The 72089-nt window shown below is 32.0% G+C and overlaps 4 protein-coding genes and 2 pseudogenes across 8 annotated transcripts; 3 read left to right on the plus strand and 3 right to left on the minus strand.

Moving 5' to 3' along the window:
- The first annotated feature begins 4832 nt into the window (after positions 1–4832).
- Positions 4833–6523, plus strand: LOC148202982 (homeobox leucine zipper protein). Its single transcript, XM_088108156.1, has 2 exons — positions 4833–5261; positions 6061–6523. Exons 1-2 carry the CDS (start codon positions 4941–4943, stop codon positions 6301–6303), a joined length of 564 nt encoding a protein of 187 aa, XP_087964282.1. The 5' UTR covers positions 4833–4940; the 3' UTR covers positions 6304–6523.
- A 1914-nt stretch (positions 6524–8437) lies between these two features.
- On the plus strand, positions 8438–11108 carry LOC124820576 (Regulator of chromosome condensation (RCC1) family protein). Of its 4 annotated transcripts, none has more exons than XM_088108153.1 (8): positions 8438–8847; positions 8928–9083; positions 9416–9574; positions 9655–9822; positions 9885–10025; positions 10132–10221; positions 10485–10583; positions 10663–11108. In XM_088108153.1, exons 1-8 carry the CDS (start codon positions 8649–8651, stop codon positions 10833–10835), a joined length of 1185 nt encoding a protein of 394 aa, XP_087964279.1. In that variant the 5' UTR covers positions 8438–8648; the 3' UTR covers positions 10836–11108. The 4 variants fall into 4 exon arrangements, with proteins under 4 accessions (XP_087964279.1, XP_087964280.1, XP_087964281.1 ...); XM_088108154.1 differs by having other exon boundaries at positions 8450–8847; positions 10488–10583; XM_088108155.1 differs by having other exon boundaries at positions 8456–8847; positions 9894–10025.
- A 105-nt stretch (positions 11109–11213) lies between these two features.
- Positions 11214–15912, minus strand: LOC124820575 (5'-AMP-activated protein kinase-like protein). The gene is made up of 8 exons (XM_047292292.2): positions 15270–15912; positions 14311–14464; positions 13768–13963; positions 13449–13690; positions 12661–12806; positions 12430–12577; positions 11798–11866; positions 11214–11693 (listed from the first exon to the last, which is right to left on the minus strand). Exons 1-8 carry the CDS (start codon positions 15773–15775, stop codon positions 11595–11597), a joined length of 1560 nt encoding a protein of 519 aa, XP_047148248.1. The 5' UTR covers positions 15776–15912; the 3' UTR covers positions 11214–11594.
- Positions 15913–30685: 14773 nt separating this feature from the next.
- On the minus strand, positions 30686–35122 carry NRT1.6 (nitrate transporter 1.6). The gene is made up of 4 exons (XM_047292291.2): positions 34840–35122; positions 34497–34714; positions 32099–32673; positions 30686–31800 (listed from the first exon to the last, which is right to left on the minus strand). Exons 1-4 carry the CDS (start codon positions 35024–35026, stop codon positions 30900–30902), a joined length of 1881 nt encoding a protein of 626 aa, XP_047148247.2. The 5' UTR covers positions 35027–35122; the 3' UTR covers positions 30686–30899.
- A 1686-nt stretch (positions 35123–36808) lies between these two features.
- LOC148202983 (protein NRT1/ PTR FAMILY 4.6 pseudogene) lies at positions 36809–37592 on the minus strand (annotated as a pseudogene). The gene is made up of 2 exons (XR_015784983.1): positions 37128–37592; positions 36809–37018 (listed from the first exon to the last, which is right to left on the minus strand). The product of XR_015784983.1 is annotated as a protein NRT1/ PTR FAMILY 4.6 pseudogene (transcript).
- An 18837-nt stretch (positions 37593–56429) lies between these two features.
- On the plus strand, positions 56430–57581 carry LOC124831752 (uncharacterized; annotated as a pseudogene).
- The last annotated feature ends 14508 nt before the right edge of the window (positions 57582–72089 follow it).

Genomic DNA, 72089 nt, shown 5'->3' on the forward strand with positions numbered 1-72089 from the left:
GGTTTAAAATTGAATTCAAGTGGTTGGAGTGAAGGATGGTCAAATTCTTGAGTTTTAAGTCTAATTATAGGGGTTTGGATGGGTGAGTTTGAGAAAGAGAGACTGAGGTAAGAAAGTATTTGTCTAGGTGTTATCATGAGATAATTTAAGTCTTGTTAGAGGTGTTATTTGAGTAAAATCTGTTATGAAACAAGATTATAGTTCATTTGTGAGTTTTTGTAGTGTTTTTGATGTAAAAGTGTGATTTTTAGTAGGGAAATTGTGAGGCAAGGTTTGTAAACTGGTTTGGGACATTGGGGGTATGTTATTAGCTATATTATGACTTGTCTAAGCATTGAAAAGGGAAAAGTATAGTGTAAAACTATTAGGGATATTCTAGAGTGAGTTATTAGGTGTTTTTAGTATAATTAGAGGTTTTGAAGGGTGAAAACTTGAAACAAAAGGACTGTGAGCCATGTTGGATTGTGTTATCTAGTGTAATTAGACTTGGTTATGCAGTTAGTAAACTTATATAGGGCTTAGAAAGTGAAAAATTGAGTTTGGGTAGCTTATCGTACTGAATTTAAGTTTCATAGGATCAATTTGAGTTATAACAGTGTTTTCAGAGTTTTGTCAAGGTCTAGAGCGTCCTAGGGACCTTTAGAGGTTCTGGGGTAAGTGGGAAAAACAATCCAAAAAGATTTTATTTCTACCGATAGCGCCTGAGCGTCCAAACAAGGCGTTGAGCGCCCCATTCCAGGGGCGAGGGCACTAAGCGCCAACTTCTTGGCACTGAGCGCTAGAAAACAGAAGCTAGGGCACTGAGCGCCACTGCACCAGTTTTTTTTTTTAGGTTTTGAAAATATCAAATTCAGGGTTTCAGGTATCAATTTTGGACATTCTTTAGGTTGTTTTGGAGGTTTTGGACCCTTCCAAAGCTATTAGGGAGGGTTTCAAAATTGTTTTCCTTGCCTAGTGTGAGTATCAAGTTGCTATGAAGAAAATTGTGTTATTGTGTGATTTCTGATGACTTGTAAGGGTGTTTCTTTTTCTTTAATGTATGATCAGTAGTCTCATGTATTGACATACTATGTGAATGTGAAGTGATCTTAATGGTTTCAAAGGTATGGAAGAGAGTTCCAAGGAGGAACTTCTCAGTGGTGGTTTCATGTATTGTACGTATGAATATAGGAAGCTTTGGAGTTCATCCTGACATTCTAATGGTCATCCATTCTCAAGTAGAGAGGGGTGAGACATGTCGTGAGAATAGTAGGAGCTTTATCTTGGTCTAAGGCAAGTGATAACGGACTAATCTTGCGCGGTAGCTTTGGGTGAGCCAACTGTTTCACCACAACAAGTGCACGAACTGTCATAACTCGATATTCATACTAATCTGGATAGTCAAGTCAAAAGTATTGTCATGCATCAAGTGGTTGGTTATTTGGTGTGATATGTTTGTTTTGTGTATAATGTTTACACTTTCATATATTTCTATATCATTAATTGTTTTTACTCTAGCTTACCCTTTTTGCTTGTGATTGTGTTTGTATGTTTCTCTTGTTTCCTCTTATTGTTATGATCATCTTGTGGGTGTGAGCAGAAGAAAATAAGGTCTTTTTGGAGAAGTCGTAGGATGAAGATGCTAAGGATGCATAGTTTGATTTAGATTAGCTTTTGTAGATAGTTTTGTTTAATTTCCATTATGTATAAAAAATTTCAAATTTATGATTATTTTAGATGACTGTAAATCGTGTTTTATAGTCTTTTCTCTAACTAATCTTAATTTTTTCTAAAAGAGTATTTGATTACTGTTATAACCAGATTGAGAAGAAACAAATGTACAATGTAATTGTGGAAGTGACCAAAAACTTAATATATAATAATAATAATAATAATAATAATAATAATAATAATAATAATAATAATGTTATATAATAATAAATAACAGTAGAATAATTCATATATAAATATAAATAATAATAAATGATAATAGATTATAAAAATACAAATAAAAATAAATTATATAAATATAAATAATAAAAACATAATACTAAATAATATAGATAAAAGATAAATTAATAATAAACAATATAAATAATAAATAAAGTTCTAATAAAGTAAATGTTTATTAATTAGATAAAACAAGATAATTTAAGTTGAAATCATCAAATCATATATTCACATTTTTTTTTCATGGTTTATCCTTGCAGTTTTATATTGTCTACTCTACACATTTTTTTAGCATCATCTAACATTTATATAGAGCTTACCCTTTATATTTTTTTTTTGTCTATTCTTTGTAATTTTATAAGTTACTTTACATATTTTTTTAAGATGTCTAACTTTTGTATTTTTTACAGAATCTGTTTTTTGCCCTTTTATACACGGTCTATGTAGCTTTATATAATTTATTCTTTTAAGTTTTTTTTTTCATATTTAATCTTTATATTTTTTACAAGATCTATTCAATATTTTCTGTATAGTGCATCATTTCTATTATTAGAAGATCTATTTCATCATTTCTATTATTAGAAGATCTACTCTTTATATTTTTCTCCATTGTCTAACTGATATTTAATTTAAAATTGAATTCTTAATTTTGATTATCTCAATCATAATGTATTGTTTGAATAATTATATACAATTTATTTTATTTTATTTTATTTTATATGATTATATATATATATATATATATATTTAAATACATTCTCATTATAAAAAACAATTAAAATATTATTGTTCAATTTTATCAAATTAAATACCTATATTAAACTGTAATTATACTTCTATAAAATCAAATTAATATAAGAAATATGTTATAATTTTTAAAATTCCGGTAGGTTGCACTAATATAAATATGGGTTAAATATGTTTTTAGTCCCTAAACTATTGACCGTTTCTGGTTTTCGTCCCTTTTCCAAAGTAAGGTACAATTTAGTCCTCAATCTTTAAAAAACGTTCGTTTTAGTCGAAAAAACGAACGTTTTGAGGACTAAAACGAGGACTAAAAACAAAATTTTGAGGACTAAAACGAACGTTTTTCTAAAGAATGAGGACCAAATTGTACCTTACTTTGGAAGAGGGACGAAAACCAGAAACGGCCAATAGTTTAGGGACTAAAAACATATTTAACCCTATAAATATACTAATACAAGTAAAATATTAGTTGGGTTCTAATTTTCGTTTTAATTATTTAATTTGTTTTTTTTTTATTTTTTTTTTCAATTGAATCTTAATTTTTGTTAAAATAATTTAATTAGATAATTTTTATTAAATTGATATTAATCGTAATATTTTCAATTTTTTATTTTTGATTTTCTAAGATTTATGTCATAATTGTGTTACACAATACCACATGATACTATCGGTATCATATATTTATCTCAATATCATGTGATAATGTTTTGTATTTAATTAAGCATATATTTTAAATTTTAATGTAATTGAATTTTATTATTTTTTAAATAGAAAAATGTTGTAATTATATAAAATGAAACTAAATTAATAATTAAGTCTCATTACAATTTATATATATCTAATAAAATAATTTTTTAAAATTTATACATTGAATTACTTCGTCTAAATATTTAAATTTATTTTATTTTTAATATAAATTTTTAAAAAGTACTTGTTTTAAAATATTAAAAATCAATTAAAAATATAAATTTAAAATGATTTTGTAATTTTTAAATTTTAATATATCATTGAATTCGTGTATACCAAAATCATTTTATTAAAACTACCATTTTTGTGTACCAAAAATATATTATTTTATAACAACAATCTTGTGAACTACAAATTATAATAACCATAGATATATTTTAGGAGTTACTTTCAAAGATAAGGCTTTTTATTTCTTTCAATCAATTATTTTCATCTTTCTTTCTAAATTAGCTTTTAATATTTCATTAAAAAAATACAAAAAGGTAATGTTTCCGTGAAGATTTTTGTGGGACCGAGACACGTGACTTTACCGCTCCTGGATGACTTTGTCGCTCGCTCTCCTGCAGTATAGACCGCAAGCTTGTCCTTTGATGGATTCCTCGCGCTTCTTCGATTTGCACCGTTCGTTCTCCTTCACCAGTAAAAATGAGGGAGGTACCTGCAAAGGCACTCTGACACTCAAGTTAGGCGTCTGTTGAAGGAGTTGTTACTCACAAATGAATATTATGGTAATTGAGTATTATGAACTCAGTAGAGTGTGAGTAGAATGTGAATGGAACGTTTTGACCCAGCTCTGACGAGCGGTGTCCCGGTTTGTTCTGGTTGACGAGCGCTGTTGTTGACGAGCGCTGTTGTTGACGAGCGTTGCTACACTAGATATGACCATTTCAATTCGAAATACAATTTTGCTTCAAAGTACAAGTGCATAGGCCACCTAATCAAAAGAGAATTTACCACTCAATGAGAAACGTTCTCAACTGCTCAGCCTTTCATGGCTGCGAGTGTTCAATAATTGGGTCATTCGACCTCCCAAGTGTTCATCCATTCGACCTTACAAGGCAGAAGACAAGATCAAGCACATGTCTCATTTGGTCAATCTGGAGTCAACCCTTCGGTCAGAAAATCCAAAAACATTCAAAAGTAAAAAATCTTATATATCAACAATTTGGTTATCATAAATGTAATTGTATGTTAAAAATATTTATTTATCATGTTATTTAATTATAATATAATTTACATATTTAAAAAAGTCTATTTACTATAATTGTTACTTCTAAAGTAAACATTTGTTTGTATCTTGTAAAATACTATTTATGTTAAAATCCATATTTGTTATGATTTTTAATTTGCCAGAACGTATTTTTGATAATTATGTTATTAATAGTTGATTTTTCTCTCAAAAACGGAAGAATGGGGTCAACACCAATTATCTCCAAAATATTGCACAGGAAAATCGAATCAAAATTGTTCAGAAAGTAACCTATTATCTTTCTTCACTCATTCACACAACTCAAGCAATGAGTCGCAAGCGAGACAGGCACTATTTTTCCCGCCACGACGCGGCCTCCAAGCGCCGCCGCCCCTTGCCAGAGCCCGTGGAGGAGGAGAGACCGACGACGAGGCCTGCGTTGCCTTCCGCGGTGGTCGTGATGGGTCTTCCTCAAGACTGCTCCGTCCTCGATCTCAAGTCTCGCTTCGAGATCTACGGCGCCATCTCCCGCATCCGCATCGACCGCGACGCCGTTGGCTACATTACTTACCGGTCAAAGGAATCTGCCGACGCCGCCATCGCCGCCGGTGTTGACCCCTCCTTTGGAATCACTGTTAGCTCCAAAAAGGTGCTTCCTATTACCCTTTTCTCACTTAGGGTTTTGAAGTTCCCGTTTTTTTATTATGATTCGCGAATACTTAGGGTTTTATCTGAAGTGCTTACTACTACAAAACTGAACGCACTTGATTTTCAGCTTAGTTGTTTGTAACTGGATAAATAAAATGGGAGCTTTGAAATTAAAAAGGAGAGAATGAGAAGGGCTGAAATTGAACAAATTTGACAAATTTCCTACCCAATTGTTTAGAATTTTAGTAAAAGTTTGCACCTTTAAGTTTGTTTTTGGATCAATTTGTTTTAGTTAAAATTGATTTGTTAGTGAAGTGGGTTTACCCTTTCATCCAAGACAAGCTATTTGAAGCTGCCATAGTTCATAATCATAATCAATTATGAACCTGAAATCATATTTAGAATTTCTCAACAATACAGTTTATGTGTGGATCAAAGATGAAAACATGTTTTTTGAGAACTACAATATACATTCCCAAGTTCTTAGGCACAATGGAGAAGGAATAAATTGTTGCTTTAACATTGAAAGAAATTATTATGTTATGAGGAACTAACATGTGGTCAATTCCTATAATTGTTTTAGTACATAGAATCTGCTTGATGAATTTTTCTAGAAGCACTTCTAGGAGAAAATTATAAAAAGAATAAGTGAATTTTATATTATAAAGATCCCATTTAAATTTTTCCTTTTTTCTAAAACACTTACGGAAAAGCTCATTCAAATATATCCTAATGGGTAGATAGATAGAAGTGAATAGATTCATAAAGGGAAATTTGAAAGAGATTGTTTTGTTTAACAGGTTCAGGTGTTGTGGGCAACAGACCCTCTAGCCATGTGGAGGGAAGGAGTTGGTAATAGCAAGGATAAAGGGCATATGTCAAAACTTGTTCGTGCTGAGGCACCTTTGAGCAAGCGTGGAAGAGGTAATAGACTTGCTTCAGCTATAGGGAACCCCAAACATGGTGAAAATAGCTCAGGTAGCCCAGTTTTAGAAGTGCCTTTCAAGGGCCGAGAAATTGTTGCCTATGATGATATCCTCTAACTATCAAAATATGTACTTTTAGAGCCTTATCTTATTCTGTATCAATGATTTGAGTATGGCATTTAGATCCTTCTTTTTTTTTTTGTTAAGTGTGTTCTCAGTTGTCGAGCTTCTAGGAAGTAACTGGTGGAATTGATTGTGATGTTTAAAAAACACATGGTAAATGTGATGTAAATAGTTGGTTTTACATTGTCATGTCTTATCCATACAGTTGTTTATATTTGAAAGTGTAATATTGTTCATTTCATAAAACCTTTTTTATTTTAATAAACTTTTATAGTGTGTTTGGATAAGACATTTTAAGAGGATAGTTATATTTTTGGAGAATTTGTAATATGTCGATGTCGACTAGGTAAGGAATTTTGAGAGAAATTGAAATTTCAAAATTCCATTAGACTTTTTAGATTATTTAAAATTAAAGAGTTTCAAATTCTACTTGAAAAAAAATAAGAATTTAAAATTCTTCATATTCCTAAATTCATATTTTAGTTTTTGTGGTTTGGATCGACTTGGGTCCATGTAGATTATGCTTGACTTGATGTAGGATTGATTTAACTTAGTTTGCTATAGTCTTAATTTGATTGGCCAAACTTGACTCAATTTGTCTTGGTTCCATTGAGTCAAATTTGATTTGGACTAATTGAACTTGACTTGATATAGGTCTAGTCCAATTCAACTTGACTTGAGCCGAATTAGATTGATTAGCTTGGACTGAATCACCTTGGCCGGTCTGATTTGACTTAGATTTGGATTGTCTTAACTCGACTTTGGCTTGGAACCAACTTAATTAGGCTTAACTTGTCAAAGTCTACTCAACTTGACTCGATGAACTTCATTGGGCTAAGTTAGACCTAGTAATGATTAAACTAAGTCAAACCTAGTCTAAATTGACTAAACGTAAGTAGGCTTGGACTCAGGTGAACATGAATCGACCTTAACTCTATTGAATGTGAGCTTGTCTAGACATGGTTCAACTTGGGCCAGACTGTTCAATTTGACTTTGATATTGGTAAATTCAGCTGAACCTATGTCTAGGCCTTGTTTAGACTTGGGCCAATTTGATTTGATTTGAGTTTGAATTAACTTGGCTCGACTTACACCTGAGTCAATTCAGCCTGACTTCGATTCGAATAAACTTAATCAAGGCTCGTGCCTATTTGACTCAAGTTAGATCCAAATCGATTTAATTGGATTTGGTTTGACTTTAAAGAGTTTACTTGGCTCAAACTTACATGAACCGAATCCTGTATTTTCTTGTTTGGATTTGGTGTAATTTAACATTTCATAATTTGAAATAATTATATTTATGTTAAAAAAAATTAGAAATCTATAAGAATTTTTGACAAAAAATAACATCAATCAAAATAAACTAAAACTATGAATATTAATATTTTTTATTATTAATAACTATTTGATATTTATTTATTTATAATTTAGTGGTGGTTGAAATATTTTATTCAAATAAGAAATATAAATAAATTTTATTACATTTGAAAAACTAAAATGAATAAACTTTTATGGAAATAATCACCTATTTTACCAAGTATTAATATAAATAATAAGTGACATTTAAATGTATTAAAAACTATATAAAATTTAAGTTTAAAAAAAATGAGTCAATTCATATATAATTTAACTTAGAAGTTAAGTGAACGAAGATAACTATACTTCTCCCTTTGTTTTTTATGTGAGAGTTTTGGATGTGTTTTATGAAACTAAAACCTAACATGTTTTGTACAAAATAAAAATTGTTTAAGACGTTATTAGTTTTTGGAGTTTTTGTTTTCTTCCATAACAACATTATTATTATTATTATTATTATTATTATTATTATTTGTTTTTTAGTTCAATATTTGAATGCTTTTTTAAAATGTTTTTTTAAATGTTCATTAAAAATAAATGTAGGATGAGAAGCAATAACGTGTAATGAAAATATTTAAGAAAATCTTTTATTACTATCTTCAACAGTTAATATATTTAAATTATTAGCAGAATTAATTTCAAGCCAAATAAATGGCCATTTTGATTACCTTTTAAAAATATAAAAGAATAACATAAATTTAATTCCAAAAGTAAAGAATCAAATTAATATTAATAATTTAGTCTAAATTTTACTGTTTCGTAGAAAAGCATTTAAAAATAGAAAAGAAAATAAAACAAGATGAGATATAAATTAAAAGCCAGCCAGCTGAGATGTATAAAATATAAAATACAAAAGAAAAAATTAATTTAAAGTAAAAGAAGAAAGTAAATATATAAATACTATAAGAGGAAAGATTATAAAAAAGAAAGGCGTGTGAAATGGTGATTGGTGGGGGAATAGTGATATTGTGAAGGCAGTGGTGATGGAAGAATCTGAAAAAAGAGAGAAAAAAGAAGAAAAAGGAGAACAAGTTGTGTGGAGTTGGGGTGCTGGAACGGAGGGTCAGTTAGGAACAAAGATTGTTAAGGATGAGCTCTTCCCTCAACTCCTTCACCAACCCTCTCTCTCTTCCATCTCTTCCCTTGCATGTGGCGGCGCTCATGTCATAGCCTTGACCTTTGGTATGCTATAACACCCTTCTTCCTCCCTCTTTTTCTCTTCCAATTTTTTTTTTGATGATGATGATGATGATAATCTGTAGCTGGGAAGGTACTTTCATGGGGTAGGGGCAATTCGGGGCAATTGGGCCATGGGGAGGTTGTGAGTAACGCTTTGTTTCCCAAGGCTGTAACGTCATTGGATGGCTACTTCATAACCAATGTCGCTGCTGGGTGGAGCCACTCGGGTTTTGTTTCAGGTTTGCACTCTTCTGGCTATGTCTTCACTGATATAATATATTTTTTAATTTTGTAGTGAAAAACTAATATAATTAAGAGAAAGTGTCTAGAAATAGTTCTAATTATGTTTTACAATTTTTTATTAACTTATTTTAAGTATTTTTGAGTCATATAATTCTGCAGATTTATTAGAATAAAAAATGTTATTTTTATAAATTATTTTTTTATGGAAAGTAAAATCGCACGAGTTTACGAATCGAGCAATTTTGATTACCTTGATGTTGAGGTTATCTGGTTTTCGGTTAAAAGTGTATTTTTTTCCAACGATTTGTTCTTCTTGGTTGGTTTTCAGATTCAGGGTGTGTCTTCACTTGTGGGGATGGGACGTTTGGTCAACTGGGACATGGAGATTATGCCTCACACTGTTCTCCTGTGAAATTGACATGTTTTGGTGATCAGCGTGTAGCGCAGGTTGCATGTGGAATGCGCCACTCCCTAGTGTTGTTGAAAGGTATTGGATTGGTTTTAGTTGGTGCCTACAATGTGTTTGTTATGTTGCTTTTTTATTTAGCAAAGGGCGTTGTGATGCAGATTGTGTAGGAAATCAAGTTTATGGATTTGGCTTTGGGAAGCGTGGTCAGCTGGGTGTCAGCAACGATAAGGTCAAATCTGTTAGTGTTCCTAGAACTGTTACTGGCTTTGAAGGTGTTGAAATCATTGGAATTGCTGCAAATGGAGATCATAGTGCTGCAGTATCTGGTAACACCACTTTCCCCTTCATCATATCTGTGGCACTAAATTGTTCTCTAAAATGATTCTAGTATCTTTAGTTGATGGGCACGTTTATACTTGGGGAAGAGGCTTCAAGGGCTTTGAAGATGCTCACGTTCCTCATTGCTTAAACTCTTCTTTGAATTTTATCAAAGTTGCTCTGGGATGGAACCATGCTTTAGCAGTGACTGGTATTTATTCACACTAAATACCCAACAAATTTAGTTTAATGATTTGCATATTTCTATCAATTCCCTATTTAATAAGTTCATTTTGTTGTCAATTTTTTTTTCTTAGGTGAGGGAGAGGTTTATATGCTAGGTGGAAACCACCTTGGAGTGCTTAGTGATCTTCAGAACATAAGCCCCCCAGCCAAGTATATACCTGGTAATGCATTTGAGTTAACGTTGAACAATAAAGACATCATAATCTATGTACTTTCTGGTTGCATACATCTCTGATATTTAGAACGTAACTTATTACTAGATTTAAACTATCGATTAGCTGTCGTAATCATCATGAACCTGCATAAATTCATAGATAATTTATTTGGGTGAGAAAGATGCGAATTATTGTGCAATGGAGAATGCTTACATCGCGTTGCTTTACTCTTATATTTATATTATGCCTTGTCATTGCGTAATATTTAGTAGATTTAAGAGAAGTCAATTTGGAGAAAGTCCCTGGCCTTGATGGGATGAAGATTACTGATATTGCTACCGGAGCCGAGCATTCTGTCATTGTCACAGGCAAGATATACTCTTTTTGTTCTTGAGGAGTTTTGAATCACATAAAAATTCTGACTTATTTCCTCCTTCCTATTTTCAGATAATGGAGAAATAAAGACATGGGGTTGGGGTGAGCACGGCCAACTTGGTTTAGGAGATACTTGCGATCAAATCAGTCCTGTTACAGTAAATCTAGGTTATGATCGGAATGAAGCTGAATCAATTAAAGTTTTCTGTGGAAGTGGGTTCACATTTGCTGTAACTATGCCCTAAATTCTCCTCAATTAAAGTTTACATTTACAATCGCTTTGGCCTTGTTCTGAACTTCCGATGAGAGTGATAGAAATGGTACATTCCAAGAAAGTCTTCTGCTTAAATTATTGAGAACCTTGAAGGAAAGTGACTATGGGTCCTCTTCTCAATCACACAAAAAAATAGATGATATATGTTCAAGTTTTTCCAATTTATGGACTTTGCTAAAACTCATTTTTAGTCCATTTAATGTCTGTCATTCTCCCAACAGAAAGTGAAAGGAGTTTCTTATTATATATTCGAATTGACTGGGACTTTGGAATGTCAAATATGGTTTCCATCGTCACTAATTGAAGAAGCATAGATAAAGAAAAGAAAAATATCTCCCAGATCTCGATCTCAAAGCATTAACTTCCAGAAATGGAAAATATGCATTAAACCATTTCTCGTTTTTTACAATTGATCAGAGAAAGTATGCCAAGAACAACATTCAAAACAGCAAAGATGGATTATGTAACCTTATTACCACCATTTACTCGTACTGATACGACGAGGCACCACTCCCGCAATCATATGAACATGTTAAGAATGATTGAATGGGTTTAATTGTTATCAGTCAAGATATCTACATCTAAAAGTAGGTAGTAGATGGACTAAGTAAAAGAATCAATGAACTTCTCACCGAATATTTTGTACAAAAGTGAAAAAATTGGTAACTAACCTAAGCATGTCATCCTCCTGTGTTCCAAAGATATTATCTTATGCTAACTTTCTCTTCCATCAATCACTAACTATAAGAAGATTATTCTCATAGCCACCGTTGGTTACAATAGGACGCAAGGGATCAATTTTCCATTCTCCATCTACAATGAACTTCATCTGCAACAAACAAAGAAACAAGTAATTAAAATATGCCTGCTATGTGTATCTTATAGGGCACAACATCAATAGGTTATGTCATTAGCAGATAATATACAACTAACCTCGTATCTTCCAGGATACAGCTGCAAGGTCACAGAAAATATACCACTGCTTAACCTCTCCATCTTTCTCTGCAATTTAATCACTATCTATTAAATATTTAATGCATTTAAGTCAATTGCGCTCAATAAAGTAATCTGAAAAATATAGTTATCCTTAAGCATGCATTAGATCATTCCGAAACAAAATTGATTTTGCAAAATACATTGACAATAAGGAAAGCAATTTGATTTTTAATTTTATCAATCAACCACGGACAATTGACCTAGGAAAGCAAATAGTGATTTATGAATCCATAACCCATGTTGAATGCGTCAATCCTTAAACAAGGTCAGCTGTGACCCACAAGACAAGCATAAAATGGAATGGAACCGATTTTGAGAATGTGAGAATCATGATAGGCTTCTCGAGAGAGGTTGCATTATGAATAGCTTTAATACACACCAGTGATTGAGTTATTGGTGAAGCATTTTTATGATATAAAACACAATATTTTTTATTATTATGTTTTATCGTTATATTTTTTAAACACTTAAACACGTTTTTTTAATTAAAAAAAAACTTTTTTTCAGAAAAATGTACAAGCATGAAGGCTGTAATATCTACAAATAAAGTTCTTGGGAAGAGATTAGACCTTGTTGGACCAACCATCAAATGATCCTGTTAAAAATACTTCTGAAGCATTATTTGGCCAAACTACACAAGTAGTCGTCAGCATTTGCAAAGCCTTCTGAGCCTTACTAATCTTCATCTGCTTTTCTTCGACTACCTTATGTGCATCCCTGGGAGAAAAGGATGCAATATTGTCAAGATGTTGTTTATCTATCTATACATCACGCATTAATTGAATGGTGTCAGGGGATACATTATTGCCAATGACATCTTTCCTTCTAAAACTGCCAATTTAGCCTGTATAGAACGCAATTTGTCCTTAGCATTCATGATCTCATTTTCCTGAAATTCCCACGCATCGGAAAGCTTTGCCAGATCATCAGAAGAGCTCTTATGAACCTATTGAAGAAAATGCAGCATGCAGATCAGGACTAATTTAGTACCCCAAGGAGAGGCCTTCATAATAATGTCTGACAGTAAATTGAGAGCAGTGTCAGAAAGTTTAAGACATTGGAAAGTTATTACGAGATTTCATTGAGGTAGTATATACGTAGTACTAGCTACCACATATTTCGTTTTACTTACTGCAAAGAAAGTAGAGGAACTCCTTGCTAACAGCAGTCAAAGCACACAGCCACACACCATATATATCTGAGTCCGTACTAAGAGCAGAGACAGAGAAATGTCCAAAAAGAAATAAAAGGTTTCGGATAAGAGGAAAGCGAGAATTAAATTTCTTTAATAAAATATATTGGATAGATTTAACGCAAAATTTCAGTAACATTCAAATTCTTTGTTGAGTACTAACTCCCTTGGCTTGTGTGATTTTCCCAACCGAAAACAAGTTGCACAGAAAAATCCCCCTCTGGCATCTAAAGTAAGTGGCAGCAAATTTTATTCTTATCTATTGTCATAGAGATTAGCCCGTCGCAACTTATCGCAAAGCGAAAAAACATGCTATGAGCTAAGCGAACTTCACTCGTGCTTAAAAAACATAGAGAACTGCAGCAAAGATCCAGTATTGGATATAGTTAAACTCACCATCTGCTCGGTAATTTTATCTGAGCTAGACCTCAACGAGTGAAGTGTAGAAGATAGCTCGGATTCCAGATGCTGGATACGGGATTTAATGTCACTGTGACTTGCATTTACATCAAGAGAATATAATCCTGTTTCATTGTTTGTAAGTTGAGACGAAAACTCCATTCTCTTGAGGATATCATGTTGTCCAGAAGTATCACTCACGCCTCCTTTCTGAGTTTCACTGGGAATAATTTCAGCATCTGTTATGACACAATTACAAAGATATCAGTTGATCCCCACTACAATAGTAAGACATGATCTGAAAACGTAAAGATACCTTCAAAATCTGCATCTGGATAACCATTTCTCTGAACAATCCAACTCCTCCACATCTCTGGCTTAAGGGTGCTTTCTGAATTTTCCATACTTAATTGTGACCCATGCTGATCAGGTTTGATCTGAGAACCACTGGGATGACTGCTTGTGGGGCTAAATGAGGGTGCTCTGCCACTATTTTGAAGACCAGTAGCTATCTATACAACAGAGGAGATAAAAAAAGAAATATTTTAAAATTTCAACATAGTGAAGGGCATAAAAACTGTAAAATTTCAAAAACCGATTCTCTCAGCTTCAGGGTGCAACAGCTCATTCACATTTTCATTGAACTGTAAAACTATACATTAATTAGCTTTATCTGATAGGTAGAAATATATAATGTGAGAAACATTGGAAATGTGAATGTTAAATAGAAATTTGCATTACTCAAATGCTCTGGAACTTCGAAATATGTAATATTTCCTTTCTTCAATACTAGCATAGGATGTAAGTAGTGCCAGAAAAATTAACTAACAGCATTTGAAGTGGGATAAAAATTACTTACTGCATCCACAGCCGTTCTATGATCCCATTCATCTTTGTCTTCATTATTTTCAGAAGAAATACTATCGACACCAAGTCCAAAAGATCTACTTCTTTGTTTCTCCAATCGATTCAATATACCCGCAATGCCAGATTCATTGTCAGCTATAACTTCTCTGTATACCAGAAAGTAACACTCAGGACCCCGCTTGTCACTTGAAGTTATATCAGATTCATCTATTTGACAACAGGAAGCAGAAAAGAAAAAGTGGATAATTATAAATTAGCTCATTCTAGCTAAATTAAGCAACAATAGCCAAGCCTTTTCCTACTAGGTGTGGCCAGCCACACTGATTAAACCACACCATAATGTTCTATCCCAACTCATATCCACTGATAAATCAATGTCCTCTAAATCTCTCATTCGTTTTTCTGTAGCTTTATTGGGTCTACTCTACCTCTAGCAATTGGGCTAACCTTTGTTTGATTTACTCTCCTCAAGTGGCAATGGGATTTCAACGTATTTTCTCCACAAAATGCTTAAACACCTAAGACAAAGCCCTTACCTTCTTTCCCATAATAGGTGCCACTGCCACCACAACTTTCTCTCGCATCTTAATCCTATCTTGTCTAGTACGTTCTCTAATCCAACGCAACATTCTAGTTTTCTGTATTTATTTCATTCTCTTGTTGGTTTTGTACGACCTAACATTCAATTCCAAAGTCTTGTAACTATGCAGTATATTTACCCTAAAGCTTCACCTATATTTTTCTGTCAAGAACAACACCCTTGTCACTACTCCATTTCATCCAACCTACAAGAATCTTGGTGGCAAATTCAAGCCTCCAAGGCCATATGCGGCCTTCAAACCTTCCCCATACACTTCAAGCCAGGTACATACAGAAAAAAAATTCCAAAACATACACACGCGGGAAAATGTGAAACAGGTTATCAAGAAAAGCAAGAGACAAAAATCTCACACTGAATCATCTGTTTGGGATGTTTGGGAAGAAGAGGAAGGTGAAGAAACCCCAGAAACCCGAGTGGCATAACCGTCAATTCCATAGCTACAATTATCTTCAAGACCGCCTATTCCACTGGACCCGCCATTCAATTCCCACCCAAACGCAAGCCACCCTCCCTCGTTGACAATAGCCTTAACCAAATCCACCCTTCCTGCAGCAACCAACTCCTCCTTGGTGGGAAATGCTTCGGGCTTATCGGAACTCTGCATAAACTCAAGAATCTCGGATTCAAGAGAGGAAAACTCTCCGTCCCAATCCTTACACCGCCGCAAGAACTCAGTGCAGGACCAGCACAAACCCTTGTAGCAGGTCCCCCTCCAAGAAGAATGGAGAACCGAACCAGGTTCGACCCCAAACCGGCGTGCCCGCCTGGTCGAGCCGGGGAAGTAGAGCGGGGGGACGAGGGACGGGATCAGGAGAGGCGAGAGCAGCGAAAGGGAGGGTGCGGTGAGGAAGTGCATGCTTGGAGCATTTCGTCGAACAGTTAGTAGGCAATAGAGAGAATAAGTGTGGAGCGCGCGAGAAGAAAATGGAAGAAACAAAAAAGAGGGTGTACTGAAGAGTGAGTCGGCGAAGGAAGCAACGAACAATGCCTCGTATTAGAAAGTAAAAAGAAGATACTACTTTTTCGTTAGTACTGTCGTTATTTGGATTATTTTTTACTGGATTCTTTTGTCTTTAATATATTGATTTGTATTAGTTTTGATATTTTACTATATGTTAATTTTTTTTAATATATCAAAGTAGTATATTTTAAAGGTACAACTGTATTAAAATATTCAATAGAAAATTGAACTAAAAAATATATCTATTTTTTTATTTTAAAGTTGTTAATAATAATCCAAATTCAGTATTATCAATTAAATAAGAAAAAATGTTTTCTTTTAAACTTATCAATATGTAGAATGCAGTGAAGATGTTAATTATTCTTAATTTTCTAAAAAAATTATACCCTTTAATTTCATACTTTGTTTTAGTTTTTTGTTTTTTTAAAGTTTAAACAATAAGTAAAATTTTACAATAAACATTTTTTAATTAAAATAATTTATTTAAAAAAAGTTTAAACAAACTAACTTCACAAAAATAGCAAAACTGAATTATCTGCGCCGAAAACGTGTTTGTTCAACATTAACAAAAATTAATGTCTTATTTAGAAGGAGATAATCACTTATTTACAATAAATATCTTTTAATTATTTATTATTAAGTCTTTTAGTAAATTATCTGAAATATGTTTCATTAAAAATATTGTTTCGGCTCATAATTTTCAAGAAGTAGATCCAGCTCTAATAATTTCAAATAAATTAATGCATTAAGATACAAGAGTTTCTTATTCCATACCAACGAAAACATTTTTTAACTCTTTCATATATTAGGAGATTTCACTAAAAAATGTCAAATACTAATGAATTCGAGTTTACAACAATAAACCCAAATACACCAACTAGAAACATATTTGAGAATTCTTGTCTAACAAAAAAAAATTAAAAATTATATATGAGAAAATCTTTTTCATTTAAAACAAAAAAGCAAAAATACACCAACTAGATCATAATTTGATTCATTTCTATTATTATCAACTTATTTCCTTCTATTTATAAGAATTAAAAACACTTTTCTATCATTGACGTGGTTCATGATCTTAAGCTCACCCCACTTAAAGATTAAATCCCCAACTAAACATCATCTTTCGTTTAAATCTTATTAAGTAAAAACAAACCTTTTATTTTAATTGAACGAGGAAAACCGACACGTGTATCTTGTTAATATTTATTTCCTTATTTTAAATTATTAAGTTATGAATATCGTACTGGAAGATATTAACTAAATAGTTAAATTTGATGCATAATTAAAAAAATATCTATAATATATATATATATTATTGATATTCTGTGAGAACCTAAAAATTTTAGATTAAAAGAGTAGATTAATGTATTAGACTAATAGAACCAGATTTTCATAATATAAATAGAATTTTTTTCAACAATCTGGTTCATTAGTCTACTCCCATTATTTCTCTAAAATCTCAAGTTTTTCCAGTTCTCTGTCCTCTCTTTACCATTTCTCTTCTCTAAGCCATTTGATTTTCAATCAGGTGGTGCTCAAGCATGCACAACGTAGAGGACTCCGTCTTTGACCGATCCATTTTTTCATTCTGACCGGTAACCTGTTTTTCCTTTTCCTCACTGTTTTCAACCTAGCACATGCAACCTTTGTTGGTTGCATGCGTCTTGTGTTTTATCTTTTCTGTTCTCTGCTAATTTTTTTTAGCTTTAAGAGCTGTTTTCTATCACCAATGTGGTGGTTTGTAGGGTTTTGTGAGTTCTTGCCGTGTAAGGTGCTGTTGAGGAGTTCCTGTGAGTGGGTTGTGATTTTGAGGTAAGGAGAGTTAGAATACTTCTTTATAATTAGTTGTATGTATGTGTATATACTGAGTTTTTATATTGCTATGTTGTTGGTATTGTGTTTTGGTTTGGGAAGATTTAGTTGCATGTGTTGGACTGTATGACTATGGAATTGGAGTGTGATGGTTGTAAACTATTTTGGATATATCTAATTGTTGTAATTAATCATGTTGAAGTGCTTGGGGTTAGGAATCTGTTGTAACATTGATTAGGTAGAAACTTAGTATTCTAGTAGGGTTTTAGGTCATTTTGAGAGGAAGTGAGGTAGTGATTTTGGGCATTGGAGGTCTAGAGTGATTTTGGGTTGTTGGGGCCTACTTAACCAATGTATTGTGACTTGTTTGAGTCACCAAAGTGGTCCAAATAGGTGCAAAGTATCAAAATTGGGTTGGGGTTCCCCAAGTTGTAGAAATTGTTGTTGATGCGTAAAAGTTGGGTTGGAATCACTTTAGAATTGTAGTATGAAGGTTTAGGAACATCCAGACAAGTTTAATCAAGTGTAAAATAGGAATTAGAGGTATTAGAAATTAGAGAAAAGACCTAGAAATGGTAAGGGGGTGTGTGAGTCCATAATTCTACAGAATTTGCGTTATGCAGATGATGCAGAGTCGCTATGCGAATTGTCTCGCATAACGAGTCCCTGTGGAAAGTGCTCACTGTCTGGGTCATTCGTTGTGCTAGCTAGTGCGTTGTGCGACTGACCAGAGGGTGCTGCTCTTTGCCTTGTGATTCGCATAGCGAATCCTATCGTTATGCGACTGGTGGTGACCTGGAGCCACTGTCATTTTAATTAGAAAGACGAGTTGGGCGCAAAGCGAAAAGGTTTGGGGGTGTGCTCTCTGTTTGAGCTCTCGCATAACGACCTGGGTGCGCTATGCGAGAGACCTGAGGCATGTAGCCTTAGCAAGTTAATTCGCATAGCGAATTGAGGTGCGCTGTGCGAGACTCTGCTGTCTCGCCTTGCGTGTAGGATGCGCTCTGCGAATCCTCTGAGTTCAGATTTCTCTTTTGCTCTTGCTTTGGTTGAATTAAGTGTGTGGAATGATTGGAATGCATAGTATGATGGTGGTAATGTTATTACATTGAAAGTATGTGAATATATGCGACATGTTTGGTGGTTGAATGTAACAAAGTGTGGTTATTGGACATAATTCCATGAACCTCAAGGAGAGGATCCATGGTGGTGCCCTTGGTGGGTTTTAGAATGATTTGCATGGAAGCTCAGTGTTGGAGGTTATCCTGAAACTACAATGGTCGATCATTCTCAAGTAGAGAGGATTGAACCATGTCGTGAGTAGTAGCAGGAGGTCTTAGTCTTGGAGGCTTCCAGTATGCTCCAATGCGCGGTACAGACTAACCTCGTGAGTGTGGTAGGATGAAACCCATTGGCAACGACTTTGCATAGCAGTAGAAGCCACCATGAGTGCATGACCCACCATAGCTCGGCAATCATTCTAAGTCCGGACGAGTCAAGTTTAAAGTGTAACAAGTTATGTTAAGTGACCCAGGATATGTGAATTAAACTTGCATGTTGTGTGTGATTGTTATAACATGATTTTTGTATATCTAGCTCACCTTTTTGCTTGTGTTTGTCTTTTGTTTATGTTGTGTTTTCTGTTGCAATGATAATCTATTTGAATGTGAGCAGAGGTAGATGAAGTGCTTCTGGAGCAGGCCTTGGAGGGAGATGACACTGCTGCTTAGCCTAGTTAGGATTCATAGGCGTTTTGTGTATTTGGAAATACTCTTCTGTGTTAAAAGTTTTAAATTATAGTCATTTTTGGATTACTGTAACCTTAAGACTTTATCTGCAAGTCTTTTTCTAATTGTTCTATTATATTAAAATGTGGACTACTATATTGTATAATTTTATATAATCTGGGATGTTACATTGTAGAGTATAAAAGATATAAAATTAGTATATGTTTTTAATTTTATATTTTGAATTCGTATAATTATTAAGATTTATAAGTCAATGTAATATTTCTATTTAACTAAAAATTCATCTCATATTAAACAATAAAAAATAGTTAACTCAAACAAATATATATGTTATAATAAAATATTAAAATATACTAAGAGTTATATTATATTGAAACCAAAAACTTAATAAAGCTTTTATAAAGAACTTATAAAACTAAACATATTATCTTAGTCTTTTGCATCCTCCTCATTAAACACCTAATTAATAGATACATATTTTTCTATTCACCGTTAAGACGATCATTACAAAAGAAAAGACAAATACACAAACATGTAAAGACAAAAGAGAAAACTAATTTATTAAAAAGAGAAAATCATGCAACAAAAACAAATATATTAACACATACAATTTATATAAATAAATTTTAAGTCATAAATCATTTATTCTAGACTTTACCATCCGGATACATGTATTAATGTCAAACTCTGGGAATTTTTCACTTGTGGTGGTGGAACAGCTTGTCCACCCAAGCTACTACACACAAGGTTAGTCTATCAACCATCTATGGCCAAGGTGAAGCTCTTAGACTAAGACCTCATGCCCCTCTCATCACATAGTCCACTCTTCTCTACTTGAGATTGGATGATTATTAGAGCGTCGGGTTAAATCCCAATACAAAATCTTTACATCAATATATACACTATTTGAAACCATTACAAGAACTTATCCTTGAAATTTTCCTCACTACATACTCCATACATACTCAAACCATGTTTACCATGAAGCATAAAAAAAATTAAAATAAGCATGCATTAAATTCATATAAACCACTTCAAAACAATTTAGAATCAGAAATCCATAGAAAACAACACTGGCCTTGCAATAGGGAGCGCTCAGGGCCAAAGCTCTCATATTTTCTCTCGTTTAGCGAATTAACATGAATTTAGTTCCTGCAGTGGTAACTAGCACTGAACAGTGCCCAGTTCGTCAAACCATTCGCATTTAGGTCGCTCAACGGTGAAAGCTGACATCCAGAAACTTGTAGTGGTATAACTTTGTTCTTATGAACTAAAGGCTTATTCAAATGACCAAATTGGTATTTCTGACTTAGTGCTTGGTCCAAAAACATGTTTCAAGGCCAAATTGAATACCAACTTGCTCAAATGATTATAGACTTAGTTTATCAAGTCAACACCAAACCAATCAATTTAATCTACATACAATCATTTTGAACCAACAGATTTCAACACACACTTTTAATTAATTCCAGAAAGAAAATTCATCAATTCCATATAACCAAAAACAAATTACACTCACCAAGCCATCTAAATAGAATTTTCATACCAAACTACAATTTCATATCAAATTCAACATGCATCACATACTGGAGACGTATTAAAAGACTTTAAAATGTGGTAGTTAGCTCCCATATCTATTAAGTTTAAGGAAAACTAAAAATCATGATAAAAGCATATTGTTATTGATCAACAAAAAGTCTTATAAAAGACTAAAATGACACATGCGACAGAACAATGTTCACATGCATAAAAATACATAAACTAGTGAAAAGAGCAAAAACTAACTTACTCTTTTTCAAGAACTAATGTGATAGACTTGAAAACCTCTTCTCGATAATCAGTTAGGTACTATCTAATCTTCAAACAGATAAATTAAGAATAAGAAGGTTTAAAGAGATAGTAAGAAACCCTTAGGAAACAATTTTTAAAGAAATAATATATTGTAGATAATAAAACTCGAAATTATATTTATCCATTTAAACTTTTAATACTAAAATAAATGAGTCTCATTATTTAAAACACACTATCACTTCTAATATACTATTTTTTAAGCTCTTACAAATTCCTAATTCAATCCGTTTTTATAAAATTGTACTTTTTTTAATATGAATAAATTTATTTTATTACTTTTTGAAGTTTAATAATAAGACGGTTTTTCTTTCTTCATCTTAATATCAAAATATATAGAAAAAATTAAACTTATCAACAATCATAATTTGTAAATATGTTCTAATTACATTTTTAAAAATGAAATTATTTAAAAGAATTTCTGAATATTTTTTTATTCTATAACAGGATATATTAAAATCGTTCTAATATTAATGGTTTATATTAATCGTACTTAAAATTTACTTTTCTTATGTTATTATTTTTCTAAAACTTATTTCCAACAATTAATTTCTTCATATCTAAAAAAAATGAACAACTTGTACGTTTAAAAAATGAGAATAAGGATTAATTTTCAGTTATTTGGTTAATTTTAAAAAATCAAGTTTGAATTCTTTTATGCCGTGGCTTCCAAAAATATCGCAAAAGTACTAAATAGTTTAGCTACGGAAAATTATGTTTATTGTGGCACGATGAAGTCTCTAAATACATAAATAGTTCTTCACAACAAACTCATTAATTAAAAAATGTTATTTTGGAACACTAGTTTTCAGAAACAATTACATTAAATATAAATTAAAAAGTAAAAAGTAATTTCTATATAAAATAAAAATTTTATTTTAGAAAATGGTATCAACAATTTTAAGTTACATATAACTTAATTCTAATGTCTGCAAATATTTATTTTACTTTTTTTATAACAAAAATATAAATTAGCAGTATTTACGTGTCATATATAAAATATTATATTTCATATGTAATCGAGCTTAATATTTAAGTGTAACATCCGTATTAAACTAGAATTATCATATAATTAATAAAATAAATCAATTAATAACTAGATAATATAAAATCTTATTAAGTTATTTAAATATAACCATATTCAAACTCAAATTTACTAAGCTTAAAATCATATATACACAAGATTTAGTGGTTTCAAAATAACCAAAGAAAAAAAAAACTATTAAAGATTTATTACAAAAACTACTAAGCTTCTAGATCGTCTCCATTTTCTAAGATTGCTCAACGGTCACCTCATCACCCTCTGCTCATACCCACAAAATGATCATAGTTAAGACAATCACATACAAGAACACCAACAAGACATGCAAACAAAAGGGTAAACTAGTGATACAAAACAAATTATAATATACTTTATCATTTTATACATAGGTCACATTTCATATAAAGCATTTCAAACATCTTAAACATGTCAAGACCTAGACTGAACTATCCGAATTTAATATGAATGTCGAGCTATAGCGGGTTGTGCACTTGTGGTAGCCTCTACTGCTTTGCCAAGTCATTGTCAACGGGTTTCACCTTACCACCCTTACAAGGTTAGTCTGTACCGCGTCTTAGGCCATATTAGAAGCACCTAGGCTAAGTCCTCCTACTACTCTCATTACATGTATCAATAATGGTTTGTTGTATTATCTATGATAAGGTTTGGAACATATGTGCGAATGGAATGAGGTGTGTAAGAGTTCTAAGGAGGATTCTTAATGGTTGTATCAAAGTGTTATTAGTATGAATGCAGGGAGCTCAGTCTTGGGGGATATCCTGATACTCTAATGGTCATTCTTTCTTAAGTAGAGCTCCCTGCATTCATACTAATAACACTTTGATACAACCATTAAGAATCCTCCTTAGAACTCTTACACACCTCATTCCATTCGCACATATGTTCCAAACCTTATCATAGATAATACAACAAACCATTATTACATTTAGAACCATACACATAATTGAAAATAATTCAAAAACACCCAAGAACACAAACCCACTCACCTAGCGAACAACCTCTAATTGCCCAACAAGAGGCAAAACAACAAACCTCCCAAGTTAAGCGAGCTAGCTTGCTTAGCCTCAGAAAATTTCCTTCCATATCATTGGAGTGGACCAAACCAACAAAAGCAAGAAGGCAAGTTATTCTTCGAAACCAAAAGTAATTGGATCGATCACAATCATTCTTTACACCAAAAGGAAATAATGTTTCATACTAGGCTTTCTCATTTGTCACAATACAATAATACAAACTCATCATGTACCCCTCATCAAGTAAAAAGACGTCATTCTCATCCGATGTTATGAACACGATAAAACCCAAAGAGTCCTTGAAGAAGACAAAACTCTAATGAAGCACTCAATAATGATAACTCATAACTTGATCGACCTTATACACATGGTTTGAGAAGAAACTTAGGTGAAAGAGGGTGAAGTATTAGTGATATTCTATACCAAATTGTTTGTGTCATGACTAAGGATGTTTCATTAAATCAAAAGCATGAGTTTCTGTGAGGAAATTTGTAAAACGTATATAAAGAAAAATCTAGTTGGGAAAGATAAGGCTTTTAAGTTTGTCCATTGTGACTCACCTCTCATTTCTGGAAGTCTATTTAGTAAACCTTCAACAATATTTCCCTCCAGAAAGGTTCTATGCATTGGATAGCTAGAAATTTGGGTGGTACTAGTGTCAACTTACACCAATCTTCTTTAAAAGCCCAAAGCTTCATCAAAATCATCTTCATAGAAAACGAGGAAGTACTCGCTACTAGAGATTGGCAAGACAACACTTTGTTAAGGAGCACTATAATAAGGATTACCAACTTGATCTAAACTTCATACATGAAATACACAAGAGTCTTGAATATGAGAAAAGGTAGCAAAGTAAAGAGTTGCATAACGATACAACATGTGAGTAAAAGAACGAACTTAAGCTTGAAGAAGAGATAAACTTGAAACTCCATGTAATACTACTTCATCATAGGCTTTGCAACTCCCAACATCAATCACAGAAAACCAACAATATTGTTAACTAAAGATAACAACATTACAAAGGGAGGACTAGGAAGAGATCAATCTAGATCCTCGATCAGAAATTAAAGACCTAATTCGAGTACCAAAAGTCTGCACTCAGAATTGAAATCAAGAAACATATGTTGGGCACATAAACAAATTGTTTCTCAAACGAGAAATAAAACGTGACAATAATTAAATAGATGATCAAAAGCTATACTTTATAAGTCCAAATTAGATTATTTCATTGATAATTGTTTGATTCGGGGACAAGTTCGAACCACAAAAATGTGGGAACACAATATACATAGAAAGAAATCGGTTGAGACAGATTTTATACGAGAAGTACGGCATAAGGCCTGTGGCATTAGAACTATCCCAAAGAACACACTATCGAGTTGGATATAACACGGGATGAGGCTAGTGACATCATAATTACATCAAACATTTAGCTTTTACTTTACTATTTTGTAGCACATTGATGCAAATAAGTGTACTCTTTTTCCTTCAACTAGGTTTTTACTAAAATAGGTTTTGTCGAGCAAGGTTTTAACGAGACACCACATACACTTTATGTTTCATAAGTGCATGAATAGTGTCTAAATATGTGACTACTAGGTAAATCTGATCCCAATGACTGAATATGCGACTACTCAGTAAATATAATTCGAGCATATCAACTTGTGACTGCTTGATAAATCTGAGCTCGACACCTGAACTTGATATTACTTGGTAAATCCAAGCCTAGTGTCCGAATATGTGACTACTCAGTAAATCCAAACATGAGCGTCAAAACATATGACTACTTTGTAAATCCGAGCATGAGTGCCCAACCATGGACCTACTTAGAAAATACTCTAAGTACCTTATGAGTGTCTAACCATGGACTTACATGTGTCCGACCATGGACTTACAAGTGTTTGATATGTTGTTGTTGACACTATCAAATTACCACTACTTAATCAATTCAACCTCAGTATTATCAAGTTAGTAATTAACAAACTAGACAATGTTAAGTTAACCCTAAGTCGTATCCCAATTAATACGGAATTGACTTTCAATGATGGATTCTTATGAAATCCTATGAAAGATTAGTAAAACAAAATGTAAAAATAAAAGATAAAAGTAAAACCTAACCTATTGAAATTTAATAATTAAAGTTGAAATGAAAGAATATAAATATGAATTTGATAATAATAATTTAAATAAAAAATTATTAAAACACTTTAAAAAAATTATAATAAACAGGCTAATTTCACTACATCATTAGTTATCTACAAATTATTTTTCAATTGATTATTTTTTATTTCAAAATAATTAAAGTAAATTCTTAATTAATTTCTTGACGATCTTACTATTAATCAAATTAGATTATCAATTAAAAGCAAGACATTTTTAGATTATTCATAATAAATTAAACCAAAGTACATTCTCAATTAAATTCTATTATGTTTAATCATATATATTCTTTTAGCTCTTAATCAAGTTAAAAGTTAATTAATCAAAATACATTTTTGACTAATTATTGTTAAAAAATTTACGAGTAATCAAAGTACAGTCTCAATTAGCAAAAACTCATTTAATCATATGAAAGTTCATCACTTTAATTGGAGTATATTCTCAATCAAAATTAAAAATCTTTAGAGTTATATGATCAACATGCATATAGATTAAAACAACTCTCTAATTAGTTATAATGTAAAAACCATTACTTTTTATGTGATTCAGAGGTAAAAGACAGATGAAGATAACCCAAAATAATAATAAAAAGAACAAAGACATTATTTTAAGCTAACTTCATAACCCATAATAAAATTCGAGTTAAACCAATCCTAGAAGTTTAGCCCTTCATGGGTGGGGTAAGAAAAGGGTGCGAAGAAGGTGAGAGATATAGTGGATGACAGTTGCATAAAACCAGAGTTGCTAATTCCTCCCTTTCTACATCTCCTAGGTCTCTTTATATAAATTTGATTGGGCTTGAATTCTGACCTTTTTGTTGATAAGATCTTTTATTTGGTAGAGTAATATCTCCTAAATAATTAATATATTTGATTAGTTTTAAAAATAATATCTATTTTAATTGATATTTTTAGATATAATTAAATTAGTTATTTTGTAAAATGTCAAATAAATTATCAAAAACTGAATTTTGTCCAAAATTTTAATTAAGCTCTTCTTGCTTTGTCTATTTGACTAAACTTGACTAACTTTGAATATTTGATTTGTTGACCGTTCAATAAGAAATTGTCACGTGGAAGTTCCTTATTTCTCTCAAAATTAGGGATTCTGTGATTGAAGAGGAGATTTGTGTTGGTGATGGTGGGTTTTAATGACTCGATATTTTGACTTGCAGTGGTTCTACTATCGCAATGGATGAGCTCTAATATGCTAGGTGTTTGGAAGCATAAAGACGTTGGTGGCGGTTTGCGATGGAGGCGCGATTAGGGTTTTGTTGCGGGTTAGGGATTGTTTGTTATGGTTCTATTTTGCATATGCGTTTTGGATCTGCAAGTGTTTCATTTTGGGGTTGGTTGGAAATGTGACGAAGACAATGGTGCTAGGGTGTTTTCGTGTTTTGGGTTATGAAGAGATGAAGGTTTTGTGGTGGTGCGTGAGTTTGGGTGATGGTGCGTGGAGGCTCACAGTGATTTCAAGTGAATTTGTGAAGATGACGATGTTACTCATTTACGGTGGTTAATTCACGATTTAGGATTGGTTTTCTTCTACAGGTTTCGTCCATGGTTTAACAATTTAGTCTGTGATGGTAGCTAGGGTTTCTGTTGGATGGGAAGAATTGAAGATGACATACATGTGGCATCACATTGGCTAGATTCATAAGTGGAGCATTGTCACTTGGCAACATATTAAAGGATCTAATTTTATGAGTGGTAAGAGGAGTGATAATAAGGAAATAGGAAGGTGTAATAGTAAAAGTTAATAATTTTGTGGCCTCCCTTATGGAAAAGGGAATGTATAAGTAAAAGCTAGGAATGTAGAGCAGGATTTTCTAGAATTTGCTAAGTTGGCCTTAATTTGAAGCTTAAAGCAATTTATTTTCACATTTTTAATGAATCAAATTTAACTTGAGTTACATCAATATAAATATTAGAATATCCAAAAATAATTTATGTAACTAAAAATTATTTTTTAATATATTTTTATTTCATAAACTCTATAAGTCTCACTGTCACAATTTTTTTAAAATCAATCTTTTCTTCACACAAATTAAATAAAAATTTTAAAATTAAAGTTTAAATGAAAACATAAATATGTATGGATCAGTATCCAACCATGAACTTGCGAGTGTTTGATTATGGACTTACGAGTGTCTAATATAGACTTATTTGGAAAAATTTGATATAAATTTAGCATTTAAAAGCATTACTATATAAGTTTCTGAGTACAACTTAACCATGAGCTAAAATTAACAAATGTATTAATTCATTTAATCTTAAATAAGGTCCAAGTTAAAAAAAGACTAAAGGTAGTATTAGGTGTCTAATGTCAATCTTAACCTTAACAAGCAGTTGATAAATATACCGCATATTGTGCCAACCTAGATTGATCTTTAAATATGAGAAAACATTGAGTCATTATTAAGCTAAAAAAGATTGTTAGTAATATGTTAATAACATTGAGTCGATCTTATGCCAAATATACTAAAAAACATCAAATACAACTCAGTCTTGTTAAGAGTAACATAATAAATTCATTCATTTAATAACTTGGTCCACTTGAAAAAATTATTAACTTTCGAAAATGTGGGACTTATGTACATATTCAGCTCAAAATATATTATTATTATTGTTAGATTCAAAACGATCCAACAAGTATGATATATATATATATATATATATATATATATATATATATATATATATATATATATATATATATATATATGAAATGTTAATGCCCCTAAAATTAGGAAAAGATGATATTGATATCTGGGATAATAATAAATTAAATCTAGTTATTATAATTATTAATCTGTTGTTATATTTTAAGCTTATTTTATTTGTTGTTATACTAAGAGATCCGCAAAGTCTATATATAAATAGGGTTGAGTAATCTAACTTAATATTCATTCTATTTTCAAATTTCTCTTAATGATTTAAGCATTGAAATCCTTGCAAGTGAATTTCCCCTCTTGGACGACTCAAAGTTCGGATACTCAACCATACGAAGTCCAATTCACCTCAAATCAACCCAATAAAATTTAGGTAAGAACAAGTATGTTAGTAGAAGCTTCTTTATCTGTGTATCATGGTTAGTGGAAGTGTGATAGATGTGAAAAGGAAGGAACTTTGGACCCCTTTTCCACCACAAGAAATGTGGTACACCACAAATACTCTCGCTGTCACACCAACAATTATCACAAGAATGCCATATATTTGTGTAGTCTTCAAATGCATGATTCATTGTCCAATCCAGAAGTCACAATTATCCCTTGAAATGCACATATATTCATGTGGGAAAAGTGGGTAGATGCTAAGATTTGTTAAGTCTGTGTTTGACTATTCTATGGCTTTGTTTTCTGAAATTTTGTCTGATCTTCTCGGATTGAAGAATAAGAATATGTATCCAAAATAGAATGCTTTCCCATGGATGATTGCAAGGAGAAGTGACAAGCACTGTTCCAAATCCTCTCCGATTCCCACTTTTCTTTTACATGAGACATGTCAATTTGATGTCTTATTGGTCTTTCAATGTAAGTGTGTGTTTGTAGTCTCTTTAGTTTTAGTTGTGTAAATTGGATCTAATTTCAAACCATTTTTTTGTTGATGTAGTTTTTACTGTTCCTTCCTCACCATATTTTACAAACAGACAAGAATATACCAAGATATCATGGTTTTGTTTACTATGATATTGACCATTCATGCCGAAAGCAAAAGAAAGGCGAGTAAAAGGTCCACATGTGTACTTGTCTTTTTTAAAGGGATTTGAAAAATTTTATGTATGGCTTCAATTGATCTGTTTTCATCCATTCAACAATGGCAGAAGTTTTACTTTTCTTAGGTAAATTGAATTGAACAAGTACGAGAGAGTAAACTGGCCTCTCGTATTAAAAGGAATATAAAAAGTTACCATACATCATTATGGCGATTTTGTGAATGTTAATGTACGAAATTAAACTGTTTAAAAATTTAAAAAAAAATTATATTCTAAAGTTTTAAAATATAACATACAGGTGAAAATGATCATAATCTGAAAAATACTTCAGAAAAATATAATCACCACTATAAATTTCTTCTAAAAAGTAATTATTTTGAAGACTTCCACATCTTCCAATAACATTATTTAATGATTTTTCTGATATTTTAAGATTTAAGTGAATTCACTTTTTATTTTATATGCTTTTAATAAAATAAGAAAATGATCTGGCGCACTAACTTAATATTGTTCATTTTATTTGGACAAAGTTACAAAATCAGAACTGGGGGACACTGATTTTGTGCCTTGCCCACTTAACCTCCCATATTATTTAATTAAGAATTAAAAGATACTCCATTGTGAACATAATCCATTACTATATGTGTGTAATAACTTTAAATGGCAATTAATTATCACGTTGAAGGTATTATTTGTTTCCTACAGTAACTTTTAATGGTAATGGAGGATGTATTATTTATTTTAAAGTTTAGTGTTTCATTATAATTTTATCTTTAAGAAATACTTTAAAATTAAGAATTTATATATATACTTTGACTAAAAGAATGATATTTGTGAAGTTTAAAATTACAAATTTGACTTTGATATTAAAGCATGCGAAACTTTTGTAAGTATACAATACTTTATGTTGAGGTAAGTACTTGGGAAAATTTCTTAGTGGAAGCTTGCTTTGTGATATGCGAAGGACAGTGTCATATGTATATAATATAGTTTTGAATTACGATGTCATAATAACTTTTCTTTTTAATAATTTTTTCACAATAATTATTTTATTGGTTTGTATATTTGAAACGAATCAATTATAAACTATTACATCAATCAACTGTCTGTACAAAAATTGTTAAAAAAACATTGTTTTTATCACTTTTATTCTTTATCACTTTCTGTTATGACCATTATCATCTTTAGGATGGCATTACTCTTTTTGTCTTTGTGCTTCTTTCTAAATTGTAAAGTTTGTGATAAAAAAGTTACATACACATAAATTGAAAATGAGGCAAAATGTTCTTATCAAATTAGGTTGAAGATTTCGGGATTAAGTTTGGTTTGAGTTTATGTTTATTAGTCTAGTCGTAATCTCAAAAATAAAAAGATTATTATAATTTTCATACATTAAACACGTTAAGATGATTCAATAATAAAATTGAAAGAAAAGTTAGAAGAGGTCGAAGATTCAACTTTCTTTACTAACATTTTAAATTATAAAATTGACTTGATAAATTTTAAAAAAAAAAAGTAAAACAAGATTTATTAGATTAATTTCTCTCACTAACATAATACTAACGAGTAATATTTTACATGGATTAAAATAGAACATAAAGCCAAACTTTCAAAATACATATAAGCATTTATATGTATGCATGATTTTTGTCTTCTTGCTATTATGTAGAATCTTCACACTTAGGAGCAGTAAAGTGACCTAATTCTCCTTTTGAACCTAACTCGACATCTTGAGGGAGGGCAACGATTCCCTTGTAGTGATATCTTTGAGCCACAAAGAGAAAATAAAGGAAGTTGAGGACTCCAATTCCTGCAACAAGATAGTAAAAGTAATCAAGCCTGCCAGAATTGATATCATTTGTCAACCAATCAGGATGGGTATGTGTTCCTGTGGCATGATGAACAGTGGTGACAAGTGCACTGCTAACATAGCTGGCCCCAGCAAAAGAGCATGAGAACAAAGCATTGGCAATGCTTCTCATGTTCTCAGGAAATTGTCTGTTGAAGAACTCAATCTGTCCAATTACATTGAATGCCTCAGACAGCCCCATCAGGACCAGCTGTGGAACCAGCCAGAGAACTGACATTGGAGCAATACCAAGTGGAGTTGGATTTGCATTTGCCGTGTCTCTTCTCACTTTTTCCACCAGAGCAGCAGCAACCATAGACAGAATGGAAAACACCATACCAATTCCAATTCTCTGCAGGAGAGTGATCCCCCCTTCATGTTTCGTCACTCTTCTCAGTGCTGGCACCATGATTCTGTCATAGAATGGAACCCACACACCTATGGTGACGAATGATATCACCCCAAGTGAACCTGCTGGGATTTGAAAATTCGGTCCTAGGTGTCTGTCCATTTTCATGGCTTGTGACACAGTAAATGTTCCTTGTTGTGCCATCGAAGTGAAACCAAGGATCCCAGCAGCCCAAATTGGAAAAACTCTTGCCAAACATTTCACCTCTTCCACTTCCTGGATGCTCACAAGCTTCCACTTGTTAACTCTACTCCCATCAGGGTTTACCTCCCCCTCCATCATTACAGCTGCTTTATTCAATGCCCTGTTAAAATAAGTTGAATCAAAGTTCTAGAAACAATTAATGTATATAATATTGTATGATATATACAAGATACTATTGGTAGGACCTTTAATTATTTGTTAATGATATGTTGGATAATGACACACGCACCCATGATGATGATATATATATAATAAATCTCGTCGCTCTTGCAAATGCAACATTGGCCACTCCACCTATAGAGATATCTATCTATAACATTAGGAAAATGATGTTTTATATTTGTAAAGAAATACAATAGTAGTTTAAACATTTGTTTGGTCTCAGAATATTATCCCACCTGAATTGGTTGGTGAACGGTAGCTTTGACAACAGACGAAATCCAACAAGTGGAGGATCATAGAAAAGGCCATCAAGTTGTTTGTCAGTTGGAAGGTCAAGTTTTCTCTTTCTGTAAGCAGCGACGAGAACTTGTGCAATGCTAGAGAAAATACTTCCTTCTGGTTTGACATGCACGTAGATCCTTGTTCCGACAAAGAACATGATGATGGAAGAAAGCATGCAGAGGGTTGGGATGGCGAAACCTATCTTCCAGCTAACGGAGTCTTGAATATAGACAACGACTGTTTGAGTGATCAACAGGACCACTGTGAAGGTGGTGTAGTACCAATTGAAGAAGCTATTGATCCCTTTCTTCCCTTCATCTGTGGTGGGGTCAAATTGATCCACACCAAAAGGAATGCTACATGGCCTTATGCCAGCAGACCCTACGCTTAAAAGGCAAAGTCCCGATAGTAGGACACCTAGGTGACGTGTGCTAGCTCTAACGCATTGGTTCAGTGCTTGTTGATCAGGACTGCATGATGGAGGATGCAACTTTGGTAACCATGCTGTTAAACTCACCATCACCATTCCCTGTCATCATAATAAGTTTTATTACAAAATTTCGTATATTTCTATGAAATAACGACACTTTTATTGTTTTAAATTCTTTTTTATTTTTCAAATACAAAAATTAAATTTCTATTTTACAGTGTCAAACAGTTTTTTTCAACACTATAACACTCTTCATAATTTTTCTTACTTTCTTATGCTATATTATTTGGTAAATGATGGAGAGAAACCTGTTTATATGTTTCTTAATTTCAAGGGTTAAAATAAAAATAAAAATACTATTCAATAATTTTGTGAAAAATAATAATAAAAAGGTATAGTTGGAGAATTTGGAATTGATTATGGAACAAACATCCAAAAATAGAAGTCAACAAAAAATATACTAGTGCTGTCACGTTAGGGATCGTATCTATGAAATTTCAAAGGAGAAGTTGAATAAGTCTGACTTCTCAACTTCAAATAATTAACAATGGACAACTTTAATCTCATCAAGTCCATTGTAACGTTGCACTATAAAATGATAATACATGCATAAAAATATGATATGAAAACTGGCAATAAAATATGCAGATAGGGATGACATGCAGGAAATGGCTATATATGGTATTCGTTAAATAAAAGTAATTTTTTCATAAAGAAAATATTATTTTTTATCTGCAACAATTATAATTAATTTTATATTACAACTGTCTTTCTTATTTTTTTTTACTTAAGAATTTAATATTTTATTCTTGAGAAAAACAACTCGGTGAATAATTTATCTATCATATGATATACCAGATGTACATAAGTTAATGAGTTAAAAGAAAAAAAAAACATGAAACATCTGACTAAAGCACAGTATCCAGTACAGAAATTTATGATTAAAATTTTGATTTTGAAGTTTCATGTCTAATCAGTAAATTATTATATGCATTTATCATTGCTCTCTCTCTATCTTTTCTATTTCATTTGTCTCTTTCTCTGTTTTCATCCACGGTTCCAGTGACTGTAAGCAGTGTCTGATTTAGAAATTTCTGTTTTATGGAAATGTTCTTGTTTTAATTACCAATAACAGTCATCTTTTCTTTTTTTGTGAAAGAGATAAATCGAGTTCATATGCAACTTTTCTACTGTATTATCTGTTCTTTGATCGCTGTGTCCACATCAAAATGTTTTACCCGACACTTCAATTCTTTTCTTAATTATATCGTTATCTTTTTTGTATGATTAGAAACAATGTTTATTTAAGGAAACCAATAATTTCATACAACTTTTTTAAATCAACCATCTAACAACCTTTAATAATAAATATTATATTCAAATGATAATAATAAATGTAAATGAAATAATGATACGATTATACTATCAAAGCATCACAATTTTCTTTTAAATATTAAACTGCAACGAGAGACAAAACAATTACCAATAAAGCTACTGTTTTATATATTAAATTAAAATCATAATAATAGACCACTGAGCAAATAAAAAATAAAACGATTTGTAGACAAATCTACTTGATACCTAACAAGACAGAGATAAAGAAAAAAAAAGTGAGCATGATAGACGACATAAATCAATAAAAAATTAGAAAATAAGTAAATTACGATGGTTGGTGTGACGATTAGAAACACTGCAAAACATGTATCAATATTCAACACAAAAATATTAAACCTAGGATCTGAAAAATGATGAACTTAACAACTCTAGGTGTTCGTTCTGCTTCACCTGATTATCAATGGTGTTCTCCAAAGCCAGAAGAAGTTCATATAATAACGAAAGAGAGAAAATGAATATATATAAATGAAGCTAGTTCACTGAGACAAAGTGTAAAGAAATATAAAGAGAGGTAAAGAAAGCAGTACCAGTAGAGTAGAAAAGGAACAAAAAGCTATAGTTCGGAAGCGACCAACATAAGCATCAGAAATGAAGGCACCAATCAAAGGGAAAAAGTTGGTAACACCACTCCATAGATTGAGAATGTTCGAAGCATAAACTTGATCCAAATGAAACTCTCTTGTTAAGTACACCATAAAGTTAGCAAACAAACCAAATGCTGCCAACCTCTCAAAAGTTTCATTGCCTGCAACATTAAAGGTCCAAACAAGAAAATAAACACGACCAAATTATGTGTAATTTGTTCTTACTTTTGTGAAAAAAAATGATAACATGCTCGTGGAAGGAAAACAAGAAAAGAATAAGTGATACCTAAAATATAAGGCATAGCCTTCCATCCTCCTGGCTTCTTGTTATCGCCTGATCGTGAACTGTTTTTGCTTAGCTCATCGCTGTTTTTGTGCGTGTCTGGTGCTGAAGTTGCAGAAATACCATTTCTGCAGCAGAGAAGTGACCAGGAAGAGTGAGAGAAAGAGAGTTTTTTTCCCTTAGCCGACATTATCTGAGAATATTTAAATTGTGTTGGTAGATAACTAGGATGGTTTCATGTATGTGTTGGTGGTTTGGAGCTAAAAGCCTGTGATGAAACTAAGAACGGAAGCAGTGATGTATATATATATATAGTGCTCAATGATTGAATGGTTTACGTATATGATTATGAATTAGGCAGCGTAGCAGCATGGTATTGAGTTTGTAGAATACGTACAAAGGGAAAGCAAGTAGCGGGTGGTACGTTTAACCTACTCAGTCATGCAGGAGCATGTTGTAGATGGATTGCGTGCAGTATTTGCTATGCTCAGTGGACTTGTGGGGACCACGCACCTATACGTTCAAACCTGTTTTTTGGATCCCACTATCTTTCTTTAACCACCACTTCTGGCACGTGTAGATTACATAGGTTGCATGCTGATACTGAAATTTGTAGAAACAACATGTGGTGTCAAGCATTATATATTTTTTTTGTTTTTTTTTTCTTCTGGGATAAACCCTTTTCCAAAACAAATTCGAGATATCAACATGTTCCAATATTATCTATCAGAATAAACATTTTATCGTTCATGTTAAGAATTCATTTTCCAGTGCCAAAAGAATCACTTAAAATTTATTGGAAACTCAAATTTGTAGGGCTGAAAATTCACTAATGAAAAAAATGCGTTTTATAACAACTTTTATACGATAGCAAAATTATAATAAATTATAAATATTTTTACATTAATTTTACTTAAAACCGATATAATTTTTTTTTTTATATTGATATAAAATGTAATGTTGTAACAAAACTGTAATGGTGAATAAACTTTTTTACACTAATTATACTTAGAGAACTAGAAGTATAAAATGTTATTTTTCTATATGGATGATTACTATAATGGTATAAAATGTCATATTCAATCTCCAAAAGGACAAATTCCTAACTATTACTTTTGAAAGCTAAAAATTTCCTATATGAATTTGGTTTTCAGATAGTGAAAATTCTGGAGAGGTTTTCAATTTTTGTTTTCTAAAATTTAATAAAACAAAAGGATAAAGAATTTAGAAGAAAAAATTCAGAAAAGAAAAACAATGGGACTTCTCATAAACTGAATTTCGACCAATTTTCTGACACTAATGATATTGTTTCGCGCATTGTGAATTTTTGACTATTGAGAAGGTGAATTCTCAAGATAAATAATGAAGAGTTGATAACTAATGTTTCTACATATTCATTTATTTGAGAATTTTTTTTCATGGGTTTATTGGAAAAATCTCGTGATCAAGATGTCAAAGATACTAAATTATATCCATCACATTTTTACTTAATTTAACCACTTTTAATATAAGAAATGAGAAATATTTATACGAATAATTGTGTTATGGTTTAAAAAACTGACGAAATCAGGTTAAATTATCGGAAGAGAATTATTTATTATTGTGGGTTAAAATAGTACAGAAATTTGTAACAAGTTATGAACCTGATTATTATTTAGGTTGATTATTAAATATTGATCCACCAACAATTCAAACACATGTCCACAGAATTTTCTAAAAAGGAAAAATAGAAATTTGAAGAAAGAGAATGAGTGATGACCATAATATAATAATTAAAATAATAAGGGTTAAATATGTTTTTAGTCCCTAAACTATTGGCCATTTCTGGTTTTCGTCCCTCTTCCAAAGTAAGGTACACTTTAGTCCTCATACTTTTCGAAACTTTGGTTTTAGTCCTCCAAAACTAACACCGTGAAAAATATGCTGACGTGGCTAACGGGACTGACACAGTTCTTTTTTTTTTCAGAGTTTATCAGTTTTTCTTCCTTTCTCTCTCCCTGGTCTCTTCCTTCAATTTCAAAACACAAACTGTTGGGGTTTTATTTGTTGTGTTTGCCTTTACAGTTTCTTGTTCTGATTCCATTCTTCCCGAGTGTGGATTAGAAGGGCTAGAAGCCATGTTAACAACAGCACTGCTAGAGTTTTTGTATGTGCAGCTATTCAGTACAGCAGCAAAAAGAACCTGCTCAAATTAAAACAAGAAATTACCATAATTTCTTATCAGTTAACAGTGTACAAACTTTTTCATTGGTATTGTAAAGAAATTAAAATGATTAGAGATTGACGCTTACCTTTAAAATGGTTGTGAGTGGACTTCCAGAAGGGATCTTGTTCTTGTAAGTAGGGGAACCAGAAAGAAAAACTGGGATAGATACAAAAATGCTAATGGTAGAAATTGCAAAACCCCATTGCCAGCCTTTGTTGTCTTCAATCCACACAACAAAAGTAACTGCAATGAGTGCACCGCATGACAGGCAGAAGACAAAGTAGTTGAAGAAAGTTGATCTCTGCTTCCGACCAGACGGGGTGGTTTCATCAAATTGCTCACCACCATGTGCTGGCAGTGACCCTTTGATCCCTCAAACCCCCAAAGCCACCAGATACAGCCCAACAAACAACATTGCTGCTTTCCTTTTTTGTGTTTTGAAATTGAAGGAAGAGACGAGGGAGAGAGAAAGGAAGAAAAGCTGATAAACTCTGAAAAAAAAAAAAACTGTGTCAGTCCCGTTAGCCACGTCAGCATATTTTTCACGGTGTTAGTTTTGGAGGACTAAAACCAAAGTTTCGAAAAGTATGAGGACTAAAGTGTACCTTACTTTGGAAGAGGGACGAAAACCAGAAATGGCCAATAGTTTAGGGACTAAAAACATATTTAACCCAAATAATAAAGAAAATTCTTTTTTAATCTCATTATTTTTAACTATAATTCAATTATTCGTATGAATAATTTTTATTCAGCGTATCTCAAGGAATTAATTTAATGAAATAAATATTCGTGATTTGATGTTAAATTTCAATTTAAGACATTGATCTTATTGGATCCTACTATCCTATGTTCAATGGTAGTTATTAACAACTAATTATATTATTTATAAAATATGAGTGGCCTGCACAACTCCACCATCCATAAAATTTGATATCTTTTCAATGACTATTCGATAATTTTCCAATTTGAGATTTTATTCCATTTAAAGTTATTTATCCAATTTCAACTTTGTCTGTAAAAAAATAACAAAAGAAAAGATTACATATATATATACTGATTTACTTGTAAACGAGTTTATCACAAGTAATATTAATTAATTGTGAAGAAGATAAAATAAAGTCAATATAAATTTGCTACGTAATATAATCTAATAACATAATTAATTTTTTAAATTCTTACAGCAGTTTTATATAAATAAATTCATCAACTTTTATGTATTAAAATTAAAATCCTTTATGTAGTAGTTTTGGCCTAAAGTTATAAGCAGTAAACAATAAAGAACTCTTTTCAATAAATTATACAGTTACATATACTTTTTTTCAATTTTCCAATTGATTATAACCAAATTCAAATTCCAAGAATTTTTACAATAATTTTATCGAAGAAATAAATTATCGATAAATTTAAATCAACTGATTTTATTGATAAATTTTATAATTTAGTTGTCACATAAATATCCATCTATATGGAATTTATAAAAAATTCATAAGTAATTTATAATTGACGATAATTTATAATTTATATTATTGATACATTTTTTATTAATAAATTTTATCTGTATAATATCAAATTTCTTGCTTTAAGTTTTTACCAATTTATATAAAATTTATTGATAAACTTGATTGATTGTTACATGAATTAAAATTTGTAGATAATTTATAATTTTTTTATTATTGATGAAAAAACACTAAGCTTTCCCATATATTCCTATGAAACTTTTTATAAATTAAGTAGAAATAAAAGAAGTAGTCACAAATCACAATGACAAAAACAAGATGGCGGTGTAACAAAGGTACAGTGACGTAACGGCAATAGAGGCTTCAACAATAGTGGCAATCAAAGGAAAGGAAGAAAATAAAAAAATGGAGAACGAATGCGATAACAACCATAAATGAGAGGAGGAATAAAAAACAAAGAAAAAAAAAAGAAAAGAAAAGAAAAGAGAAAAAAAAAGAACACTTTATCGGCAGATTTTATCATTAAACACTTTATCATGTTTTTATCATTGCTAATTTTGATAACTTTCAATACTGACAGAGATAACATTAAACGAATCAATGATTAGATTATCTAATTTCCTATTCTACAAATAAAAAAAAGTTAGTGATAGTATAGGCATAGATGGTTGACATTAATCTAAAGATATATTAATATTTAAGAAAACAAAATAAAACAGTAAAGAGTTATTTTTTTAATTAAAGTATTCAACGAAAGCTAACTGCCCTTGTTTTTTAAATTGTTGTTAAAATTACACACAAAAAACACACACCCATATATATATATATATATAAATATTATGGTGGGAGTAGTTGATCGATTCTGAAAAGATTTTCTTGTGTCTAAAATGATGAGAAAAAAATGAATCTAATCCTTTTTCCTCTTATCCTTATGATCTACATTTTTATTATTTGTTTGATTTATTTGATAAAGTGATATAAAAATAAGGGTTAAATATGTTTTTAGTCCCTAAACTATTGGTCGTTTCTGGTTTTCGTTCCTCTTTCAAAATAAGGTACAATTTGGTTCTCATTTTTTTCGAAACAATCGTTTTAGTCTTTGGAATTTTGGTTTTAGTCCTCGTTTGTTGTTAAACGAGGACCAAATTTTAAACAGTGTTTAGTTTTCGAGGACTAAAACGAACGTTTCGAAAAGAATGAGGACCAAATTTTACCTTTGAAACAGGACGAAAACCAAAAACGACCAATAGTTTAGGGACTAAAAACATATTTAACCTTAAAAATAATAATGATCTGTCTTTTTTTTTTTTTCAATTAGGAAAGTTTTCACTGAAAATTATGATTATATTTTTAATTTAAATCCTTTAAGTGTTATTCGTAAGTTATGCAATTACACTCATTATGACTGCATTCTTTTTATTTTCTATTTCATTTTTTTCTCTCCACGTTTTCATCCCCGTTCCGGTAACGCTTCCCGGTGTTTGATGATTTTTAATTCTTTTATGTAAAGATGTTAAAATGAGATTGGATTTTTTTGGTAATTTGAGTCAGGTTGAAGTAGGTTGAGTTAAAAAGATAATTTTTTTTTTAAATGTAGATAAGATGGAACTAGACTCGTTTAATTTATAAATTAAATGAGTTTGCCTTTAGGTTGAAGATTGATTGTCCTCTAATCCACAAACAGTAATTATTTATTATTTTTTATCATTCTTTTATAAGTTTTTTATGGTAAATATTTATTACTTTTAATAATATAAGTTGATAATTTAATATTTTTAATTATTACTTTGATGTTTAATAATGTTTAAATAGTTTAGATGTTTAATTTATTTATTAGGTTAAATATGTTAATTATTAAATTTTGACACGAAATTGAATTTTATTATTATTACATTGTGATTCTAAAAAATAAATAAATATAATTATTTTAATTTTATTATTAAATTTTTTTATCATTCAAACTTATTTAACATAATATTTGAATTGTTTGAATTATTTTCACATGTTACAACTTAAATATTATCTTAAAACACTATTTAACAAGTTTAAAAAATTATATTTATTTATTTTTAAGGTTTGAGATTCAAAAAATATCAAAGTTTAAGTGAGAGACTAATTCAATTTTTATTTTTTTTAAGTTAGATAGATTGACACTTTAATTTTTAATTATTATTTTTATTATAATGTTTTGTGAAATAAGTTATCCTTTAATTATAATGTTATATAAAAATGAATCGGGTCAATTTATATTTATTGTACTAAAATAAATATGTAAAATATTGAGTTAAATATATTTTTGGTTTTAGTTTAGTGAAAATTGAAATTAGTTAAAATTTTAGATTTTGGATTAATTTAGTTTCTCATTTCTAACGTGATTTTCAATTTATGTTTAAAAAAATGTGTCAACTAATATAAAAACTTAAATAATATTATGAAATGTGTTTCAACTGTCAAATAAAATTAATAAAATTTAATTAAAAGAACAAAATTTACGCTATTCTTAAATTGATGGACTAGACTAAAGTTGAAAAATTAATTTTAAATTTTACTATAAAAGACCAAAAGCTTTGACCTAAAAATAAATGGTGAAAACAAAATATTCTTAATTAAATCAATCTACTAATTTACCAAACATAAATATAATATTTCTCACTTATTACCAAACTGAATTAAACTGACTCTTTTTTATTTTAATCTGTTATGAACTAACCAAAAACTGACCATTATGAAACCCTTGATTTTAGTACAAACAAATACTAATTTTATCTTAATTCATTAAACTTTAAAAGTGAATATAAGAGTCATGTTTTATTTTATTTCATGAAAAAAGTTATACTATTAATGTAATTTTTCTACAGTATTATTTGCTTTTTCTTTATAGTTCTACACACAGGATTATATTTATAGATTTGGTGAGCATATTAGATTACCTATGTATAAACTATTTAATGAATTTATCAGATAACACTTAAGTGGACTTACTGTATATAAAATATCCATTCAATATTAACAAATTTTACTAATTAACAAATTTTACTTTTAAATCAATTCATTTCCATTTTTCGTTCTCTTAAAATAAGACTTCCACTTTTTTCATTTCTATTTCTTTAAATCCATGGACTCTTTAAAATTTAAAATAATCAACGTAGCACTTTTAGAATTATTATATTCACAACAAACACAAAAACTGTTATCTCATTCTAAACATTTTAAAATTTAAAACATATTATTTTTCTAAAAATTTTCGCCTAGCAAAACCCTGTGCTCCCCAACAACTAACAAAAACGAAACTTGTCATTTGATTAAAAGTGAAAGATTTACTAGAAATTTAAAAGCTATCCTCTAATAGTTAGTTACCATATAATTCAAATTATAACCCGAGTACTCACTTTAATTCTCCTATGAAAAATTTAATGATTAAATACTTTTAATAAAATACGACAAATATTAATATTGAATCTATTTTTCTAAGTTGTCAAGTTTTAAAAATATTTTTTTATTTATTTCTAAGTACCTTGTAAATAATGGATATATTTAATATAGGTATTAAAAAATTAAATATATGTATAGGATTTATTGAATTTTGTTAGTTTATCACGAATATTGTTAAGAATAAACTTTAAACCTAACTCAATTTCTATAAAAATGGTTTAATCTTGATAGACTTTAATAATAATTCTGATACATGTTAAGAAGTAGATTTAAAATCAAACTCAACCTAATAAAATTGATTTTTAAGATGAAATTTACACTTAGTTATATACTGTAAAATTTTTATAACAAATATTAAATATGAACATTTAAAAAAACTCAATGATAAGATTTAATTATTTAATAGTATCATAATTATATACTTTAGTCATTTAATTTTCATTCAAAGTTAAGGACTAACAACATATTTAAGCCATATTTTCTTAAGGTTTTTATTTGAATATTTTAAAAAAAGTTTAAATGACAAAATTAAAGTTGTTGATAAAAAATCTTAATAATTAAATTTAAAATTTAATTTTGCAAATTTATATTTAGTTAAATTCATTAAATTAAATTTATATTTTAAAGAGATTATTTTATTCAAACTAATACTTTATTGTATAACTTATTTAACTTTTATTTTTTTATAAAGACTAAGGTATATAGTTATACACATTCAAATGCAAAGTACATATTTAAATATAACTTAATACAAACTAAATCCAAAAAACTATTAACAATGATAGCCAATCTTAGGGATATTGCAATAAGGGACTGAGTTTTCTAATTTTTAGAGTTTTCGAAAGATGAGAAAGGGATTTTAGACGAGGTTCAAGCGAGTTTGCATTAGAAATTGGAGAAGAAAAAAAGAGACACGATTTAACACAAGAAATTATTAGAAATTGAATTAGGATAAACAATTTTCTTACAAAATCATAAAATATTAATCTAAAAAAAACTTAACTATAGTTCCATTTTAAAACTGCCGAAAATTTATTGGTAAAAAATAAAATCAAAATTTAATTATGATTTCACACTAAAACCGTGAACTTATTTCAAAAATAATGAAAACTTAACTATGATTTGGAAAAAAACTGCCAAAAATTATTGAAAATTTTCAAAACTACTAAAAATAAGCCTCTCTTATAATATATTATTTTTGTAGATAATTGAAACTAATAAAATTTTATTTATATTTTAAAGAATAAATTTAAATAATATCATTAAAATTAAAAAAAAAAATCAATGAACATCTATAAATAATTTATTTTATAAAATGGTCATCCTATTCGTTGACATTTGTACTAAAAATGGATTAGAAAAGTTTAAACTTTTAATGTCTTCTCATTTCCATGATTATGAGTGTTCGACTTCCCAACCATCATGATCGCTTATCATCACCATTATAGAATAATGATGAGACATTTCTGCACTTCATCAGCACTACAAACCATGTAACCAATCACTATGATTCGATTTTATAAAATATTTAATTTCACATCATTACTTATCACTAAGACCATATTCATTTTATCTTTGGCACTTTGACATACCCAATATTTAAATATAAATATTGTCCCACTGGATGTTGCCAGTGTAGGTTTTTCTATGTAAATAGAGGATGACAGATCATTGATATGTGAAAACCAACAAAAAAACAGTTTAATGATCAACAATGAATCACTTACATCGTGTCAATATTTTAGACGAATATTATATATAGGTTTAAGTAAACTTTAAGTGGTTATAAATTTAAATATTTTATTTAAACTTTCAAAATTTTTATATTTTCTTAATCTAGTTCTTATCATCTTATCTGAATGACTTAACTATTATTTTATTTTTATTATTTTACTTAATTATCTTTTCATATTAAGAAATACAATACTTTCTGGTTAATAAAAAAATTATATTTTTATCATTTATTATTGTATATACCAATTTTGATGATGATTACGATCAATAATATATAAAAATGGAGATAATCTTTTAATAATTGTAATGCTATGAAAGTCATTGAAAATCATAATAATCAGTAATACATCATTAAAAAATATTTTAGAAAAAAACTAAAATTATAACATCCCATTTTAATAGTATAAAACTACTAAAATAATATATATGATAATAGAATTACTAGGTAAAAACAAACCTATAAAAGATAAGATCTACACCTGTAGAATTATTTGACTTTCCATCTATTTCACCCTCTCCTCTCGTTGGAGTAGCTGAAAATAATGTGTCCCTAAGCTCACACCATTTAGGTGTTTAAGCTCACACCATTTAGGTGTTCATCGCAAAAGAGAAAATAACACATAGATAAAGAAAATAACACATAGACAGACAACACAAAGACAATGGTAATTAAGCTAGAGTACCAATACATCCATATTATGAATCATGCAACATGTAAAATAATTCTCATCAACCTTGTAATCCAACGGATAGATGTATTGATGTCGAACTCATGGGGAACCTGCACCCGTATGATGGAGTAACTTGCTTAGAATAATAATAACCACAACCTCAACCACTACCATAATGTTATACACCAAGGTTAATCCGTCAAACATCTATGGTCAAAACCAGTGATCATAGACTATGACCTCCTGCTACTCTCCATGACATAATCACTCATCTCTAATTGAGATGGAGTTATTGAAAGTGTCAGGATCATTCCCCAATCCAGGAGCTCATACTTTAATACATTACACAACATAACCAACTTAGGATATTCTTCCTTGGAATTCCTTTTTCACATCAAACTTGAATCCACATTTTCCATTTCATTTGAATATCACTATGCATGTCTCCCATATATTTTTACCATATTGAATCATATACATAGCCTCATGTAAACATCATCATACAATCTACATAATCATATACATATATTTCACATAAACATGGTAAGAAATCACATGAAACCATTCTATATACATCAATATACAAAAACTAGTCCAAGAAGAACCACTAAACAATACAAAACCATTTTAAACTCATACTTACAGAAGTAGCACTTAGCCTAAAAAACTAGCGCGCAGTGCTACAACCACTAGAAACCTGGCATTCAACCCCAGAATCCTGGCGCTCAACCCCATAAACACTGGAAAGTGGCGCTCAAGCGCCATGACAAAGGCGCTCAACGCCATATCAGAACTTGAAACTCTATTTCTATGACCTTGGGCACTTCCTGCACCACTTCAACTAGTCCCTAGAACCCTCTTGAAACTAAGAACCTCAGAAAACACCACTCTAACTCAAAATGACCACTTTAAACCAAATCAACTTCCCTAAACTAGCCAAATTCATTTCTACTCTTTTTAACATCAATTTCAATCAACCAAAGGTAGAAAAAGGTCATAAATGACTCTATGACAGACCGTAAATCATCCTTTTTAACCCTAGACCTTCAAATTTGAAATCTCACTAGTCAAAACCCCTAAAACTAGTTTCAAACCAAGCTAAACTCCACCTATATCAACCACCAAACACTCTTGCATCAGATTTCACTCATTCAAAAAGTTCAAAACAATTTTAAATCACCCAAAGGCAAAACATCCAATTTTAGATCAAACTTGCTTCCTTTAGATTTTCACCTATAAAAACCTCTAAAATACCTTTAAAACAACATTGCAAACATACTAATGACTATCAATCCATCCTACACCACATATAAGCTAAATTTCATCATAAACAAGTTACTAAGGACCCCATTAAACTTTGCCAAACCACCATTCCTCTCTTAGACCAATAATTAAGTAATCCATTTCTTAAACCTCCATTCTAGACCGACAACATACTTCTTTCTTTCAATTAATACCACTCAAATGATCTATAACAATTTAATAACTCCAAAAATACCTTCAAACCAGCATTTCAACTTACCAAAAATCACTTTAAATCTTGACATAACAATCATACACAACTTTCATAGATTTTCACATCAATATCATTTTCAAGCAATTTAACACGCCAAGATTACTATTTCAGTTTACTCATACAATTCAATCACATCAACCTCATACAATTAAAGATTATGACCAATCTATCAAACAAACTTTAATTAACTAGCTTCCTTTACCTGACATTGAAGTTACTAAACTCTAAGAACTTTTAAACCCTTGCTTCTGACTTAAGCAACTCTAGCAACGCTTACAAATCACCAAATCATGATCGGAGTGAGTCCTTAGGATCATACATAAACAAAGAATCAAGAATAGAGTACAAATGACATATGCGAAGGGATTCCTAAACATGATCATAGGCGGAGAACAAAAGGAAAAAGAGGTAGAAACTTACTTTCTCTAAACCAAGAATTGATCAGTTAAAAATGGAGATTACTCTATTGTGATCACATAGGAACTTTTTGATTATCAAATGGATGATCAAGATTTAAGAATCCTTAGAGAGAAGGCAAAAAAACTCTAGAAAAGTGGTTTCTAGATAGATGATGTTTTAAAATAATGAAACTCGTTTATAACAAATCTATTTATAAATAAATCAATTAATATTAAAATAATCGAGTCTCACTAATTTTAAACTACCGTCACTCCTAAAATACTATTTTTTTGAGATTTTACAAAAATGAATGTATGTGTCAAAATTTTGGATGTTAAATAAGAAAAGGTTAAAGAAGAAAACTCAAACAAAATAACAATGAATAAAACTAAATTTTGTTTACAAAACCATTGGTTAAATAAAAGTTTTAGAGAGCAACAAAAATATTATTACTGATGAATGAGAAAATAAAACAATGGTTGAAAGGTGACGAGAAAGGAATGGAAGGATAGTTATGTTAGAGTGTTGTAAAGATAACATGGATTGGATGAAAAGATTGAGGGAGTTGATAGAGGATAAAGTGTGATCTACAACGCGATCTAAGAGGCACTCGTTGTCGGCCAAAATACAAAAACGTTTGGATAAAAAAATAGTTTAGTTAAAAGGTTGTTTTCCAGGTTTTTGGGTGTTCAGATTGGAAGTACTTCTGTTCATCTCATACCACATATTCAATATTCCTTCACCACTTCATCTCTTCATCTCAGCTTCTTTGGGTCATATCCATGGATTGTGGAGCAAATCTTTGAAAATGGTATGAATGATGTGTAGGAAAATGTTTGAAGGATGAAAAGAATATTCTTTTATCAAAGAATTTGTGAAAACATGTTAAGAAAATGTAAAAGAAAAAAGGTTATTCTGTCTCATTAATATTTTTATTTTTAATTTTAATTTTTTGAACAATACTCTTATGTTTATTAAGGAGTTGGGTTTGGTGAAATGAAAAAGGTTTCTCACGCACATGTCACAACGTACTTTGTATTGATGGGAAAGTGAGCACTGTTAGTTTAGTTTGAGTTAGTTTAAGGTGTTTTACTGTTGATGCGAAAAGAAAAGCAAGTGTAGATTATGATTGTTTCTAGCAATAAAAGTGGATTTGTGAGCAACGGATTCGGGAAGAGGATGTCAAAATGGTTCAAGGGATACGAGAAGAAAGATACGCATACGCTTTTATCAAAGAATAACATAATACAAATTTTTTAATAATATTTTACACGTCTTATTCTTTTTATTAGATTTAGAATACGTTAATATAATAATAATAATAATCATCATAATAATAATAATTATTATTATTATTATTATTACTCAAAACATATATGTTGCGTCTATCTGTATTCATGATAATAAAATATAATAAAATACAATAAAAATATTTTTATTATAATTATAAAAATAAATGTAAATAATTTTTATTATTTTATTAGAGATAATTACTTTAATTAAAAATGTTTAAATTAAAAAAAACACTCAAATAAAAAAACATCAATTTTAAAAAACGGTCAAATTGACAAAGTAATTATCTTAATTTTAAAAAGTAGTTATTTAAAAGGTAAAAATGAAAAACAAATAATTATACTAAAATAGACAATCCCTTTTATAAAAAAATATAAATTAGTATTATTATTATAATTACATTTTGTTTTAAATTATTTTTATAACCAATGATAAAATGATAATTATCTTATTTTATCAATTAAAATATTTTTTAATTTAATAAACTCATTGACTAACTTTAATAAACTTTGTTCTCAATTTCCTTTATCTTTTACAATTTTTTTCCTTAATCTAAACAATATCATTTATACCTTTATTTTCTTTCAAATTCACTCTTCGAAGTTTATCTTGAAAAACAAACACAAACTTATGTAATTTGCGATTTAAGAAGAAAAATAAAAAGAATGAAAATGAGAAATAAGAAAACAAAGAAAATGGAAATAAAAGATGGGATAATTTTTTATAGAAGAAACAGAAAATGAAACAAAATAATCTCTCTATTTCATAACTAAAAGAATGTTTATACTTATAGATGAGGCTTTTTTTATGTATGTTGGATAAAACTTTTTATATTATAATTCTACCATCGACATAAATATTAATATTTAAAGTTCATATAATTTATATTTGTTAAAAATCTTCATAGTTAAACTAATTTATAATTTGGTGTTAAGTATATGGAAAAATAGGAAGAATGTTTAAGAAATAAAGTGTAGTATAAGACAAAATAAATTAAATTATTTGTCGATAATCGATTATCAAACTTTAGAAAAATTAATAGATCAAAAATTAAAAACTATGAATATTGAGGATCAAGAGCTCATAATGCATAAGGAAAAAGATGGGTTTGTGATGAGTGCATATTTATACCCATATTTATGCTTTAAAATTAAAATTTTTTATGAGATTCATATGCTTAAATGATTGATTTAAAGTGAGTTTGTGATGATTGGAATTGTTGGGTTTAAGAATTAAAGAGATGTAAAAAGCGAGTTTTAGCGCATAAATTATTCTTGAATTTTCTAATATTTATTTGTGCAGTTGAAATTAAAGCTTTATTGGTCTAAATTGCAAATTAAGGCCCAAAATCAGGTTTTATTTGGAAAATAATGTACAGATGGGCCAAACAGGCAACTTTTACCCTTGCACCTCCCAATTTCCCTACATACACCCCTCTTCTCTTAACCAGGCCCAAAACTAAGCCAAACAATAACCCTATTCTGAACACACCTCCTAAATTTCCCTACCCATACCCCTCCTAAGTCAAACTCCACCAGATCATGCCACGTGTCCAAATCCTCCCCACACAGATTTAGCTAACCACATGCTGCCACATCACCTCCCTCCGCCACGTCATCATCATCTTCCACCCACTGAAACCCTAATTCCCAATCCAAACCCTAGTCGTCGTTCCGCCTCCGCCAGGCCATACGTAGTCAGCCACCACCGTACCATCCTCACCGCCGGCCAACTTCTTCCTTCAACATCCACAACTGTCGCCGGTCACCATCGCGAGTTCCACCGTGACAGCCTCCTCCACATTCCCGCGGCATCGCGCCGTCATGCACAATTGTCGTCACACACGACTAATCTATCTTCTTCGCGCCACATCAGCAAGCCGTCGCGATTGCATCCAGTCTCGCCGCCAACAACGAAACCTCCATGGTCGTCGCATCACACTTCCGCTGCGAGAATCTTCAAGCGGCATCATCATCTTGCGAGTTTTATCCTCCTCAATGCACAACCATCACCGGACCTGCATCAGAAAACCAAATCGCGACACAACCCTTCTCGCGTGTTCATCATCATCACCGTGCCGCGACCACCACTAACCTCCATCGTCTTCGCACCGCGAGCACATGCAAGAAGAGAAATCCAAACAGCGAAACCCTCAACGCGTTATTCTCCAATTAGCGAGCAGCGCCGCTGTAGAGGGAAGGGTTCGAACGCAAGCAGCCGTCGCACGACCTTCTTCCTTGAGCCATCACCACCATGACCTTCTTCTCCACAGTGGCGGAAGCAGGAGCAAGAATTTTCTCCACTCTCCAATTCGCAGCGCAGGTAGAGGCGGAGCGGGAAGCCTTTCCCCAATCTAACAAACCTTGGGTGGAAGTGGATTGACACGTGGCGGGCACTCATTGGCGCGTCATCTTGAGTCAAAAATGGTCAATGTTGTTTGAATCTGGTCAAGGTGGTCAACTGAGGGGCTTTCCTGCAATTTCAAAAATTAAAAAGGGGTTGAAGCGCAGATAGAAGAAATTCAAGGCTTATGTGTAATTTTGGAAAATTCAGAAAAAACTAAAAGATAAAATTCAGTTGTTGAATTAATTTAATTTGGGAATATCAACCGAAAATATCTTCCAAATAATGTTATAATTATCTAAATCTTTTATTTATTTGGGAGATATAAGATAAAAGATTCTGTCAACTGAATATTCAGAGTCCAAGCCCAATCAAGCCCTATATAAAGAGACCCAGGGGAGGCAGAAAAGGGAACTTCACTTCATTCATTCATTCACCACTTCTCTCTCTTATTTCATCTTGTATTCAACTCCATTCATGGAGAGCTAAGCATCTAGGGCTATTATGCTGTAATTCCATTATGGATTCTAAGGTTAGATTAAGTTAATGCAATTGTTTAGTTTGATTATTGATTTAAGTTGTTCTCTCTCTATGTCTTTCATCTCTCTATCAAATTAAAAGCAAAGATTTTTGCATCATAATGTGTTTGAATCTACATGCATATTGATTATATGAGTTCTAGGGTTTCTAGGTTTAATTGAGAATCTACTTTGATTTAATTTAGGAACTTTCGTATGATTAAATGATTTTTACTATCAATTGAGAATGTACTTTGATTGGTAGTAATAATTTCAACTATAATCAATTGAGAATTTACTTTGATTGATTAGTTTTTAATTTGGTTAGGCGATTTAAGAATAGACATGATTAAACACAATAGGATTTGATTGAGAATGTACTTTGGTTGAATTCATTGTGAATAATCTAGAAAGGTTTTGCATTTGATTGAGAATTTACTTTGGTTTAGTGCATGATCGCCCTCAAATTAATTAAGAATGTGCTTTAATTAATTTGAAACTTAAATAATAATCAATTGAACAATTATCTGTGAATAACCGATGATGAATTTATCTTGGAAAAGCAGTGGAATTAGCCTATTTCATTATAATCGTTTTTAAGTTTCTTATTTGTTCTTTAAACCTTCTCCAAACATTATTTTTATTCTTGAACATTGCATTGCATTCATAAGATTCAAATATTAAAAGGAAATTCCGTATTCGTTGGGAGACGACTCAGGGTTACTTTAACCCTATCTACTTTCTTGAATACTACTTGGCAATACTGAAGTTGCCTTGAAAAGTAGTATTAATTTGATAGCTTCAACGACATCGTATCAGTTAGGGAAGGAAAATGTTGTCTTCAAAAGTCGATCAAATATTGTCCAGCATCTCATAAATCTCACTACTAGTAAATCATAAAGAATTATATTCTATAAAAACTTTCAATCAAGTGTTTCTTCATGAGACTAGATCATCTAGAACATCTATGGTTTTGAAGTTTAATAATCAACATTAAACGAAATAATTTTGAGTAATCAAATGGAAAGAACATAAATATATCACGCAAATAACAAGATTCCATTCTCGAGTGGTCATAAGAAAAAGTGTTTGAACACCAGATAACGGACAACATAGAACCATCTAAGTGTCAAGCCAAATCAGAGTGACAATCAAAGGAGTAACTAAGGCTACACCAGACGTTTAAATATTAAATAGCGGAAGAGATAAGCTAAAATAATATGACGCATCCTTAAGAAGTGTATGATCAATAGGAAAAGCCTACATACACTTGTCAATACACTATGCTTAAAGTCGCATATATACTCAAGAAATAATGGGTATGAAAGCGTCTAAGTGAAACTTACAAAGCAATAGGTGTGCAATAATCTATCAAATCAAATAGGCTTCACAACATCATCTAAAGAACATATGTGGACAACATTCTGATCTTAAGAAAAGATATAATACAAAATGTTGTTGACTCATAATTAATAAGTATTACAAGAGAAATGAAAGATTGATAAGACAAGTCGTCAATAAGACAAGACCGTCTAACGTTTTCATGTTTTGAAGTTTAACAAAAAACGACAAATGAAATGAGTATCCGACAAAGTATTAACTTTGTGAAATCAATATCATTAAATGAAAGACATCGTATGAAAAAGTGTTAATATATCTAAATAAGCAAAGAAAAGTTTTTAGTAAACATGTTTGGACCAAACAATCATACTGTCCGAAAACGCATTACCAAGTGATTTATTATGGAAGGATCACTGATTGATACTAGACATACTATTAAACAATGTGTTGCTATGAAAAGGTCTATGCATGATAATTTAGCAAACACGCTATAAGTGATGTTTTAGTAAATGCGCTATCGTTGGAAATAGACACATCCTTAAACAATAATCCTTTTTAAATGCATTTATGTATATTGCCAAACAATGAAACATGTGCTATATAATGTTTTTGGTAAACATGTTAAAGTTGTAAACAACACTTCAAAAACAATATGTTGAAAAGAACTTTCCTAAACGCGCTCTCATACTAAATGAGATCACTAAACAAAGCACCAATAAGTAAATGTCTGGTAAAGGTTAAACGATTCCTTAACACAAATGTTGTTGTTGTCCAAACGATGAAATACTTAGGAATAAGTACTTGGTATCTTGTCAAGAGTACTTAAACGATTTACAAAGTTGTTTTGAAGACGCAATGTAATGCCTTAAATGCACTACGTTTAAAACAACAAAAGTTATGAGAAAAAGGACATATCTACCAGCATGCATTTTTACTCTACTTTGTACATATTCCTATTACAAGTATACACCTCCTCCCTCATGAACAAATCAGAAGTGAACTTTAGAGATAAATAAGACTTTCACGGAATGTTCTCACCATTAAAAGTCGTGGTGAAGAGTTCGTACAACCTATTTTTGATCAAATATTGCAAAAGGCATACCTGCTCTAACACATTGACTTCAACCTATGGCTACCACCTATGAAAAGGCTACAAAGATTTGAAGATCAAAGACAAACATTGTCTAACAGATCTTTTCACATAAAGCTTATAAATAGAAGATCACTTGAAGATAAGAGAGTTGGTATGAATGCAAAAAGAAAAAAAAAGATTACCTGAAAAGAATATTCATACTCGAGAATACAATCTTGAGCTTCATATAATCATAAGCTTATATTTGTAAGGAGAGATAAAATTCTATTAGATTGAGATATATTGCAAACACATCCTCTTTTTGAGGGTTATCATCTAAGACTTGTAAACAACCTAATTGATTGTACATTCTAAAGAGGATTCAAACACTTGATGATTAACTCAGTTGAGTTAAACACTTACTAGATAGCATGACAAATGTTACCAAGATTGTCTAGTGGAAACCAGGAGCGGGTAAAACTCAAATTAAGGATTGTATCAAGTAGATATCAAAAATGTCTAGTGGAAACCGGGAGTGATTGAAACACAAACTAGGCAGCATATTTGGTAGATACCAAGATTGTCTAATGGAAACCAAGAATTGGTAAAACTCAACTAGACAATGTATCAGGTAGATACTAGAATTTTCTAGGGATACCATGAGTGGTGAAAACCAGAAGTGGGTGATATTCAGTTCTTATCAACATAACGGGTGTTACTAGGATTGATTGGAAAAAACCAGGAGTGGTGCTATTACTTAAGTGTAACCTTACTGAAAATCTAGTGGAAATCTCTAAGAGGTCTTAAAGGAAAACTGGGCGTAGTTCAGTTGAGTGAACCGGTATAAAACAATTGTGTTTTGACTTTCTTAGCTTTACAAATGCCTTATTTATTGACATTGTAGTTGCTTACAAAGTTCACCATTGATAAACACTATAGTAAACTTGCTAAATGCTTGAAAAATACTCTAGCTTTGAATGGTTCAATTTAAATAGCATTTTATAAAATAAGCGTCTAACAACTTGTGTAAATCGTCTTGCCACTACCAAGGTTGTTAAATGTCATTTGCGAAAAGTTTTCCAAAAACAACATTCAATCTCCCTTTTAGTGTTTTCTCATAACTTCAGAGATGATCGAGGAAACATAAAGATCCAACAAACTAATGAATGAAAAATAGGAGACAAGTTAAAATAGACAAAGTAGCAATCAACTTAGAGGTTGGTGAAGGGTAACTGCCGAGGCCATATGGATCTTAAAATCATCAAGGACAATTATAAGGTAATTTTTAGGATTAAGTTGGAATTTGAATTTAATTACTGTAGTTGTTTGGAAAAGGATTAGAAAGTATAAATAGGTTTACTTTGTAATACAAGTGTGAGAAATTTTGCAACAAATAATACATTATAAAATGTCGCAAACAGAAAAAAATGGCTAGACTAGTATTGATGGTTGTAATTTGGGTCATTGCTTTCATTGATTTTTGTTTCAAATTTCTTTAGTTTCCTTTGTAATTTACTTTATTACACAAGTTATTTTAATTAAATTTTGTTCTGTAGCATTTTCACCGACCATTGCGTTCCTATTTGAACTCAACCACACTTACTTTTCACTTCATCCATTAGTTATTACGCTTCATTCACTTTCGCTAGAAATAAATAAAAAAAAAAAAAACTGATTGTTATGTTCGAAATGCTTGTGGAAGTTCAAGTGAGTAAATAATCTAATATCTTAAGTGTGTGAGTGAACTTAGTGCATCAAATCCGACAATTTGCTTCTCATGTGCATCAATACCAATACGTAAACCACACATAAAATAGGATTGAAAAATCAAATATTTACTAATACTAGTAAGATTGACTCCGATAAGAGAGACTTAATTTTACACCGAGGTTGTAATAGCAGCGTTTAACACAGAGGATGCAGCTATGAGGAAGTAATGGTAATCCAACCTTCCTTTGTTGATGTCATCATCAATCCAATCTATTTTCCTTAACCTTCTACACACTTTCTGCACACTGTTCACCATTAAGATGGCAGCATAATTTGAAAATGCCATCAAAAGATATTGTAACGAGTTACCTACAATTTTCACTTTCTCTACCGATTCACTGATCTAGAACTCAACGTGTCCAACAATAGTAAACACCTCTCAAAATCCTAGTAACACAAACTAGGGGGCTACCAGTGAGAATTGAGAAGATGTTGCTAATTATGATCTTTTGAAGGCTTGTGAACCCTTTTGTTTGGTGATTTTTGCAAGAACTGGTTGCAGGAAGAGCTCGTAGCATGGGATCCATGTACCGATGGTGATTAAGGACACACTACTGTGAATGATGCAGAGGGAATTTCATAGTTGGCTCCAATGTGTAGGTCCATTTTCATGCACAAGCTCAAATTTGACTATTCCATGAAGTTTTTTTCTCCATTGCTATTGCATTTGAAGAATCCACCCAAATCATGCAGCAGCTAGACCAGAAAGATTATAGTCTCCTTTCTTTGATATTTAAATCCGTTAATAGTACTAGCTAGTTTCAACCAAAGTGTTCTATGTAGTATGTCTTATAATACTATTGCCTCTGACAAACTGATAAACTTTATGATTGAATCATTGTTTCTTTCTTAGCTTTTAGGATAAGGAATGCATGGATGCATCAAAATCAGCTATAAAAGAAGATCAAAAGACTTTTATTGCGGCTATAAACATGTTCCGTGAAATACACGACCTCAACTAAGTAGTTACTAATATATGCATGTCATCCCCACTCCAAGGCTGATTATGCATAACTTAATGACTCACTGTTAATCTAAATGACTATTTTTCCATAAGAACTTTTGAAGTACTAAAGCTTAAACTTTTCATTAAAATTTTGATAAATGTCTTTTAAGGAATTAATTAAAAAATTAATCGTAGGAACACCTTTGCTGAAGGAACAATTAATCAAATCAGCCAATTAGTTGCCGAATATAATGAGCGTGTAACGATCAGGATTGAGAGATTGCTGGAAGAACATAGAAGGGAATAAAAAAGACCATATTCAGAACCTTCTAAATGCCATGCAGCATAACACCTTTAAACCCTAAGATAGAATTTTTTTTTTTTCGTTTTTTCTTGTTTCTTTAATTTTCTTTGTTGTTGGTTTTATTTTAACAAGCTCATTTCCATGAAATTCAATCTTCGTCTTATAGTTTGTGACAATAGCTACAATATGCATATCAACAAAATGAGAAAAATTCATAGCAAACAAGTAGGATAAATTAGTTGAACGGCTAAAATTAAATAAATATGTAAGACCTTAAAATCCTTAACATACCAAACCCAGAATAACTTGAGACATAAATAACAACTCCAATAAGTTTGAAAAATTAGGAGATGCTAGATAATGAAAAAACCCAAAGTCACACCAGAATATTAGAAGACAAAAATATCACTACAAAAATAATACACTTTAGGAGAGGTTCTTTTTCGGCGGGTTTCTGAAACCCCGAAAAATTTTCGGTGGTTTAAAATCGAACCCCAAACATTTAAATTTTTTTATTTTTAAAATAATTTTTCTGCACCTTCATTCATTTTACGTTTTTCCCCAAACCCTAATTCCTCACTATTGCCTACATTTCCCCCAAACCACTATCATCATTTCCCTGCTGCCTTCATTTTCTCCCAAACCACAATCTTCATTTCACTGCACCACAAGCACCATCTCAATCTCGCCGTTCTCCGCCACCGTTGTCGGAAGCTTAATTCCACTCTTTGCTGCTCTTCCTTCTCCGAGAAGCACCACACGAACTCCCCTAACTCTGTTGAAGTCGTCGAACTTCCTCTCTTCCCTCTCCCTCTGGTGCTCTTCCCTATCGCCATCCTCCCCTTGCAGATCTTCGAGTTCTGCTATCGCATCATGATGCACACACTCCTTCAAACAAACCTTCCCTTCGGCGTCATCTACACAAATGTCGTCTCCGGAACAGCCGTCGTTGGCTGCATCGATGAAGTCATAAAGCATGAGAGCCTCGTGGATGACCGCTTTTTCCTCATATTAAGGGTCAGGAACAGTTCCAAGTGAACAGTGTGCTGTGCACGAAACCCTACCTGGTCGCCCAGGTGACGTGACTCGAGAACCGGTCATCTCCCTCCACCGATCTCGATCTGGACAGGCTAGCCACTGAGGTGGAGACCTACATGAAGGACGTTATCCGGTTATCCAACTATTATTTTCAATTATACTTTCTTGTGTTCACATACACATGCTTTCTTGGCTATTTGTTCTTGTATTCTGACTACTTGTTTATGTGCTCATGGATATCACTTATTTATGTATATGGTTTGTCTTCTTTTCATAAGCATTCACGCATTGTAAAGAAAACATTCACATTGTTTAAATTCTTTATTACGTGGTGTAGCAGTTGAGACAATAGGTGAGAATTTTTGGGACAACAAAGAATAATATTGAAAAACAATGTTTCCGTCAATTTCATGGATACCAAAAGGAGTATCAAAACCAGTTCTCCACATAACACAAGCCTTGAAGGACCTCCACATGGAACGTTATGATGATGAGGATGAAACCAGTGATATGTACTATCCAGACAACAACATGGATCCATATCTCTAAGATCAAAATATTAGTTCAAAACTTCTATTAATTTGTTATCAGCCTGTTCCCTTTGTTTTCTATGACATTGTTTATTTGTCAGGATTATGACATAACCATTTATCCAACTGATTCTATCATTGTTTGTGCACGGATGAAGGTAGAATGTTGTGATTGTTTTGGTGTTGTTGAGGTAACCAAATTGTTTATTGTTGTAAAAGTATTTTATAATTTTCTTCTATATCCGATTAGACATTACTAGACTTATGATTAATTTTTTTATGCTCTTTTAGGTTTGGACAATTGATGATAGAGAAAAGAAGTTGCATTATCACCATTTCATTATTATTTCAGCATTGCCGCTTTGCGCAGCTTGGCTTGATTCTCCCCTTCAAGGATGAGAGAGAGGTAAAAAAACTGTGGTTTCCTTGCTCGATATTTGTCATGTATTAACTGTTTGTTTTTGGCAATTTGTTTTATTTGATAAGCACATGATGACTTTGTATAATATTTTTATGTTATGTATTTTCTTATGACCACAAGGAACTTTTTAGTTGTTTGGTTCAATGGAACCTAACATTGAAATTTTTAACCTTGACGTTGTAAGTGAATTTAGTGCATAAATCTCATTGATTGTTTTGTAACGTTAAGTAGAGTTCTTTTTGAAGGATACCTTATAACTTTTCCAAATATCTAGCTTTTCAATAAATATGTTGTGTCATCCTTCTTATTAATGATAAAAAACAAGATCACGCCAATCTTAGATCATGTTTATATGATCGGTCAAATAGGTGAATGAACTGCTTTTGAAACACTTTTCACAAAAAGAAGATATTTTTCAAAACAAGAAAAGAGAATTTGATATCAAATACTAGTTGTCTTGGAAGATATAATTTATACTATAATTTATACTATTTAGTTAAAAGTTTAAATATGAAGCGTACTGCTATTTAATTAAATATTAAAAGTGGTTTTTTAAGATAATCTCCTCTCCTTTTTGTCATGTTAATGGATTTATGTATTCATTAATACCTTCGTGTATTTTCTCGGAGGATCAATTGTTTTCAAATCCTTCATTGGGTGGTATGCTCTGTTATGTCACTGTATGTTCTTGCCTCAGGGCTTAGAATGAATAAAGCCTTCCTTCACCAAAAATTTTATGTACCAACCTACCAAAAATGTTTGAGAATTTAAGTCCAGTAATTATCACTACAAAAAAGTAGGGCATTACCGAAGGCCAGAAGCCCTCGGAAAATGCCATAAGCCGTCGGTAAAGGGTGTTTACCGAAGGCTTATCGACGGCCAAAAATCCTTCGGTAAATCTCTTGTCGCTAACAATTACCGAGGGCTTTTGCTCTTCGGTAATTACCGAGGGCCAAAAGCCTTCGGTAATTACCGAGGGCCAAAAGCCTTCGGTAATTACCGAAGGCCAAAAGCCCTCGGTAATTTCCGAAGGGCAAAAGCACACATACGTGGCCACTCTTTTATTCCTTTTGCCTCAATTGATTGCAAAGAAATAAATTCTGAAAAGAAGCCAAAAGCACACGGCCTAGGGCCCATGAAGGAGCAAACAATCAACAAAGTTGGAATTAAAATTGGGAGCCACCAGCTTTGTTTTCTTTTGCTGAAGTAAGGCAAAACCGTGGAAATGCATGGCAGCAGAGCACACAGCAGCCACGTCCAAGGAAGCTTACGGCCTTCACACAACCAAAATAACACCCAAGCTCCATCACGGCTGGAAGGAACACTTCACCACTCTTGAATGGCTCTCGGTTCAAACTGCAAAATGGAAGATGGACTTGGTATCATGTGGAGTGTTCACGGTTGTCTCAATATTGATTGGAAAATAATGGCATGGCCCATGGACAACTCACGTTGGCACACACACCAAAATCAAAAGGGTCATTACTCACAGCATTATTCTCCACTCAAGGTTTCATTTTGGCATTTAGTTTCAGTTGATGCCTTGGGGAAATTTACGTCCATCTGCTTTTTCCACTCCAAAGCTCACGGCCAAGGGGTCTATTCACCACTTACAACATAATATTTGGAAGAAAGAAATGCATTCATGGACCCAAGTCATTCCAGCTGGAAGAAGTAGTGCACACAAGGTTTGAAGTAAACAAGTGATAGTTCAGGATTTACCCCTTTCATCAGAGAAGTCACGACAACAAAGATAAAAAAAACACACACGGCCCTTGGACAACTAAGCATTCAGCAAAACGTATGTTGGGATAAAAAGCGGGAGCAGCCACTGAAGGGAATATTATCTTCACTGAAAAGCTTGGCAGAAGACATGGAGAGGGGGGGTCATGATTGAACGGAAGAGATGGCCAATAGCTGGCTGTTTTTCCCTTTAAAAATGAAGAGACACACAAGAGGAAGACTGGCTACTGGGAGTCTGGACACTACTCTTAGTACACACATTCACGGACACACTCTTTGGGGGAACGTTTTGGAAAGTTACTGGGAAGCTTTTGTGGCTGGGAGGTTCTGGACGTTACACAGATGTTGGATGCTGCTCTTGGATGGAGTTCTCTGCAGAAAAACAATTTGGTTGGAGGGCAATGAGCAGGGGAGGGATAAGTTTGGTTGTTCGGTTTTGCTAAAATGATGAAGTGTTGAACGGTGGCAAAGTGAGTGGTTATTGAGAGCAAATCATTCATTAAAACTCTGAAAAGCATTGCCATGAAGCCTAGCTCATACGGTTATGAATAAAAAAATTGAAAGTGGAAACTAAATTGAAGTATGTGTCACAGTTTTGGAAAAGAAAAGGAAGTGGGTTTTGGCTTTGAATATTGCTTGAATATTGCATGGTTCCTATTAGTTCACGGTTTTTGGGGAGAGAAAGAAGTGTATTTTAATCATTTGTGAAGCTCATGGTGTAGCACGTTTGTTTATTCTATTTCTTTCTTTGGATGTAAAGCTTGTTGATTAGATGGGAGTAGGTAGTGGAAGTGGTGATTCACGGCTGGAAGAAAACAGAATTGTCTTTCTTGTTTGAGATTGAAGAAGTGATTAGATGTGGTAGGTGTACGGTGATAATTTGGAGAGAAGAAGTCTTATTCATATGCTTGGAGAATGAAGCACATGCATAGGTGCTGGTTGGGTGCTCGGGAATTGCTTTAGAGTAGAAGGGAAAATTCTTTTGGATGAGAATAAGAAGATGTACACGGAAGTGGAGCTCTTTTTTTACTGCACCGAAGAACCATACATCTAATTTGGAATTACTAGTTGCTCCAATGTCCATTACTTCATAGTTTTGTTAATGGAACTTATTCCAATTGAATTCTTGCTGGAAGACCAAAGCCGTGAGATACCATGTGAAGAAGCAATCAACTTTGGCATTAGAATAGAATATTGAAATTGGTTTTATGCGGAAGAATACTTTGGAGGTAATTGGTTGGATGTATGTAGGTGAGGTAGTGTGTAGGGTTACGTGTGGGAAGCTTGAAAAGCCACGGCAGAGGACTTTCAGAAGTTTTCCAAGTGATCCAAACAAAGCCTCAAATAAGTAATGAATCAGAAGGGAAGATGCCTAGCAGAATCAAAGGTGACATTGACTTTCAAGATGTTCACTTTTCCTACCCATCACGCCCAGACAAACCAATCCAAACTAAAAGAGGAACTTCTAAATGCAGTTAACTACAGCGGTGGAAGATAGCAAACCTGATAAAAAGCTCCACAGCACCCTCTGCAATGGCAGACCCAGCCCAACTACACCACCAATTAAAGCAACGTCCACAACACGTCACCACCGCAATGCCCTCCCACGCTATCCACGAAGCACCACCCCTGCTGCCACAACCACAATCCAATATAGAATGACTTGCAAGGAATTGCAAGAATTTGGAAGCACGAAAACAAATACAAATCAATTAAGGAGGAAGCCCCAAACCTAAAATTCAAATGAACAGAACACTAACCTTACGGCAATCCTAGCGGGAACACCCTCCCTGGAGAATCCCTCAACAACACCTCCAAGCCTACCGAATGAAGATGACACCTCAGTCACCAACCCTCCTACTCCACGCCAGTCGCCTCAGTCACCAACCGTCCTCAAACCGTCAACGACAACCACTGTCACGCCGCCTCACTAATACGACCGAATGAAGGATGAGCTCGACGGACAACCGTGACGACAGAGACAATGCGCCTGAGGAGATGATTCGCAGGGAGAGGGAAATAGGCTTTCGTCGACGAGCTCGAAATGGGAGAGGGAAATCAGAAGTTTTGGTTTTAATTCACCCTCAAACATACCGACGACCTAGCACCCTCGGTTTTTAAAATCACCCGCCTGTATTTTGCGCTATTTTTGTATTCAATACCGAGGGATCATAGACCTTCGGTAATACTATAACTGACCGTCGGTAAATTACTTTTACCGAAGGCCGTGAGGCCGTCCGTAATTACCCTTCGGTAATCCAGCAATTTCTTGTAGTGTATTATTCATTATTCATACAGATGATTGAGTTCTTGAGTCAAATCAAAGCTGATGAACTTAAATGTTGCACACATATATAGGCAGTACAGAAAAGATTACAAAGTAATGAGTCAATAGTATTTTTTATTGTTTTGCTAGTAATTATTGTTTTTGTGACCAAATAGATCTGTTAGAAGAATATTTTTGAGGGAGGACATATTCAACTATTGTTGACAAATATATTCAACTATTTGTTACCTCTCGAAGCATCTCGTGTGTTTATATTTTCTACAAGTTGCTAAAAGTGTGATGCATAAGTTCTATTAAAAGTTCACCAATATATAGAAGCTAGTTAACTAAAAATATGTTGTCGTCTTCACTTACTTACGAATACATTTTTGAGTTAGTATTAAATAAGTTAAAAAAATTATAGAAGTTAGGAGTTGTGGTTATTGGTAAATATAGTAGTTCATAGATTGTACGGCGTGGCTAAATATTTAGTATTCTTATTCATAATAAAGAAAAGATAACTAATAGAATAACTGTTAAAATGCTGATTTTCTGTCAGTGAACCTTTATCTGAGTATTATAGAATGGTAATATCTGAAACAGATATTGTATGAAGATGCATGCTTTAGTTTTAATTACTACTTTTAGGAGATTTAGTCTGGGTATTAATTTTTTTTTTATGACTTTTGATTCTTTGGGAATTGATGTTAGAAGTGTAATGAGTTGAGAATATTTATCTTATTAATTTTCTTCAACCACTCTTGTTAATTTTCTTCCACACCACTCTTGTTAATTTTCTTCAATTCTCCCCTACGTGCAACTTCCAACACCAACACCATTTATATATGCATCCTCTTTTTTCATGTCCTTTCTACCTATTTAATTACCTATTAAACCTGAAATAAGTACAAGAATTATTTCCTTTGCCAATTGTAAACCAGCTTCTTGAGGTCACATATATCTTGTATTTCAAGTTCTGTTTTATATCTCATTTTGTATCTTGTACTTTGATAATTATTACAAACATGAAAATTGAATTACATTTTTTAATCTTATAAAGTCAACTCACTACAAAAAAAATGTTATTTAGTGAAGATTTTTTTTTTTCGATTTGCGGGGATTTTTACCCTCCGGAGAGTAATTTCCAGGGGTCTTTCAAACCGTCGCAATTTGAGTTTGAGTCGCCACAACCTATTTGCGGGGGTTTTTCGCACCCTTTGGTATCACATTCAATTTGCGGAGGTTTTTCTGCGAAGGGTAAAAACCTCCTTTATTACTGGTTATTATCTTGTGAGAGTTTTTAACCTCCTTTATTTTCAACTATTTAATTACAAAAAATACCTGTATTTTTTATATGCTATTCAATTCACCAGCTTGAAATAATAAAAATATTAATAAAATATATAAAATTGTAAAATACTGAAAAATAATTCAAAATTAATTTTATTGATGATTTAAAATAACATACATTCATTAATAATTACAATGTAAATATAAAAAAAACATAATATTTAAATAAAGTTACAAGATTGACAAAAAATCTAACATGGTCAAAATACATAAGACTAAATATAATTCTATCCTAAAAAACATCATAAACCCCAAAATGTTGCTAGCATGAGATAATCTTCTTGTTCTCAAAGAAGACTCCAACTCATTTGTATCAGCAACTTCCTCAAATGATAAAAGAAAAATATTAAAATAAAATAAATCACAACAGGCCCTTGGACTTTAATAGGTGAAGGAAACTATAAAGAAGAAAATGAACTATCAATATTTGAATCAAGTGCTACTTCACCAAGCGTGCACAAGCAGCAACTTCGGAAATAGGATATGCTAAAATTGTCTATAATAAGTCAAAGAGGCATTTAAATTTTAGTCATTGTTGTATAAATTTTCCCACGAGGATTATATTTGAATTTCAAATGCATACTTTTTGCCATTCAATGCCTTTCACCAGAAAAACTTGCAACGAAAACCAATGCCCCTTTCCACACCAATATTGGAAACCTGAGGAGGGCAGAAGCAACAGACATGAATAGAAGGCACTTCTTTATCACCTTGATTTCTACTGGGGTATTAGGCATAAACCTACACTTGAATACTTGATTGCATCTTTTCGGTTGATGGTTGATAATCGAGATCTACCCATAGTGCAAGGAATAAATATAGACAAAGCATGTCACTAAATAACTATTCTAATCAGAAACTCACTTCAAAACTCAGTTCTCTCTACGCAACAATGATAATGGCAGTCCTGGGTACGAAAATAAAAAAGACAGTAGTAATTTATCAGCATATGAGCTTCAAATTTACGTTCAATTAGTGATCATTTTAAACTTGATGATACTTTCATTGTTTTATTTTTAACTCATTTTACAATGAATAAATACTCTTTCTTGCTCATATGCCTTGTTTTCCCACTCTTACAACAGAAGATGCAAAAACTCAACATTATTACAACTTTAAACATAAAAAGAAATCTTACTTTTGCATTAGCCTGGACTCCACAACTAAGTAAAATGCACAAAAGTTCAATATAGGCAGCTAGAGTAACCTGTGAGTAAGAAAAACAACAGGTCGATCCCTAATTCCTACAACAACAAGCTTCTCCAATACCATAAAACTAACCTCCTGTAAATTTCAAAATAAAGAAGTATATCAACTACAAAACAAAGAGGCTTGGCAATAGATAAGTGAAAGGAATAAGGTGGTATGGATGCAAGAGAAATTGTCAATTACAACCATATGCAGGAAGGAATTTAAGTATTTGATTGTAGATCTATAAGTGTATAGTTTTAGAGATTTTAAGAGTTGTGATACGTGCCCATAATAGGCAAACCAGAAACATGAAGATATGAAACTAATAATGAAGAAACTAAAGGATATAGAAAGAAAGAAACATTCTCATAACTACTTCACTCAAATCAAAGTAAATTGTTTAGATTTTCATTAACAAAATTAGTCTCACTTAGTAACAGTTCATCTAAGCACAACTCTTCTTGACATTCATTTAACCACAGCTTAAATGTTAGTACGATGTCTAGATTTATATTTTCATAAAATGGTAACAATACTGATTATACAATCTGTGTAATGGTGCTTCAGCCCGAGGCACGAAGATGAGAAAATTGCAATTTGCAGACTGTATGGTAATGCAAGTTGAGAATGACTGTAGCATCAAAAGTTGATAAATTTCGTTAACCTTAACGAGGCTCATAGAGTATGAAGAACCCATATCCAATTTTACAAATTCAAGTATCAGCAACATCCCAGATGACTAAGAAGCAGAGCATGGTAGAGAAAATAAAAGTTAATGTTGTTTCTAGATAATAAATAATGAGGTGTTTTAAAATTGTAACTTGAAAAGGCAAGCTAGCTCTCAACCGCTGTGAGATCTCATTCAAAAGAGGTTTTAAATTGTAACCTGGAAGAGGAAACCTAGGTTTAATAACGGTGAACCCTAGCGATGATGACCGATAACGACGACTGCAACTGAGGACTCCATGGCGACTACAATTGACGACGCAGCAGCAAGCACAACAACGACCGTAGTGGCGAGCGCAACGGCGACCGCAGTGGTGAGTGCAATGGCGGGCACGGCGCAGCAGAGACCGCAACGGCGACCGCAACGACAAAGACGCCGAACTGACGATCGACGCACAATGAACGACCTAACGAGACCTGAAAATGATGATGACTTGAGCACGAATTAAGTTGCGGGGGAAAACCGAAAACCTTGCACAAAAAGTTTAGGGAAAGTAGAGAAAATGTGAGGGTTTGGAAAACTTTAGGCAAAAGAAACGCAACTTTCGATTTTGGAAAGGGGGAAAGTTTGAGAGGGATGATAGATTTGGGAAATTTTGGGTTTAGGAGAGAAGTTAGAAACTAAAAATTATATTTTAATTTCTAGAAGATATAAACCTCCTCATCATAACATTAAAACCCCCCACAATCATTAGGACTTAGTTAAATCTTTTTAATTATTTTAAATAAGTGTTAACTATTGATAGAGTAGATGCTTGAATTGTAGTTTTCTTCATATGTTGACTTCCTAAACCAATGGGAAATGTAGTCTTTTTCATTTAAATTCAGAATTCTCATTGCAGCAAGAGTGTGGCAACAAGAAATTCCACGTATGCTCCACATTCTGCATGTGTAAATAATTTGTTTGTTGACCACCTATCATGTATATAGAAAGCCACAATATAGTTATGATTAACATATTCCAAAATGATGTTAATTTATGAATTGGGACTAATTTTACACAACATAGGATCAATTTGAGATACTTAAAGTTTCTTGAGGATGAAATTGATATACTTAAACTTACCTTAGTATCCAATACTTTGTTAATCGGGATTCCTTTTGAAGTTTGTTTAGTACTTTAGGGCAGATAGAGCCTTGATATGATGTCATCTTTGTCCTGTTCATAGCTTATCTTCTCATGATGTAAACTCTAATGTCATCGAACATGTTAATTATGGACTTAGTCTTAGTATGAACTAGTACACTGTTGAAACCCTCACACATATTATTTACAAGTGTTTCACAATGAACTTTTGTGGTGAACCTAGATCTTGACCAAAACTTGATTTAATGTATATCAAACATTTATAACAATATATATATATATATATATATATATATATATATATAATAATTTGAAATGTATATAACAAAAAATAATGTTAAATAACATAAAACATCCATTTGCATGCCTTGGTGGAATAACAATCAAGTGCCTAACACAAAAGCTTTACTCAACCCTAGGTAGAAGTTCTTGTATAGTTTACAGAAGATCCTAACATATGAAATAAACATAGTCAATTGATGTAAAAGTGAAAAATAATCACCAAAAATAGGTAAAAGTCATTTTCTATTATTCTGAAATAAAAGTGCATGATGCACATACTACATCGCCATTATGGCCCTCAATTAGAAGCTGCAAAACCTTGTCCAAGAGTCCTTATTCTCAACCTCTATAACAACATATGCTATAGGTAAAATTTCCTCATCCACGTCTATTCCAACTATTATTAATAACTCCCCTCTATATCTACCTTTGAGAAAACACCCATCCAACCCAATGATGGGTCTATACGATATGAAACTATATTTGCATGCCTTCAAACTTGCATGAAATCTCTCAAAAATTAAGTTACCTTCAATGTCTTCAACATTGAGATTTACTGTTGAACTTGGATTTGTTCTCACAAGTTCATGTGTGTAATCATATATTCTTTTGAATTGTTCTTTAAATGATTCATCCACATTATCTGCTAGAATAGCTTTTGCCCTAAAAGTCATATGTCTAAATTGAAAACAAAGTTTGAAGTCACTATAGTTTATTTTGACAAACTACAAAAAAAACCATAGAATAAGACATGGTCTTCGAAAACCAAATTTTGAGTTCGAGAGTCAATTATGCAATGGAAAAGTATTAACATCTTATTGTGCATGCCTAAAGACAGTACCTTTAATTAAACATACGTAAGTGATGCATTTTTGTAAATGGTTATTTTTCTCCGAAAATAACAAATATTTTTTGTTTTCTTTTTGGGCCCAACAAGGATTAACCTTGCTCCTACGTATTCTCGTTCAAAAGGAAAAATAAGGAATACGTAGTTATTTTGAATTCTTCATTGGAAATGATTTTTTTTTTGAAAAATTCTTCATGGAAAATTATTTTTGAAAATTCTTCATTGAAAGTGATTTTCAAACATGATTTGGATTTATGGGAAGTGAACCCAACAAGGGTTAATCTTGATCCTACATATCTCCATGCAGATGGAAAATCAGATATCATGTAGTTCTTACTTCATTGAAAAGGTCGATGTTTTTTTTTCATGATTTTATATTTTTGTGTATTTTGAAATTATTTTGAAAAAGGGTATCCTAACACGCAAGTAATTAAATAAACACAAAACCAAGTGAAGGGTAACACTATTTTTCATTTTCAAGATTTTGTATATTTTTTGGTAATTTTAATGTTATTTTATAAAATAAATCAAAATTTATTAAGTGAATTTAAGACTTAACATAAAAAATAATTATCAAGCAGATTCGAAACTTAACATTACAATCAATAATATTTTTAAATTTTTATTAAAAATTTAATTATCAAGCAAATCCAATACTTGAAATAACAATCAATGTTTTGAAATTATTATGAAAAATTCAATCATTAAGAAAATCCAACATTTGACATGATAATCGAAAATTTTATGATTTATATTTAAAATAAGAAAATGGTCTATAAATGAAAGTGTAGAATAAAACATAGTAAAACTATTATGAAAATTCAAACGTCAAATAAAAACAAAACTTAAAGAGCATAATTCAAACTAAAATTAAGGATGTGAACAAATAAGAAAAGATAATCCAACAAAGATTAAGTGAAGTACCTGAAAAACACGAAGGGGGCTAAATAGTGTTAGTAGAAAAACATTTTCGCAACCCTCCTTATATAAATTAATGAATTTATATAAGGAATTAATGATATTAATTAATGAATTTTTTCCTTTGTGCTATATAGGATATTCACTGCAATGTTTGTAAAAGCTTTTTATTTAATGAATAATCAATTAATATGGAAGGCTCTTGTATTTAAAACTAAAATGCATTTGCAAGTTTAATAACAGAAGCATTTAGACAGACTTAGACAATAAATACACATATATTTTTATACTAGTTCACTACAACTGAGCTATGTCAAGTCTCCTCTATCCACAGAGGGTTCCACTAAAGTCTCTTGTGTTGGGTCTTTCGAGGAGGAGGTTTCCTGTGGGTTACTCAAACACCAATAACATTGGAGCCAACTATATAAGGGATCAACTCTTTACCCAAAACCTTAAGAAAATGAGTTAATGGGTCTTTCATCTTTATATACTGCTCTACTTTCTTATTTCTATCCAATGTGGGACTTAGACTCACACTTGGATACCCAACATCCTGGTATCGCTAGGCATTCCTTGTATCCTTGGATACGTTTCCTAGTTGAGTTTCACCCACTTTTGGTTGTGTAGTATTCTTCACCACTCCTGGTATCCCTAGTCAGCGAATAACATCCCATTACCCTATACTAGTTGAGTATTCACACCACTCCTTGTTTCCCTAGTCAATGAATAACTTCTCGTTACTCTATACTAGTTAAGTATTCGCACCACTCCTAGTACTAGACAAGCCTGGTATCCTCTGATACATTGCCTAGATTTCCTTAACTCCTTAGAGTTCCACAACAAGTGTTTTAATTTTCTTCAGAATTGCAATATATAGTTTAAAGCAACCGTTAATGCTTAGAAGTGTTCATCAATCAACAAAATGTTACTTTCTCTCTTAAAGACCATGGACATACACACTATTTTTTGGCATTAAATTACACAGGAATGGCAATGGAATGTACCTAAGACAAACCAAGTACATAAAAGATACTCTAAACAAGTTCAACATGGAGACAGTTTTAGCCTGTCCAACACCAATGATGGCTAGTAGACAATTCACTACAAAAGGGGAGCCAATGACCAATGCTACTTTATACAGACAGACCAAAGGTACATTACAATATTTGACGAACACAAGGCCAAACATTGACTTTGCTGTCAACAAACTCAATCAATATATGAGCACACCTACCATGGATCATTGATAAGGAATAAAAATAATTCTAAGATATCTTCAAGGCACAATGAACTTATGTCTACACATAAAACCCTCAAATGATCTTGACATAATAGGGTATTCTGATGCAAGTTGGGCAACTAGTATTGATGATAAAAAGTCAATGACACGATAATGTGTGTTTATTGGAGGAACTTTGATTTCCTGGTCTTCAAGAAAACAAAAGTTATTGTCACGATCAAGCACATAATCAAAATACAGAGTCCTGACTGACCTTGTAGTTGAAGTAGCTTGATGGAAACCCATTTAGAGAACTAAATAGATATCCATCCAAGGAGCATCAACTTAAGCTAAGGTTAGGAGAGTGGAAGTAGAAGAAGGAATTTGAAGCTTATTCTTGTTTTTCTTCAAGCCTTAGAAGACATTGAACCTCTCGTGGTCAAGAAGACGGAACTTCAAGTTTCTGCTCTTTTAGAAGGAACACATTTTTAGTCTTCTTTTTATATTGAATATCTTTGTAAATATGTAAAATAGTTTCTTTAGGCCTTATATTTGGTTAAAACACTTTGTTTAACTTTGTTTTAGGAGCTTAGTAGCCTTAAGTAAGAGTTAGTGCACCAATAAGACACATCCATTAGTACAAAAATCGCGTTCAACGTTGAATATTTTGGGTTTTTAACGGCGAAATCACAAACGATGTCATATCAGGAGACGTTAAATTGACGTCGAATTTAAAAAATATCACGTTAAATTAACGTCAAATTTTCTTGTAACATCCCATAAATACAGTCATAAACCATACAAATAGAATATTCACATATATTAATATATCAAATCAGTCTTACATTAAAGAAATAAAGCACACTCGTGGCCGAACGGCCTTACATAACTATACAAATATTAAAGGTGTACAATCTGAGCATACCTGACCGAACGGTTTACAAAATAGAAATACCGAACGGTCAAATTAAGCAAAAAGGGAAGGGGGTCGCTCTAATACAGCACGCTAATATAACTAAACTAATAGTTAACCGAACGTACTACTATTCGGCCTTCACTTCCACATCAACGAGGTTCTCATCCTCCAAAATACCTTCCGCAAGCGTCTCTTCCAGTAACGCCTCTCCATCTGCTCACATCCACACGGATGATCATTGCAAGGATGAGGACGGACGTACAAAACGAGACAACACAAGGAAACACGCAGGGTAAGCTTATTGAATTTAATCCAAGTAATAACATGCATTTCATAACACATCAAACATATCAAATACATTCCAACATACAATTCCATCAATTCTTTAAATCAATCAATCCCTGATACTAGACTGACTGTCTGGACTGTATGAATTATGTGTAGCTACGACGTTCGTGCACCCAGGTGGTGTAGTAACTGGAATTTATCATCAGCTGCCACCCGAGGTTAGTCCCTTCCATCCAAAGTACCCCTAAGGACTAGGACCTCCTGCCGTTCCCACACATGACATACTCCCCTCTACGTGAGGACGAGCACTCACGGAACATCAAGATGAATCGCCAGCTAAGCTTTGTCCACATTCATACTTTACAAATTCCAACTTTCATCCAAGAGTCGTTCCTCCCTGGAACGCTCGTTCAAAATCCACAACCATCATTTCATCTCTTATACTGTTCATTCTTTATAATTTTTCACCTTAATATCATTTTCATCTTCCGTTCTAATTACATAAAAGGACGAACGTTCAGCCCTCTTCATAACGAGGACGAACGTTAAAAACGAGACCGAGGAAATCCTCGTTTCAGACAGAATAAAACCGACACATATTATATGACGAACGTCATTACCACTTGAATCAGTTAAATGAACCGACTCTAGGAAGATTCGATCAGTACTCAAAATAAGTTAAGTACAGAGGCTCTAGGCTGAATCCAAATGAATATAGACACCACAAGACGAATAAAGAACTATACCGAGATTCAATTCAATTATAAATACCGACTGCTAGTCAATGACCGAACGCGGTAATACGTATTTACTGAAATTTTGGACGAACGCTATTTCCACCCGTTTGGTAATTAAAGACAAGGACGAGCGTTCGGTATAAGACCGAGCGCCACTCATAACGTACGCTTTGGGTCGAGACTCATCGCTGATTTGAACTCATAATAGAAAAAGTAATAAGGATAATATAGGATAGTGAAGATAGAATTCAGAATGACTAAGTATCCAGTTATGTTTACAAGTTTCTCAATTCCTCACACAACACTCAGGGTATCTACGTTTTGGCCGAACACTCAAACGTAGCACTTAATGCAAGAGGGCATTCGTCCTCAACTAGAATTCTTTCCAAATGAAAGAATTCAATTTCAAAGAAGTTTGGTAACACACCGAACGGTCAAGGACCGTTCAATGACGAACGTTCATTATCATAGGAAATTCATATTCAAAGTTTCATTTACATTAAACTCATTTCTCAGCATAAACTTTCATACTTTCAAATACTCATATCATAGTACATTTCATACTTCTCATACATCAACTTATAATCATAATCATATACCAAAAATCAAATAATACAGATCATACTTCATGCAACACACAGAACGTTCATACAGTACAATACAAACATACGAATTAAATTGAATAAGCTTCC

The sequence above is a fragment of the Vigna umbellata genome, chromosome 3 (assembly GCF_029865625.1).
Source record: "Vigna umbellata cultivar VRB3 chromosome 3, Vumbellata_1.0, whole genome shotgun sequence".
In the NCBI taxonomy this organism is placed as follows: Eukaryota; Viridiplantae; Streptophyta; class Magnoliopsida; order Fabales; family Fabaceae; genus Vigna; species Vigna umbellata.

Bases quoted from the DNA above. Each gene is read 5' to 3' on its own strand.
- NRT1.6 (XM_047292291.2), bottom strand. From the start codon at position 35,026: ATGTCGGCTAAGGGAAAAAAACTCTCTTTCTCTCACTCTTCCTGGTCA. The intron at 34,715-34,839 runs GTATCACTTATT...TTAATGTTGCAG, and splicing joins GGCTATGCCTTATATTTTAG to GCAATGAAACTTTTGAGAGG. The intron at 32,674-34,496 runs GTACTGCTTTCT...TTATGATGACAG, and splicing joins GTTCCTTTTCTACTCTACTG to GGAATGGTGATGGTGAGTTT.
- LOC124820575 (XM_047292292.2), bottom strand. From the start codon at position 15,775: ATGCACTTCCTCACCGCACCCTCCCTTTCGCTGCTCTCGCCTCTCCTG. The intron at 13,691-13,767 runs GTATCTTTACGT...GTGTCATAACAG, and splicing joins TCCAGATGCAGATTTTGAAG to ATGCTGAAATTATTCCCAGT. The intron at 11,694-11,797 runs GTTAGTTGTATA...TGTTTGTTGCAG, and splicing joins TGTATCCTGGAAGATACGAG to ATGAAGTTCATTGTAGATGG.
- LOC148202982 (XM_088108156.1), top strand. From the start codon at position 4,941: ATGAGTCGCAAGCGAGACAGGCACTATTTTTCCCGCCACGACGCGGCC. The intron at 5,262-6,060 runs GTGCTTCCTATT...TTTGTTTAACAG, and splicing joins TCACTGTTAGCTCCAAAAAG to GTTCAGGTGTTGTGGGCAAC.
- LOC124820576 (XM_088108153.1), top strand. From the start codon at position 8,649: ATGGAAGAATCTGAAAAAAGAGAGAAAAAAGAAGAAAAAGGAGAACAA. The intron at 10,026-10,131 runs GTATTTATTCAC...TTTTTTTCTTAG, and splicing joins CCATGCTTTAGCAGTGACTG to GTGAGGGAGAGGTTTATATG. The intron at 10,584-10,662 runs GCAAGATATACT...TCCTATTTTCAG, and splicing joins GCATTCTGTCATTGTCACAG to ATAATGGAGAAATAAAGACA.